This window comes from Homarus americanus, unplaced genomic scaffold (assembly GCF_018991925.1).
Source record: "Homarus americanus isolate GMGI-L3 unplaced genomic scaffold, GMGI_Hamer_2.0 scaffold20465, whole genome shotgun sequence".
Lineage (NCBI taxonomy): Eukaryota > Metazoa > Arthropoda > Malacostraca > Decapoda > Nephropidae > Homarus > Homarus americanus.
In genome coordinates, this window is record NW_024756914.1 from 10,813,135 (window position 1) to 10,885,223 (window position 72,089).

Sequence of the window (72,089 nt, forward strand, 5' to 3'; positions counted from 1 at the left end):
ACCATAACACCCGACACCGTGAACAGCCCTGGGCACCATAACAGCCCTGGCACCATAACACCCCGGGCACCCATAACACCCGCACCATAATACGGGGCACCATAACAGCCCGGGCACGTAACAGGCTCGCACCATAACAGCTGGGCACCATAACGGGCACTGCAACAGCCCCGGGCACGGTAACAGCCCCGGCACCATAACAGCCTCGGGCACCATAACAGCCGGGGCACCATAACAGCCCGGCACGGTAACAGCCCCGGGCACCATAACAGCCCTGCACCATAACACCCCTGGCACCATAACAGCCCTGGCACGGTAACAGCCAGGCACCATAACAGCCCGGGCACCATAACAGCCCCGGGCACCATAACAGCCCGGGCACGGTAACAGCTCGGCACCATAACAGCCCTGGCACTATAACAGCCCCGGGCACCATAACAGCCCGGGCACGGTAACAGATCCGGGCACCATAACAGCCCAGGCACCCATAACAGCCCTGGCACCATAACATTCGGGCACCATAACAGCCCCGGGCACGGTAACAAGCCTGGGCACCATAAAACGCCGGGCACCATAAAAGTCGGGCACCATAACAGCCTGGGCACCATAACACCTGGGCAATAGCCCCGGCACGGTAACAGCCCCGGGCACCATAACACCGGCACCATAACAGTCGCACCATAACAACGCCAGCACCATAAAGCCTGGGCACCATAACAGCGCCGGCACCATAACAGCCCGGACACCATAACAGCCCTGGCACGGTAACAGCCGGGCACCATAACAGCCCCGGGCACCATAACAGCCTGGGCACCGCAATAATCCCCGGCACCATAATAACCTGAGCACCATAACAGCCTCGGGCACCACCGCACCTAACAGCCTGGGCACGGTAACAGCCGGGCACCATAACAGCCCCGGCACGGTAATAGCCCGGGCACCATCTAAAGCCTGGGCACCATAATAAAGCCGGGCACCATAACAGCCCCGGCACCATAACAGCCCCGGCACGGTATATTCGCACCATAACAGTTTGGGCACCATAACAGTCCGGGCACCATAACAGCCTGGCACCATAACAGCCCCTGGCACGGTAATAGTCCCGGGCACCATAACAGCCCGGCACGGTAACAGCCCCGGCACGGTATCTCAGCACCACACCACCACATAACTCCTGTTGCCACTGACTCAGGTAAGACTTTCCTACCTGCTGACCGTGACCCACACTGCACCTCAGCCAAGGTCACCAGCTAAAGTAACAGCTAGTAAGAGTGACAGTAAAGCAGGTAGGAGGACAGTAGTTGGTGGTAGAGTGTGGGCAGTTATGGTAGGAGTGGTGGCAGTTATGGTAGAGTGGTGGCAGTATGGTAGGAGTGGTGGCAAAGGTAGGAGTGACAGCAGTTATGGTAGGAGTGGTGGCAGTTATGGTAGGAGGGTGGCAGTTATGGTAGGAGGCAGTTATGGTAGGAGTGGTGGCAGTTATGGTAGGTGACAGAAGTTATGGTAGGAGGACAGTAGTTATGGTAGGAGTGGTGGCAGCAGTGGTAGGAGGGTGGCAGTAGGTAGGAGGACAGTAGTTATGGTAGGAGGGTGCAGTTATGGTAGAGTGGTGGTAAAGTTGGTGGTAGGGTGGCAGTTGGTAGGAGGGCAAGCAGGAGTGGTGGCAAAGGGTAGGAGTGGTGGCAGTTATGGTAGGAGTGACAGTAGTTATGGTAGGAGTGGTGGCAGCAGGTAGGAGTGTGCAGTTATGGTAGGAGTGGTGGCAGTTATGGTAGGAGTGACAGCAGTTATAGTAGGAGGGTGGCAGTTATGGCAGGAGTGGTGGCAGTTATGGTAGGGAGTGACAGTAGCAGGAGGGTGGCATATGGTGGAGGACAGTAGTTATGGTAGGAGTGGTGGCAGTTGGTAGGAGTGGTAGCAGTGGTAGGAGTGGTGGCAGTTATGGTAGGAGTGGTGGGCAGTTATGGTAGGAGTGGTAGCAGTTATGGTAGGAGTGGTGGCAGTGGTGAGTGGTGGCAGTTAGGTAGGAGTGACAGTAGTTATGGTAGGAGTGGTGGCAGGTTATGGTAGGAGTGGTGGCAGTTATGTTAGGGAGTGGTGGCAGTTATGCAGGAGTGGTAGCAGTATGGTAGGAGTGGTGGCAGGTAGGGGAGGACAGTAGTTACAGAGTGGTGGCAGTTATGGTAGGAGTGGTGGCAGCTATGTTAGGGAGTGGTGGCAGTTATGGTAGGAGGGTAGCAGTTATGGTAGGAGTGGTGGCAGTTATGGTAGGAGCAGAAGTTATGTGAGTGGGCAGTTGGTGGTAGGAGTGGTGGTATGAGGAGTGGTGGCAGTTATGGTAGGAGGGTGGCAGTTATGGTAGGGAGTGACAGTAGTTATAGTAGGAGGGTGGCAGTTATGGTAGGAGTGACAGTAGTTATGGTAGGAGTGGTAGCAGTTGCGGTAGGAGTGACAGTAGTTATGGTAGAGTGGTAGTTATGGTAGGAGGCAGCAGTTGGTAGGAGTGACAGAAGGCGGTAGGAGTGTTGGCAGTTATGGTAGGAGGACAGCAGTTATGCAGTAGGAGTGGTGGGCAGTTATGGTAGGAGTGGTAGCAGTTATGGTAGAGTGGCAGGGTAGGAGACAGGTTATGGTAGGAGGGTGGCAGCTATGGTAGGAGTGACAGTAGTTGGTAGGAGTGTTGGCAGCAGGATACAGTAGTTATGGTAGGAGTGGTAGCAGTTGGTAGGGAGTGGTAGCAGTTGCAGAGTGGTGGCAGTTATGGCAGGAGTGGTGGCAGTTATGGTAGGAGTGACAGTAGTTATGGTAGGGAGGGAAGGGAAATGGTAGGAGTGGGAGCAGTTATGGTAGGAGTGGTGGCAGTTATGGTAGGAGTGACAGTAGTTATGGTAGGAGGACAGTAGTTATGGTAGGAGTGGTGCAGCAGGTAGGAGTGAACAGAAGGTGGTAGGAGTGGTGGCAGTTATGGTAGGGAGTGACAGTAGTTATGGTAGGAGTGGTGGCAGTTATGGTAGGAGTGACAGAGTTATGGTAGGAGGACAGTAGTTATGGTAGGAGACAGTAGTGGTGGTAGGGAGTGGTGGTAGGAGTGACAGTAGTTATGGTAGGAGTGGTGGCAGTTATGGTGAGAGGACAGTAGTTGCAGGAGTGGATAAAGCATGGTAGGAGTGATGGCAGTTATGGTAGGAGTGACAGTAGTTATGGTGGTAGAGTGGTGGCAGTTATAGGAGTGACAGTAGTTATGGAGGAGTGGTGGCAGTTTGTAGGAGGACAGTAGTTATGGTAGGAGTGACAGTAGTGGATGGTAGGAGTGGTGGCAGTTATGGTAGGAGTGACAGTAGTTATGGTAGGAGGGTGGCAGTTGGTGGGAGTGACAGTAGTTATGGTAGGAGGGTGGCAGTTATGGTAGGAGTGACAGTAGTTATGGTAGGAGTGACAGTAGTTATGGTAGGAGTGACAGAAGGTGGTAGGAGTGGTGGCAGTTATGGTAGAGTGACAGTAGTTATGGTAGGAGTGGTGGCAGTTATGGTAGGAGGACAGTTATAGAGTGACAGTAGTTATGGTAGGAGGGTGGGTTAGTAGGAGTGACAGTAGTTATGGTAGGAGTGGTGGCAGTTATGGTAGGAGTGGTGGCAGTTATGGTAGGAGTGACAGTAGTTATGGTAGGAGTGACAGTAGTTATGGTAGGAGTGACAGTAGTTATGGTAGGAGTGGTGGCAGTTATGGTAGGAGTGACAGTAGTTATGGTAGGAGTGGTGGCAGTTATGGTAGCAGTTATGGTAGGAGTATGGAAACAGCCATAAGTCACAGTGGACCAGATCTGGAGAGTATGGAGGGTGGGGGACCTTACTGTTTCCAAAGTTCAAGTTGAACCTCCAGGGGAAGAAGATCAGGGACAGAATGAAGATCCAGGACTCATCACAGCAGGTGCTCTCTAGCCTCACCAGAAGTGGGAGGAGGGGATTCAGCGAGGTATTTTCTTTTTCTCTTTCTTTTTTTTTATAAATTTTATTTACTTTGAATTATTATTATTATTATTATTATTATTATTATTATTATTATTATTATTATTATTATTGTTATTATTATTATTATTATTATTATTATTATTATCATTATCATTATTATTATTATTATTATTATTATTATTATTATTATTATTATTATTGTTATCATTATTATTATTATTATTATTATTATTATTATTATTATTATTATTATTATTATTATTATTATTATTATTATTATTATTATTATTATTATTACATTTTCGCCCCCCAGGCCCCGATGTGGGTGAGTGACCTGTGCCCGGGTGGGCTAATCCCTGTGAAAAAAATATATATATGGTTAATAATGGTGGGAGTTATGGTAGGAATGGTGGGAGTTATAGCAGGAATGGCAGTAACTATGGTAGGAGTGACAGTAGTTATGGAAGGAGGGACAGTAGTTATGGAAGGAGGGACAGTAGTTATGGAAGGAGGGACAGTAGTTATGGTAGGAGTGACAGTAGTTATGGAAGGAGGGACAGTAGTTATGGAAGGAGGGACAGTAGTTATGGTAGGAGTGACAGTAGTTATGGAAGGAGTGACATTAGTTATGGTCGGAGGGACAGTAGTTATGGTAGGAGTGACAGTAGTTATGGTAGGAGTGACAGTAGTTATGGTAGGAGGGACAGTAGTTATGGAAGGAATGAAGAACCATATCTCATAAAAAAATTCGATTTTTTACTGAAACGCCCAAGTGTGAAGGCCAGAATAATTAAGAAATATTGACATAAAAATAAAATACTAACTCATCCCGGCTTCAACAACAGTGTCAAAAGACATATGGTAGACCCTGACCACCAGTAGGATGCATGTGAAAGAAGAGAAACTACGCCGCGGGATGCAAACAGGAAACACGAGGATTCCAAACCAAGTACGTGTGTTGTTGACTGCTTGCCATGAGCTTGCTGCACCAACGTTATTTTGTACACTTCCCTCGCGTCAAAAGGTCACCACTCAGAATCAGACCCCAGACCATGGTAGAATCTTAAGTTATTGTCCACGTTTTTAAGAAATTTGTATGTTGAGTTTTTTATACTTATACTTTCATGTCTACTTGAGGATGAAAGGAAGTACTGTATTAACGAAAGAGTATTAGTCCACAAACGACGCCATATCTATGTTATACGACGCCATTTCTGATGTTATGTGTAAGGAAGACAGTCAAGTGATTTTTTTTTATCAACAGTTTCTAGAAGACCATGGCTCTGCATATGTCTTTTTCTTGTTTGTTTATAGAATCTTTATTTTTTCATTACCACACAAGGCCATCTTAGAGTCACGTGGTAAAGCCTCGATACATTTTCGAAGACAATTTTCTCGACATAATAGTTTGCTATCGGTGGTCCAGATACCACGAGACTTGTTTGGTGGGACTATTTAATTTAAACAAAACAATCACTGCACGACGTTGGTGGCCAGTGTTGTATACAAGGGCACGACTGGGTATCACAGAATCAAAACGTACTAATTTTTCATGGAATAACAGCATGTTAATTTGTTATGGCTCTGGTGGAAAGAATTCTCAAACTCAAACTTAATGGTGAACGCTGATCAAGAAGTAAAACACTGGTTATTGAGTTTTTAAATGATCTTGACGCCACAATGGTCAGAATTAATCATCAGCGAGTTAGAATGCAAAAAAAAATAAATAAAAATTGTCTTATTCCATACTTTTCTAGCAGACGTGTGTAAAGGAAAAATGGTCGCACAAGGAATAATTTTATGTATATTCAGACAGAGGTTTATCTTTACTCAAAATAACATCATCGAACAAGGAGCATTTTGACTTAGCAAATTTTATTATATATATTTTAATCTAGATAATTGTACCACCTTTATGCTACTGTCATCCCCTATGGAAATTAATGCACCTGTAATTTAGATAATGTACTAGATGGTTCCTTAGATGCTCTACGAGGTGGTTCCTTAGATGCTCTACGAGGTGGTTCTTTAGATGCTCTACTAGGTGGTTCTTTAGATGCTCTACTGGGTGGTTCTTTAGATGCTCTACTGGGTGGTTCTTTAGATGCTCTACTGGGTGGTTCTTTAGATGCTCTACGAGGTGTATTAACGAAAGAGTATTAGTCCACAAACGACGCCATATCTATGTTATACGACGCCATTTCTGATGTTTGTGTGGAAGACAGTCAAGTGATTTTTTTTATCAACAGTTTCTAGAAGACCATGGCTCTGCATATGTCTTTTTCTTGTTTGTTTATAGAATCTTTATTTTTTCATTACCACACAAGGCCATCTTAGAGTCACGTGGTAAAGCCTCGATACATTTTCGAAGACAATTTTCTCGACATAATAGTTTGCTATCGGTGGTCCAGATACCACGAGACTTGTTTGGTGGGATTACTTAATTTAAACAAAACAATCACTGCACGACGTTGGTGGCCAGTGTTGTATACACAGGCACGACTGGGTATCACAGAATCAAAACGTACTAATTTTTCATGGAATAACAGCATGTTAATTTGTTGTGGCTCTGGTGGAAAGAATTCTCAAACTCAAACTTAATGGTTAACGCTGATCAAGAAGTAAAACACTGGTTATTGAGTTTTTAAATGATCTTGACGCCATAATGGTCAGAATTAATCATCAGCGAGTTAGAATGCAAAAAAAAATAAATAAAAATTGTCTTATTCCATACTTTTCTAGCAGACGTGTGTAAAGGAAAAATGGTCGCACAAGGAATAATTTTATGTATATTCAGACAGAGGTTTATCTTTACTCAAAATAACATCATCGAACAAGGAGCATTTTGACTTAGCAAATTTTATTATATATATTTTAATCTAGATAATTGTACCACCTTTATGCTACTGTCATTCCCTATGGAAATTAATGCACCTGTAATTTAGATAATGTACTAGATGGTTCCTTAGATGCTCTACGAGGTGGTTCTTTAGATGCTCTACTAGGTGATTCTTTAGATGCTCTTCGAGGTGATTCTTTAGATGCTCTACTGGGTGATTCTTTAGATGCTCTACTGGGTGGTTCTTTAGATGCTCTACTGGGTGGTTCTTTAGATGCTCTACTGGGTGGTTCTTTAGATGCTCTTCGAGGTGATTCTTTAGATGCTCTACTGGGTGATTCTTTAGATGCTCTACTGGGTGGTTCTTTAGATGCTCTACTGGGTGGTTCTTTAGATGCTCTACTAGGTGATTCTTTAGATGCTCTTCGAGGTGATTCTTTAGATGCTCTACTGGGTGATTCTTTAGATGCTCTACTGGGTGGTTCTTTAGATGCTCTTCGAGGTGATTCTTTAGATGCTCTTCGAGGTGATTCTTTAGATGCTCTACTGGGTGATTCTTTAGATGCTCTACTGGGTGGTTCTTTAGATGCTCTACTGGGTGGTTCTTTAGATGCTCTCGAGTGATTCTTTAAGATGCTCTATAGGTGGTTCTTTAGATGCTCTACTGGGTGGTTCTTTAGATGCTCTACTGGATGATTCTTTAGATGCTCTACTGGGTGGTTCTTTAGATGCTCTACTGGATGATTCTTTAGATGCTCTACTGGATGATTCTTTAGATGCTCTACTAGGTGGTTCTTTAGATGCTCTACTGGGTGGTTCTTTAGATGCTCTACTGGATGATTCTTTAGATGCTCTACTGGGTGGTTCTTTAGATGCTCTACTGGATGATTCTTTAGATGCTCTACTGGGTGATTCCTTAGATGCTCTACGAGGTGGTTCTTTAGATGCTCTACTAGGTGATTCTTTAGATGCTCTTCGAGGTGATTCTTTAGATGCTCTTCGAGGTGATTCTTTAGATGCTCTACTAGGTGGTTCTTTAGATGCTCTACTGGGTGGTTCTTTAGATGCTCTACTGGATGATTCTTTAGATGCTCTACTAGGTGGTTCTTTAGATGCTCTACTGGGTGGTTCTTTAGATGCTCTACTGGATGATTCTTTAGATGCTCTACTGGGTGGTTCTTTAGATGCTCTACTGGGTGGTTCTTTAGATGCTCTACTGGGTGGTTCTTTAGATGCTCTACTAGGTGGTTCTTTAGATGCTCTACTGGGTGGTTCTTTAGATGCTCTACTAGGTGGTTCTTTAGATGCTCTATTGGGTGATTCTTTAGATGCTCTACTGGGTGGTTCTTTAGATGCTCTATTAGGTGATTCTTTAGATGTGCTCTACTAGGTGGTTCTTTAGATGCTCTACTAGGTGGTTCTTTAGATGCTCTATTAGGTGATTCTTTGAATGCTCTACTGGGTGGTTCTTTAGATGCTCTACTGGGTGGTTCTTTAGATGCTCTACTAGGTGGTTCTTTAGATGCTCTATTAGGTGATTCTTTAGATGCTCTACTGGGTGGTTCTTTAGATGCTCTACTAGGTGGTTCTTTAGATGCTCTATTAGGTGATTCTTTAGATGCTCTACTGGATGGTTCTTTAGATGCTCTACTGGGTGGTTCTTTAGATGCTCTACTAGGTGGTTCTTTAGATGCTCTACTAGGTGATTCTTTAGATGCTCTACTGGGTGGTTCTTTAGATGCTCTACTAGGTGATTCTTTAGATGCTCTACTAGGTGGTTCTTTAGATGCTCTACTAGGTGATTCTTTAGATGCTCTACTAGGTGGTTCTTTAGATGCTCTATTAGGTGATTCTTTAGATGCTCTACTAGGTGGTTCTTTAGATGCTCTACTAGGTGATTCTTTAGATGCTCTACTAGGTGGTTCTTTAGATGCTCTATTAGGTGATTCTTTAGATGCTCTACTGGGTGGTTCTTTAGATGCTCTACTGGGTGGTTCTTTAGATGCTCTACTAGGTGATTCTTTAGATGCTCTTCGAGGTGATTCTTTAGATGCTCTACTAGGTGATTCTTTAGATGCTCTACTGGGTGATTCTTTAGATGCTACTAGGGTCTTTCAGAACCGTTTACTAAATCATAATTTCTAAACTAGAAAATATTGTTAAAGAATTAAAGTTAATATTTTTCTTGTCCAATTATATATTGTACCAATATTTTTGTAACTGAACCCCGATGTCTCAATAAGGGTTCTGAAGAGTGTTAACAGACGTGGCCGCCTGTTCGGGTAAGATGCTCCGTACGTCCACAATGTACTGTACAGTGAGAAGGTGTCATGTGTGGACGAGTCTTGAACAACTCAAAATTGTGACCTCTGGTGGTGCCGTTATTGTCTCGGTGGTGAGGAGCGCCTCCATGATAATAGTATATCCTTTGCATCATGTTGAAGGTCTCAATCAGATCTGCACGTATCCTGTGGGACTCAGGATGAGGTCTTCGGGTTCCTCAGACGGCCTTCGTAACTCAAGTTTTTCAGGCCGGGTATAAATTTTGTCGCCGTTTTCTGATTATCCACCACTGCGTCGATGTCTTTATCGTGGGGACGCTATACTCGTGTGGTCGAGAGCCTCGATCGGTCAACATTACAGATTAATCGATTCTCACATTGTGTGTGCTTAGAAAAATCCTTACAACTCTTTCGGTCTTGAGGTATGTTGTAGACATACATAATTTACTTAGTAAGTCTGATACATGTGGCACTTTCTACTCACGTGACCTAGTTGGCGAGAGTAACTAGACTTTACTAGGCTAGGTGCTAACTCCCGCCGGGTGGCGCCTCTCTCAAAGCTGTGACCTTGACCTTTGGCTTGGTGGTCTTAAGAAAGGGCCGCTGTAGGGGCTGTCAGTGGGAACTTAGAGTAAATGCCACGTATGAACACTGTTACTCTTTCTCGCTCTGTAATGCTGGCGGTATTCACAGTTAGATAGTGATGGCTCTCCCCTGTGGCCTCGCCGTCCCAGGATGGATAGTGCCTACAATACTTTTTGACCAACAGAATCATTGTACATAAAAAGAAATGAGAAGGAACATAATTGTTTAGGATGATTTTTTAAACTATCAAGCTCATCCAGCCCTAAAGACGCCATTACCCAAAAACAATAGTTGCGAGAGGATAATGAACTCCACTGTGGCCACAAGAAGTCAGAAGAGTCGAGGACATACTTAACCTACATATGTTCAATAGAGAGTTAACTGTCATGCTCTCCCCGCGTAGCTTGAGTTGCAGGGCGCTTACTCATCAGTAAATTAATAATTTCGGCGACACATTCTTCGCGCACCTACAGTACTACAGTCGCTTTGTGAACCCTTGTTATTTACTATTGCCTTACGCTCAGCAGATCATGGTAAGGTCTTGGGTACTGGTTGACTTTTGGTTGACATATCAATGTTTGACTGAGAACTAAATCACTGCATACCTCTCCAACCAGATGATTATTTTTTTTTGTATATGTGAATAAGAAAAATCCTAACTATTGTATATATTGTAAATTATCAGAGAGAGGATGTTGAGATGTACTGTAGGTTGGAGACGGAAAAATACTTGGTTGAATGACACATGGTATGACTTTTTTCGCTATTTTCTTGACTGAACCTTGACATCCAAACCCAGACTGCTATTTAAAGTGTGTGAGAGCTTTAGTTGTCTGTGAGTGATCAACGAATACAAATAATTAAACAGATGATACCAACATATTATAATTCACTCAAGTATTTCAAATATTACGGTAAACATTTATAGTATTTACAAATTTCAGATATTTAAATTCTTATCAATATCTTGGTAGATGTGTGTGTGTGTGTGTGTGTGTGTGTGTGTGTGTGTGTGTGTGTGTGTGTGTGTATGTGTGTGTGTGTGTATGTGTGTGTGTGTGTGTGTGTGTGTGTGTGTGTGTGTGTGTGAGAGTGTGTGTGTGTGTGTGTGTGTGTGTGTGTGGTGTGTGTGTGTGTGTGTGTGTGTGTGTGTGTGTGTGTGTGTGTGTGTGTGTGTGTGTGTGTGTGTGTGTGTGTACCTTGCTCGCCCGCCGTGAAGGCCTCCCAGTCAGCTCTCACAAACACCGAGTCCAGTAGTGGGTTCATGACACTTGTTGGCGGCAAGGACGCTAACTAGATCATGGTCTACATTATTAAAGGTCCTTACATTATTATTTTTTTTTACTGAACTTTACTATCAGCTAGACGTAATTAACTGAGTCAGTTCAGCTACGATATTAAAGTGGCAGCCAAAAATGGGTGAAAATTGTGGTAACTGTACAGTGTAAGTGTAAAGTTGTCTTCTGGGGATGTATTGTAACTTGGGAATCATTGAGTCTCTGGGATCATGTTATGTTCAGCTTCATGAAAATGGTTTTGTGGTTTAGTGGGATGGTCAAATAATTGCTGAGTGAATACAAAAATGTGGTTAATATTGACGACGTTCTCGTCGCAGCCTTATTTATTTTGATGGATCTTTTCTTGTTATATTTTCATTTCTGATATGATATTAATTTCTTAGGTAAATGCTTCCTTTAGTAGATAATTCAGCCCCTTGGCTTGCACTAGCGGTATAAATGATACAATATTACAGTGAAAATGCAGGGAATTACAGCATGTATCAACATTTATTAACCCTTATCTGTGTCTTTGACGCCAGTGGCAGATTCAGAGAGGTGGGGGGGAACAAATCATAATAATTATACCAACTGTAATTGCAACTACATCTGAACGCAGGCACAGTACCTGTAATTTTCATAAATTATGATTGTAATTGCCTCATGCCTGCCCAGAAGTATAGAGAAACTTATAAGTAAAGAAAAAATGAAGAATAAACCAAACATTAAAGTTTTGTGAGCCAATTATACTACACTGCCGTATAGGAAATATTGTGTTATATACATCGTTGAAGTCAAGTGACGTTATAATTATTCATTTAAACGGTCCCAACATTTTCAGTGCCCTTTAAGCCTCCCTATATGGTCATAATAATAATACACGTGCTGCACTATTTAGCAAAGATCATTTGATTAGAAGATGGGAAATTGAAGGTCCTTATTTTATGTGAGGTTCGTGAAGCACTGTATGAAAGCGATGCTTCTAACTGGGACTACAAGATCACTCTAATATCATTTATTAGGTATTATTATTTTTCATTTGATCATGAGGAATGAGACTGCAAGATGGAGCAGTTCACTTTTGTTCTCGCATTGCCTTACGAAGATAATAGAAGTAGTCATTACTACTTTTACTTTTATCCTTTTCGCCACGGATCGGCTTGTTAGCTGCTTGGGCGGTCGGTCACGTCTCTGGTGCTACTGTAGTGGATTTCTCCCCTACAAACGCTGTTTGTCGCTGAGTAGCCGACCCCGCGAATTCCAGTGTGTGCCTCGTGGTCTGGGTCAACCAGCGCCGCCATACATCACGGAGATCAACTACTAAGCCCGCCTACCCCCCCCCGCTATTTAAGACCTGACCTCGTGGTGACCTGTCTCTCTTTCTACCTACACCAACCAGCCAGCAACACCTCCTCCGCCTGCCTGGCGGTCCTCGCTCCCGCCGGCGAGCATGGCGACCCACAAGCTGGTCCTCCTCTGAGCACCCTCACCAACCAGCTCTCTCTACATCACGCTTGTAACCACGCTGCCTTCCCAGCACCAAGCTGCACTGTACATCCAATACAACATGTATACAGAGAGCACATTGTGAGTTTCCTTTCTCCATCCATCCTGAGTGAGAACCAAACATCCCATACCCCACACTACTATTTCATGAGGGTTTATTAATACAGTATAGTTAGCACTACGTCACAACTCTTGAAAATTCAGATAATTTACAATTAAATAGTTTGTATTTTCAATTCCAGTCTGTAGCTGATACGTAGAATTCGTTGGTATGTGAATTCACAGCGATGACTTCACCGATGACATCATTTATGAGATCATCTCTTGGGGCAAGTTGCTTTCCCATAACATTAAATGTCCGTATGTAAGGTATGTTAGGACCTTTATATAATATATATTCAATTCATGATTGAAAAGGAGTTTAAAAGAGAATACAGTAACATTCTGAGCGATATGACTGCAAAACCATCACGGCAACAGTAACACTTGGGTGTGAACTCTGGGACTCGTTGGACCGGTGATGGCATTCCAGTCACACACTATACCTCAGCATTTTTCCGCTAACCTATTTCTTTGAGACCCTAATTAAGTTTAAAGGTAATGGCACGGTTTACACATGGAGTTCCATATAATAACAACCTGAGAAAAACATAAATAAAGTACTCTGTTGGTATGTGCAGTGCTTGTATACCCTTTGAGACTCTGCACCCGTTAAAATATAATGTAAAAACAAAGATGGTGTTGATCACTATTGTACGGTGATCGAAATGATGACACGCAACAGTAGCAGCCTAAAGCCTCCTCACAACTGCAGGCCGCGACCTTGCCTACCTACATAGGCGTTAAAAAATAAGATGAGAAAAGAGAAAAGCGCATGCGTGCCGTGGGTGTTAACGAGGCTGTAGGGCTTCTCCTTAAAAGTCGTATTTCTGACAGATTCAGCGAGTCTACTAATCCCAGTCTGTGCAGATAATTATAGTAGGAGCCCAGTTATCAGCACAGTGGGTATACATTTTCTATGTTTTGGACTTTGTCATTTTTTGATAAACATCTGGTCCCTACCACCCGGATACCGGTCGAAGATTTTCAAGTTTGCTGGCGCAATGTGAAGTGTGACGTGGCAGTGACGTCTTTACCACTCCACCTCAAACCAAGCCAAACTATCTACCTGACTGCAGTGTTGCCAACGTGCTATGCCCGCCGTTAAACGCTCCTGTTCGTTATAGACGGCGGCAATGGAATTTGTTCTGATGATGCTGACGACTTTCATCTTGAAGACAAGTCAAAGAAGCAGAAACCTCAGAAGTCAGGGTCTCCAGCGCGGGGCTACGGCTCCCCACCGCACCCCGTCTGGGGCTGTAGAGGGTGATCTCATTCTGCCGTCGGGGTCCCCAAATGAGCTTACATGTGGTTCAATGACCGACCCTCGGCCGACGATGGACGTAGGGGATTGATTCCCTTCGCCTCCCTGCCCCGTCGCGCCTTCGTCGTCTCGCCTTTCCTCGGGACTTGCCTCTGAGCACACGGACGACCTGGTTCTTCCGTCACTGCTCTCCACCTCAGGACTCAACACTTCGCCTCCACAGAGGTCCCACAGCCGTGATAGTCACCACACAAATGGATGAGACGGTACGCCTGCTCACTCAGGTGGGCTTTCCTGCTCCCCAGGGGGAGGTGATGCTGAAGTTCACCATCATCACCCCAGAAACTCGTCATACCAAGGTAATGGTTCGCCACGTACCCTGGGAGATCCCTATCGTCGATCTTCGCCCTCTTCTCCCACAACTACTCGACATGGAACGCCGCATCAACCCGGTCTCCAAACGTCCATCCAACGAACTCATCGGCTGGTGGGTGGGCCCCCTCCCTCCGAAGGTGAATGTAGGACCTATTCACAACTGTCCTCTCGACCGATTTATCGGAACCCCGAAAATCTATGGTCGCTGCCAATCGTGGAAACACCGCACCTGGGAGTGCACGAGGATGGTCGCCTGCGGTTTCTGTGCAGGTCCTCACGAGACAGTGGAATGCAAATCGAAAATTCAGAACAAAATCCCAGTTGTTCCACGGTGTGTCAACTGCCATGATAGTCACCACGCCTGGAATGCCAACTGCCCACAGTGTCCTGGCACTCGCCCGGGGAAAACTTACCTTGTACCACCGCCCTCGTCTCTGACGAAGCCCCTGTCAACCAAACCTCACTCCTATCCACCACCGCCTCTTCCATCCACCAAGGATTTCCCATTGATCTCCTCTCCTCTACCATCCCCCCTACCACCCATCCTTTCTCCCCTCCCTCCCTCTCCCTACTGTTCTTGGAACAAGTCGTTGCCGGCCCTGCCACACAGTCACCACCACCCCCTGCACACCCGGACCCCCGCTGTCTCTCACCAGCACCACCACCACCTCTTACTCACCTGAACCCTCACCGTCCCTCTCTGTCGCTACCACCACCACCACCTGCCCAGTCGGGCCCTCGGCAATCCTCGCCGCCACCTCCAGCTCCTGCACAGGTTCACCAAGTTGGTTCTATGGAAACAATCACTCTCCGTCTGGATCGCCACTCCAAGCAAATCAAACTTCTCTCTGCCCAACTCGACTGTTTGTGAAGACAATTGCGGCATTGCAGAGGCAACAACAACTCATTCTGGACACCCTGACCCAACAGGGGCGCACTTTGCAAGCCCTGGTGATCCGCCTCCTTCCTTCTCCCGAGATGGAGGATCCATCCCTCGCTCTCCCACTCCTCCCTCTCCAATATCTTCAACAGAATTTGGTACCTCTTCTGGAGCCCTGTCTAGCCCCACCGACTCATCTCACAACGGAGGCCGTTCCCTCCTCTTCTTACAATGGAACATCCAGGGACTTAGACCTCGCTGGACAGACCTCGCCCAGTTTGTGCTCTCCCATCAAGTAGATGTCGCTCTACTTCAGGAAACCATCACAGACGATGTTACTCCACTCCGCCTCTCTGGCTACACTGTTTACACCCTGCCTCGGTACCGTGGGCAGGCTCGTGGCCTCCTCACCATTGTGCGTAACACCATTCCATCTGTTCGTCTCCCTTCACCTAACTCACATGGACCCCTGTCTGAATTACTTTCTGTCTCCCTTACTCTTGGTGACCAGACCCTTCGTGTAGTCAATGTTCATTTCAAGAGTGATTCTCTGGACCCCCAGGTTCTTCACGACCTCCATGATGGGGTTCCCACTATTGTTCTTGGCGACTTTAATGCCCGCCATCCCACTCTTACTCCGGATCATCCCACGCCATGTACCCTTAACGGATCACATCTCTCACAGTTTCTTAATGGGGATGATGATGTTCGCTTTCTTTGTCCTGACGATCCTACTCGCCTCCCCCATAGTTTTCTTGATGTTGGCTTACTATTGAACGGTCATACCTCCTTTCATCCTACCGTCTGCACCGAGCCTGCTCTGTATAGTGACCATCTTGCCGTTACTACCCATCTCAGGCTCTCCTTCTCTGCCCCTACATCAGTTCCTTCCTTTACCCAATACCTTTCTACCTAGGCGGATTCCTATTTTGTCCCCGAGTCCCTTGACTCTTACAGCGCTGATTTTGTTGATGCCGTGTATGACTGTCAATCGCGCTGCCCCTCCACGCCCTCCCTTCACCCCAGAAGTGTCACCAACTACTGGTATCGTATCCCTGCCATGAGACATCTCTGGCAGGTAATCCGTGATCTCGACTCTGTCATACGGAGGTCTCGCTCTCCAAAGGACTGGGAAGACTCAAAAAACTGGTGCTCCTTTGCAACTCAGGAGCGTCGTCGGATACATGAGGCGGACTGGCTATCCTTCACGGGGTCTCTATCGTTCCAGTCGTCACCCTCTTATGTATGGAATCGGATTAATGCTATACGGGGTACTCGACGGAGGCCTCCTCCCCACCCTGACCCCGCCTCCCTTGCCTGCTCTTTAATGGAGGACTGGGCACGAGCTTCCTCCCCTGAGGCACTTCCAGATCCAATGCAGGAGGCAGTGCAGGCTCGCATCGATGCGTCTGAGCCTGTTGTTCGTGCTGCTCTTACCTCCCCTGCCCCCACTGATCATCCCATCACACAGTTCGAGCTTGACAGTGCTCGTCGCTCTAGAAAAGACACCTCTCCTGGGGATGATCAGATAACCTACTCCGTCCTCAACGCCTGTACTAATATTCCTAACGGCCCCTTGCTTGCTCTCTACAATATGTCTTATGAACATGGGGTTCTCCCGTCTAACTGGAAAAATGCCACTATTATCCCCATCCCTAAGCCGGGAGATCCTGGGAAATATCGACCCATTAGTCTTACCTCCTGTGTTTGCAAGATGATGGAGAGGATACTCCATCGTCGCCTTCTTCACACCATAGGCGGCTTCCACAACTCCCTCAATGGTTTCATTCAACATCGCAGCACAGCACACTCCATTGCTTCCTTTTATTGCAATCAGACTGCCTGCGTCTCTGTCTTCCTTGATATCAAGGGAGCCTTTGATACGGCTCAGCCTTCCCTTATTTTAGCTGAACTTGAGCGGTTAGGGGTTAAAGGGAGACTTCTTCAGTGGATCGCCTCTTACCTCACTGGACGTCAGGCCCGGGTTCGCGTTGAAGGCTCTATATCTTCTGTTCAAAAAATGAACCTCGGCATTACCCAAGGTGGAGTCCCGAGTCCCACCTTGTTTAACATTCTCATGCACTCCACTGCATCTCTCCCGTGGCCGACAGAAGTTGTCCACTCAGGATATGCCGACGATGTCCTCCTCCAAGCCCCTGACTCCCTCAGCATGCAGGAAGCCCTTGATCTGGTCTCCAGGGTGTGATTCACTTGGTTTCCTTCTTTCGACTGCAAAAACAAAAGCCATGTGGCACGGTCGTGTTGTACCTCCACCCCTTCTCTTATAAGGAACGCCCTTGGACTGGGTTAATGAGACAAAATACCTGGGTGTGTATGTAACTCGCACACGTTGTCAGATCCCTGAAGGCCGCTATTTTCGAGACATATGCTTTCGGCGTCTCGCTCCCCTCTCTACCATGTGCAAGGGTTCCCTTGGTGCCACCATCCCTGTACTTCTCACCCAGGAGTAAAAAGAGTGCTGCACATGTACCTTGGGGTGGCTGACAAAGTAAAAAAAAATCCCAGAGTTGGGTTATGACAAATGACAAGCAGGACAGAAGGATGTATGCCAGGTCCAGGAACAAGCAGTGTAAGAGTGTAGAAGGACTGAAATAGCATTCCAGAGGCGGATTGCAAGCGAGGTCAAGTCAAACCTAAAGGCTTTCTATCATTATGCAAAATCGAAATTAGAAACATGTGTGGGTGTATCGGATCTGAAGCTTGAAGATGGTAGTTAGGCAGACTCAGATCGGAACAAGGCAGAGGCGTTAAACAAATTCTTTTTATCAGTGTTCACAAGAGATGATGTGGACAATCTTACTGCATTTGAAGAAAGGCAGTTTGACACAGCGCTGACCCTCATTGTGTTCTCAGAAGAGGGTATAAGAAATAAACTGTCAAAGCTAAAGGTCCATAAGAGTCCCGGACCTGACATGGTGCATTCCAGTGTTAAGAGAGTTGTGCAACGAGCTTGCCGAGCCCCTGAAGATCATGTTCTGTAAATGCCTGGAGGAACAAAAGGTTCCCCAGTGACTGGAAAATGGCTAATGTGAGTCCTATAATCAAGAAGGGCGATCGTCACTCCACAAATAATTATAAACCAGTAAGCCTGACCAGCATAGTATGTAAAGTACAATACTGTACTAGAGAGCATTATGAGAGGTGCCATGAAACAACGTTGTAAAGGACTGCCAACAAGGTTTTATGACGGGACAATCCTGCTTAACACAAGGCTTTAGACAGTGTACCCCATGAAAGGCTGAGAATTAAACTGGAAGGGTCCGGGATTTAGGGAAGTGTCCTAGCGTGGATCAGGGACTTTCTTCATGACTGCAAAGAGTGTGTGGTGGTTAATGGCACGAAATCGTCATGTGTACCCGTGATAACCGGGGTACCATAGGACAGTGTATTGGGCCAGCTGTTGTTTGTGTGTTTATTTCATAAATGACATGCCTGAAGTTGTACATTCCCTCATACAAAAGTTTGCAGACGATGTCAAGTTATTCTGGAAAATAAGAACCAAATGGACTATGAAGAGCTACAGAAAGATTTCTGTCAGCTTCAAGAATGCTTGAAGAAATGGCTGCTATGATTCAATGTCACAAAGTGTAAGAGGCTGCAACTGAGACGTACCAACAGTTAGGAGGCGTATCATACGTACCAACGGGACGAAGAACGAGCATTAATAGAGACACACCTGAGTGTGTATGTTGACAATGAACTGAAGTTCTCAGGCCATTGTGAGAAGAAGGTGAATCAAGCAACTAAGTAAGAAGGTCGTTCAGATATCTAGACGGAAAGTCTGTCCCTCGTAACGATCTTCAAGAGTGAGGCGCTTCCCCATCTGGAGTACTGTCACTCCTGTCTGGTCCCCGAGATATGCTAGGGACTGTCAGTTGATTGAAAAAGGTCCAAAGGACTGGTACAGTCCCCTTCATTAGTGAGTTTACAATGGGTCATTAGGTTTTGTGCAGTGTGGTAGTGCTGTGTTTGCCTTCATTCGACAGAAGGAAACTCACAATAATAAACATACCGTACAATGGAATGAAAGTAAAACAATATTAAAACAAATACAGTATCTCAATGTAGTGATTTGTTGAGAGTTTATATGAGGAGCCCCCGTTAATGCACCAGTGAAGTGGACTGTACCTGCAACACGGCACCTCGGTTTACCCAGTGAGAATAGAACGCCTGCAGTTGCCAAGCTTATACTACAGGGGTCACTACTGAGTCAAGTGTCCATACCTGGAGCTGGCACTTCCCTTAGTCCTCGTCATCTGCTTCACCTCAAAAGTAGACAGTGATTATGCACCATCTCAGCTGACTTATGGTGAGCACATATGTAAAGTACTGATCACATTAGTACAATGATACTATCCATTAGAGAGGTGATTCATATCGTGCTCAATAGTCTATAAAACATATACAGTATGAATTCTTTGTATAGTAAACCCCAAAATGTACATTTTCTCTTGAATGTCCAAACATACTCATTCTCTCGGTCCATCAAGTAATGCTGTACCTGTATGCTAATTTGAGATTACCATAATGTCAGCTGAAGCTTCCAAGGTCAACATACTGTAGTAATATAATGAAAGCTTCAACTGTGCTCTCAATATTTAATGCTTATAAAATTATAAACTGTCAACTTATGATTAGTTACATTTATACTTTAGAGAATTCAGGAAATCACTTTTATCCTCTTCACCACTGATCAACTCATTAGACGCTTGGGTCACGTCTCTGTCACACAATGTGGACAAGTACCGGGCATGTTCTGCACCAGTGTCGGTCAAGTCTGTTCTTGAAAGAACTCACGCTCGGTGCCGTCACAACACTCGGGCAGATTGTTCCAAGAGTTCACAATTCTCACCCCAAAAAAGTTTGCCATCACAGTTTTCTGGACTTGTGGCTTTTTCATTATTAAGCTGTGACCATTTGTGGGGCGGGCATCCGCCAGCTCCTGGTATGGACACTCGACTGAGTAGCGCCCTCTGAGATGTTTATAAACTTCAATTAGGTCACCCCTTACTCGCCTATAGGAAGCTAGGCAACTGTAGGCATTCTAATCTCTCTGGGTAGCTGAGGTGCTGTAGTGCAGGCACCAGTCTGGTGGCTCTCCTTTGGACATTTACAATCGACTGACAGTCTCTAGCATAAGTCAGGAACCAGATGGGGGAAGCACCTGAATGACCTTCTTATAAGACCTACTAGTTTAGTTGCCTGATTCACCTTCTTCTTACAATGGCCCGAGAACTTCAGAGCGCTGTCAACATACACGCCCAGGTCCTATTCACATTCGGTCTCCATAAAATGCCGTTTCTTCGTCCTGTTGGGGCATGTGTTATGTGTACCTCCTTACTGTTGGTATGCCCCAGGTGCATCCTCTTACACTTTGTGACATTGAATCTTAGCAGCCATTTCTTTGATCAACCTTGAAGCTCACAGAGATCTTTCTGTCGCTCTTCACAGTCTGTTTGGTTCCTAATTTCTCAGAGTAACTTGACATCATCTACAAAGTGTTGGATGAAGGAGTGTATAGCTTCTAGCATGTTATTTATGAAACAAACAACAGGCCCAATACACTGCCCTGTGCTACCTTGCCTCTCAAGGGTACACCCCAAACTTGACAAGGTATTGGTACACTAATCAATACCCTGATATCCTGCCCAACCACCAAGGAAGCTAAAATGTCAACTCTTGGGTTGGACAGATTTTTAACATATGGGATGGTAGTAGTAGTACAGGCAACATATTGTGTAGCTTCTTTTTCCCATGTGAAGTTATACATCTCAAATGGGGTTTGAAGAAGATGCAGATGATGAAAGGAAACATCAATACAAACATAGATGACAGTCTCATTATAGGCAGCAATCACCATTCTTTCTAAAATGTCCTTTACAGTAAATACGTTTGGCATCCTCATCCAGTACTGTGAATCCTTACAAGTAAGTACTGAAAGGAGTTCTCCCCATGGAAGGATCCTGTTCATCCATCACTGTTCCTTCTCTGTCAAGCACAGCTAATAGTGTACAGTACAGTGCTCATTGATGGTTATGTGAAGGGTATAGTGTACAAAGTGGGAGCCCAGTTCTTCACCCCAATTGGAAATTTAATTCAGGACCACATTTGAGTGTAAATACACAATACTTTATATAATACAATACTGTACCTATAAAAGGAAAGTTAAACTTACAAAACAAGTTTTCCATCACCACTGACTTTTATTCCAAAAAACTATAAATAATAACAAGAATGACGTGGACAGAGTAAATTAAGTATTAAAAAATAATACACAAAAGTTAACACTCGATAAACCTCTACAGTGTTCACCAAATACAGTACAATTGTCAGCTACCTAAATAAAGTGCAGTAGGTACAGTACTGTATCTGTAAACAGCAACTTAACCATACATTAGGTTCATAAGTGAGGAAATGACAAAAATGTAGTAAACAACAATATTGATGCCATATACAGTATAGAGAGCAGGAATGGAAAAGGAATAGTATTGTGACTGTACACTTTGGGTTTTTTAAGTAAAAAATACAAATTACATAACTACTGTAAATATTTTATGAGTGATGCAGTGATCATTGTACAGTACAGTATACCAACACTGGGCTACATACAATGTACAGTAGTTCACACTCTGGAAAAAAAATGTGGCCTTAAATATGTTCATTGTCAGGCAGAGGGATACTTCAGTGAATAAGTCAATAGATGAGGCAATGATATTTTGTCTGATCTTTCCCGATGTTAAATTTAAAAAAAATAAGCATTAGAACATAAGAGTTGTGAAGAAGACATCTGATAGAACTGCTTTAATTATTTAAGAAGCAAGTACAGACAGTCCCAGACTTACGAAGATCGGGTTTATGAAAATCTAAAATTAGGAAGAAAAAAGTTCCATGTTTCGATGTACGTAGGAAAAATTACAAATTATTTCATCTTTCTTTCTGAACCTTTCACAGCACTGAAAGATGATGAGGTGCTGAAACACTCATCTCAGGGCTTCCTATATTGGACCTGATCAGTTTATTAAGTCATTAAACTAGAGACAATAGAGAGCATTAAAAGTGGTTAACTAAGATCAAAATAGAATAAATGTAGTGTTTTAGCTATCATGGCTAACATGAAGCAGTAGTAAGACCCTGAATAGAGATGTTTTGACTGCAGGAATGCTGATATGTTTAGCATCCCAGTTTGATATACAGTAATGTCAGTGGAAAGACTAAAATGTTAAATACATAAGTTTACTTCAGTATTTCCTCATCAGATAAAATCTCTCCAAAAACCCAGTGAAAGTAACACTGCAAAATGTTTATACAGGTTGTACCTCTCTAGTCCGGCATTCTGTGGTCCGGAACGATTTTAGTTTGTCCAATAGGTAGATAGGCAGATTTTTTTTTTTTTTATTTACTTACTTATCTGAATTATTATTATTACTACAGGAGTATTAAATTTTTGCCCCTCAGGCCCCAATGTGGGTCAGTGACCTATGCCCGGGTGGGCTAATCCCCTTAAAAAAACAACAACAAAGCCGCAGGAAATTAAGGTTTGTTTACATCCGGCAGTTTGGCTGCTCTCTCTCTCTCTGCTTGTCTACTGTATACAGAGTACAACATTTAACCCTTCAATATATATGAGCAGTAAATAAGTGTTGCTTTCATATTCTTATGTAGAGTAATGACGATATGTTTTCACGTGTGCGCACTTACATACGTGCAGTCTCACTTTTTTTACCATTAATGGTTAGCTACTTATATTGTTCCATTTATTAACATTAAATAACATTACAGGCACTTCAAACAACCATATTCATTTGTTTACATTAATTTTACTACAGCTACAATCAGGGTCTTATTTTCTTCAGTTTTATATGTAGAACCAATCAGTCACTGGTTTTGTAAGCTTTAACAAAAACAATGCCGGCAGCCGCCTAGTCTCCTTGTGTGTTTTAATATTCCACGTATTACAGTCAACCCTCGCCTTACGCAGTCCCACATTCCGCGTTTCCACGTTTACGCGGTACCCTGCCGAAAACAGGATGCTCACATTCCGCGGTGCGTGTACCCCTTTATGCAGTGTGTGTCCGGCTCGACGCTATTTTTAGATTCGCCTGCTCCCGCCTGGGCAAGCCGCGCGGTAAGGTTGCGCAGTGCATGTCTCTGTTGCGTTATCAGTGACGTCATATGACGTATCGGACTGTGATTGGCCATGCATCCCTACCTCCGTCCGCTGCTAGCTGTAATTGGTTTAAAGTAATATGACGTGTCCACCCGGGGGAGGGAGGGAGGGAGGAAAGACGACGCTTGACCTAGCCGCGGCAGTTTCATCCCTCCAGGCCACACTGTGTAATCGTGCATCCATTGTTCTGTAAAATGGCTTCCGCCGGACCACCGCCCCCAGAGAGAAACCTTTCCTTGCCTGGACCCAGCCGCCCTAAGCCCAAGAAGACACGACGTTCCTTAAGCTACGAGGTGAAGTACAAGATCATCCAAGAGTTGGAGAAAGGAACAAGGCAGGTTGATTTGGCGCGCCAGCATGGTGTGAATGAATCTACGATCCGGACGATAAAGAAGGATGCAGCCATGATAAAGGAGCACATGAACATCACAAAGTCTACAGGTGCTTCTATGATCAAGTATTTCCACAACCAGGTGCTTCTCAAGACGGAAAAATTACTTGTGAGCTACTTGGTGCGTCAGGCGAGACGGAACATGGCGGTGGACACGCGCTCTGTTAAGGAGTATGCACGTGAACTGTATGCTGCAGTGTCACGAAAGATGGGAATTACAGAGCCCAAACCCTTTAATGCTTCCTCTGGGTGGTTACAGAGGTTTAAGAAGAGGAACAAGATCACCAATATCAACATTGGTGGTGAAGAAGCGAGTGCTGACCGTGTTGCGGCTAGGGAATTTCCTCCGTTTTTACGTGAGATTATGGAGGAAGGACAGTACACCGACGACCAGGTGTTTAACATGGACGAATCTGGTCTTTTTTGGAAAAAGCTACCTTCCAAGACCTTCGTTGTGAAGAATGCCAGCAAGATTCGGGGCCGGAAGTTGCAGAAGGAGCGCTTCACCGTCCTGTTTACCACCAATGCCTCCGGTACCTGTAAGCTCAAGTTATCGGTGATCCACACAGCACGCAAGCCGCACGCCTACAAAAGCATGGACATGACTGGCTGACCGCACGTAAGGCATGGATGTTCTCTACACTGTCCCTCTCCTGGTTTGATGACTGTTTCGTTCCCGATGTGAAGAAATTCTGTGAGCAACAGAATGTGCCATCCAAGATTTTGTTGCTGCTGGACAACGCACCAGGACACTCGCCCCTACTGTTAGATCGTCACCCCAACGCAAAAGTGGTCTTCCATCCTCCCAACACTACGTCTATATTACAGCCCATGGACCAAGAGTTAATCTGTAATGTAAAAGCTGCATTCTCTACGAAAAAATTCAAGCTCCTGAACGACTACGCCAACACCAGGGAAGAGTTGCGTAACCTGAGTGACACCACCACCGATAGCAAGAGCGAAGACGACGAGGATCAACAGTTGGCAGAGCAACAAGTGCTTTTAAAACAATTCTGGAGAATATTCAACATCAAGAAAGCTGTGGACTTCTTGGTGGAGGCATGGGATCAGCTGTCTGTAGCAACTGTTCGTCACGCATGGAGACATGTGTTGCAAGGCATTCCAGCCGTTAGGCAGCGTCAATCTGTAACTGGTGAGGTTCAGACTGTTGCAGTAGCAGTGGACCTTGCCAGAGAAGCTGCACAGAGTGTTACAGCTGCAGGCTTCTCCGAGACCACCAACGACGACATCCTGGAGGTGATAAGGGATCCTGATGTGACTACCGACGAGATGGTAGATGATGATGACGTCAGTGAAGAGGCAGGTGGTGCGTCATCCCAAGAAGAACACCGCTTATCCCATAGTAATGTTAGGGGTGCCATCGAGTGTATCGAGAAAGTCAAGCTCCTCCTTTCCGACGACCATGACGCAAACAGGTATGAAATCTTCACTACCCAGCTGTTGCAGACTATGGAGCCCTACTTCAAGGTTTATCACGACAACATAAACACCAGCCGTCAGCAAAGCATAACAGAGTTCTTCGCCCGCAACCCACCACAGCCAGCCCAAGCCAGTGATAGTGACAGAGGTAGAGACAGTGAAGATGACTTCGAGGGATTTGTCAAGGAGGCCCTGACAAGTGTGGATGACAGTGATGGTGACTCACCTGAGGGCCAGTAGCCTGCCCTCTGCCTCGGAACCAGCCTCCATCCCCGTATGCCGACCCATCTCTTCTACTAACGTAAGTGTTAAACCTAACTTTTAGTTTTCCTAACCTAACCTTTATTTTTCCTAACTTAACCGTTATTTTTCCTAGCCTAACCTCTTCTATATTAATTGTGTGTGCATACCATCATAAAGTTAAGATAAAATTTTTACTACAACATAGTTGTATGTCGTCAAAAAGTGGAATTTGGGGGTCAGCCCGGTCTCTATTTCAATAATCCCATATGTTATGTTGTTCACTTTACGCGTTTCTCACTTTCCGCGGTACCCTGTGGGTTGTATTAACCGCGTAAAGTGAGGGTTGACTGTATTAATAAATTGTATTGTTAATTTTGCACACACAAACATTAATTCAATAAAAACAAATTCAGAAACATTAATTAAAATATATATGAACAGTAAATAAGTGTTGCTTTCATATTCTCATGTAAAGTAATGACGATATGTTCTCACATGTGGGCACTTACATACGCGATCTCTCTTATTTTCTTTACCATTATCGTTAGCTACTTCTATTGTTCCATTTATTAACATTAAATAACATTACTTAAAACAACCATATTAATTTTACTACAGCTACAACCAAGGTCTTATTTTCTTCAGTTTTATATGTAGAACCAGTCAGTCACTGGTTTTGTAATCAATGAAAGCAATGCTGTCTCATTTCCTCGTGTTTTAATATTCTACGTATTATTAATGAATTGTATTGCTCATTTTGCACACACAAACATTAATTCAATCAAAAAGACTTTCAATAATAAACAATAATGAATCCTTTGTCCATATGAGAAATGACGCTGTTTACACGATTGTGCACGTTGTCTGAACGTTGGTGGGCCGCTCAAACTGGTCGAAATTCGAGTTTCCGCCGTCAAAATTTTTAAATGCGTTGTTTTTTTTTGTGTGTGTCCAAATAGAAAACGTCAAATTAAAAACTCGCAAAATTTAAGAAGCTACTGTACAACATTTAACCCTTCAATATGTCTTCAAAGAGACCATGAAGCAGAGAAAGTGGTGCTAGTGCTTCCCAGCGTAAGCACAAGTCACTATCTATCCAGGAAAAGGGTGAATTTCCATGGTCCAGCACCGGTCAGGTCCCGAGGTTGCCAGACTAGAGAGGTACAACCTGTATGTACATAATGCAGTAGACTTACTGTTGGTGTATCTCTACAAAGTTAAAATCATATGTCATGGCTGGGTCTCGCTGACTTGCACAGTATCACAACCAATGGAACAGTTTCTCAATACATTACAGTAATTTTCATGTTTTCCACTACTGGACGTACATAATTACATTACTGTACCCTTGATTGAGTTACATTCACTGGGCACATACAAAATTTAGAGCATTTTATAATTTTGTTCTATTTTTTTTTTTTTTTGTAGGAACATATCAACATGTTTCAGTTCTTATAATGGGAGTCTATGGAAAAATGTGATACAATTTACATAAGGTTTTCAGGAACGCATCAGTTCCGTAAATCAGGAACGTCCGTAAAAAATTAAAGTATTTTTCTTAGATCAATGATACATGGAGGTGCATAACTGTAAACTGGTCCAAGTATCTAAGCATAATGTATTTTACCTTATTTAAAAGGCATAAAATGATAAAACAAAACAATAAAGAAAGGAATCAGAGTCATTATCAAACTCTTCCTATGTATGTACTGTTCTATGTAAAAAAAATAGCTAATGACTAATTAATAAGCATGTTCTCTTGCCCCATCAAACACACACCACACCACTGATAAATATCTGTTACCAAAAGAAAGACGCAGCGTTCCCTCACTTACTGTATAATCTGAAACTCATCAATCATTATTTTTAAAGGAAGTCCTGTACAGCTGGTCAAAAAAGGCATTTGTTATATAGCATAATTAATTAGAAAAGTCGAAGCAAACTAGAGCACAAAACGATGTGTATTGTGCACTGACAGGAAAACAAATGAAGTACTGTATGTACTGTACTAACATTAGCAAAAACTTCAAGAGAAATACTTGACATGTAAAGAAAAAGAAAAACTGAGATACTTTGGTCATATAATTAGTGATGAGGGATAACAACAAATATTAATGGGCAGAGTTTAGGGTAGGAGGACCAGGGGAAGGTAGAGACTAGGATGGAATTATTAACTCGGTCCCCAGAGAGATACAAAACAGCCTGAGAACGTTTAGAATGGAGGACTGTGGTCGCCAACCCTCAGATATGGCGACAGTACTCTGATTGATTATAATAACTGTTTTAGTTTAATAATAAAATTCATTAATAGAATAAAAACATGAAAAATGGGGTAAAATGCTTGTTACAGTGTAAGTTGCTGTGTGGTAGACAGGAGAACCACGAAGGAGGGTGAATGAAATAATACGTAGTGGAGTGTGATTTTTAACGGCTTTTAATGATCAAATATTTTTAAACCAAACCAATTTTAACCATAAAATATGTAAATAAACTGATGAGAATGTTTTAAGACTAACCACAAAAAGAGAAAATGTCTGTTTATGATGGATGGTGGAGGCGGTGAGGGTTCATACTACTTTATCACATCTAATCTTTGTTCAAGAGCTTTAGCTTTTCTTTGTTTCAATTCACTTCCACTACCACCACTATCAGAATGCTTCACACCCTTGCCACGCATTGTAATGACCTGTACTTTTAATTTTATCCTCTTCGTCACTGATTGGCTCATTAGCTGCTTGGGCAGTCGGTCACATCTCTGTTACACACTGTTGACGAGTACTGCCTCCTGAATGTATCTGAACCTGCTCCAGTGTTGGTCAAGTCTGGCCTTGAAACAGCTCACACTCGGTGCTGTCATAACACTCTCTGGCAGATTGTTCCAAGCGTTCACAATTCTCACTCCGAAAAAGTTAACCGTCACAGTTTTCTGTACTTGCGGTTTCTTCAACCTTAAGCTGTGACCCCTTGTGGGGCGGGCATCCGCCAGCTCCATGTATGGACACTCGACTGAGTAGCGCCCTCTGAGATGTTTATAAACTTCAATTAGGTCAACCCTTGCTCGCCTATAGGAAGCTAGGCAACTGCAGGCATTCTAATCTCTCTGGGTAGCTGAGGTGCTGTAGTGCAGGCACCAGTCTGGTGGCCCCCCTTTGGACATTTTCAATCAACTGACAGTCTCTAGCATATCTCAGGGACCAGACAGGGTGACGGTACTCCAGACAGGGAAGCACCTCACTCTTGAAGAGCATTACAGGTAGTTCTGCTATAACGCGATAATTGTGTTCTTGTAAAATATCGTGTTATAGAAAATCGCGTAATAGAAATAACAGGGCTTATGGAGAAAATAGGGTTAGGTGCAGATTACTCGAAATCGAAAAAATTTAGTAGTTAGCCTAACACAAAGGATAGCACAGTCTAAATAAATGTTACATTCATATCTAATAATGAAATCATACAGTAAATTTAACACTTTACCTTGAAAAAATATGAATGTAACTTGATGGGGGAGAAGGGCGATTTTGAGGTTGATAACATCGAGCTTCTCTTCAAGTGTTATATCCTTTCTTTTACGATAATCACCGGGAATTCTATCATCAGAACACTTTTTGGAGATATTCTTCTTTACCTTATTCACAGTTAATACCACAAAATTGGAGAAATAGTAAGCAAAAATCGCGTTATAGCAAACAAGCGTTCGCGTTATACAAATATTGTTCCGAATTCATAAATCGCGTTAGAGCAAATGCGCGTTATCAAAACACGCGTTATAGCAGAACTCACTGTACTTTTACTTTCTTACTTTTATCGTTTTCGCCACTGATCAGATCATTAGCCGCTTGGGCTATTAAGTTGCTTAATTGACGTTCTTCTCACAATGGCCTGAGAACTTCAGTTTGTTGTCAACATACACACCCAGGTCTTTTTCACATTCGGTCTGTAATGCCGTTTATGTGATACGCCTCCTTACTGTTGGTAAGACTCAGGTGCAGCCTCTTACACTTCGTGTCATTGAATATTAGCAGCCATTTCTTCGACCATTCTTGAAGCGGACAGATATTTCTGCAGCTCTTCATTGTCTGTTTGGTTCTTAATTTCCCTGAATAACTTGGCATTGTCTGCAAACATTTGTATGGAGGAGTGTATAGCTTCTGGCATGTCATTTATGAAACAAACAAACAACAATGGGCCCAGTAATTATAAGCAATAAAGTTGTTACACTACAGTACTAAGATAAAGCTCTGTCCGTGATCACAGACGTTTAATGTGTATCAAAGATAAAACAAAGACTGGTGGAGCATCCCGCTTTATATAATGCTTCGCCGAGGGGAACGCATACAGCATATTCTTAATCGAGTGACATAGTTCTGTTTACTCAATCACATTATATAACTAAATCACATCCGCGCTATAGAAAATGTGTTCCCTAATACCTGTATATTCATTGCATTATAACCAAATCGCGCTATGAAAATACACGTTATAGAATTTACTGTAGTCATACCTCTTATAGTGATCTCTTAAAATGCTGATTAATTATAGTACTCTTCATCCAGGACACTTATCTACCACTCAGTGACACCCCAAGCAATACAGGGGTTTTCAAAAGGAACATCTTCCTGTCTTTTTGGAAGTAATGGGTTACAGCTGACATCTTTCAAGACTAATTTGTGTCATGTATCTGTCCTGTGATGAAGGGTTAGTGTGAGGAAAAAAGCTTGGAGCCCAGAGCACTACTGCTACTTGACAATGCCTCCAAGTCCCTCAGAAAACCTCGACACTACACCCTGGTCTTCCTCCCACCCAACACTACCAACATGGACCAGGACATCAGAGCACACACATTCAACCAGGTGATGGACTTTACGGACATCCAAGATCGATCAATCAGGGATTTATGTAAGTCATACAACATAATGAAGGTAATGAAAGATGAGAGCTTCATGGAAGGGCATCACCAACAACTGCATGAATAGTGTGGTTCATGGAGGGGCATCACCAACAACTGCATGAATAGTGTGGTTCATGGAAGGGCATCACCAACAACTGCATGAATAGTGTGGTTCATGGAGGGGCGTCACCAACAACTGCATGAATAGTGTGGTTCATGGAGGGGCGTCACCAACAACTGCATGGATAGTGTGGTTCATGGAGGGGCGTCACCAACAACTGCATGGATAGTGTGGTTCATGGAGGGGCGTCACCAACAACTGCATGGATAGTGTGGTTCATGATGTGGCGAGAGACATGTTGTGGCTTCCATAGGTTTTAGGATGCTGCACCTGTCATCACTAGGGACACTTCAGCTGCCCACCCAAACTGTGCAAGACGAAGTTGACACAGAGAACACGGAGGAGCTGATGCATTCTCACGGAGAAAACCACACTAACGAAGAGCTAGGAAAACACAATGCTGTGGAAGGAGAAGAATGGTGAGTAAAATCCATCAAAGAACTTGATGCTATCCCTGTTGTCAGAGGCCATCACCAAGATCAGTGAGGGCCTTAACATGTTCTGTCAGGCATCTCTTCTACCAGGTAATGTTGCAAGAGAAGAAACGGAGGGTAAGACAGTCTACCTTATGCTTACCTTAAGAGGCCAGCAGACCGAGTCACAACCTTGCCTATCTTACCAGTAGCAGCTCCACCCATCTTGTCTCCCACTGCTTCAAGCTCTAACTGAATGCAGTGGTGAGGACAGTGCACATTTTATTTTTTGTCATTCACATTAGAAAATAATTTTCTTTGTTATAAAATGTTTTCATACATTCATCATGTTTCCAATATTATTATTATTGATACTCCAGTGAAGAGGGCATATACTGTACTATAAGAAGAGGTGCTGCTGGGTAGGCATCTCCATTAGAAAAATGCTATAATGACTTTTTACAGCACTGTTTCCATGTAATGCATCTTGAGTTGAGTGCTGTAAGAAGTATGAATGTATACAGTATCATTCCATTAATTACAAAGGGGAAAATGGGGTATAGGACCAGACACAAAATATACTAAAAAATGCCTTTTAGACATTCATTTCAGTTAACATTGGTAGAAGCTCAGCAGTGAGGCTCCACTGTACAGGTAAATCCAGTATATTTCTATCTTCTAATAATATTTATGAAGCATTGTAGGTGATGATAACTTAAAAACTAATGATATACAGTGATCCCTCGGTTAACGAACGCCTCAGTTAACGAAATTTCGGTTAACGAACTGCCTTCCATAAGAATCTTCAATTCGGTTAACGAATTTCTTACGAACCGACCTCAACATGTTTTCGCTTGCACTGGCCATGCAACCAGCTTTAGTATCAGTCCGCCAATACATTAATCGGTTCTAGGGCTTAAATTCCTTATTATTTTAGTAAATATCAAGAAGTTTATACTATTCAATAATTTTAAAAGTTTAATATTCAATTTTTTAGTCATTTTAACAATTATTGAACATAATTGAAGGTAAAGTGACTAGTTTAATGCGCGGCATCCAGCCTCTTAACACAGCAAACAGGCGTTAGTCTCTCTCTGTTTTCACTGGAGGTAACATCTTGCTCGAGACTCTCTTCAACTAAATGCTTTTTTTCTGTGTTTCCAAGCAAATTATTGGTCATTTTGAAATATATTTTACATATTGACAATGTATAATGCAGTGCAGTGTTGATTTAAAGAAAATAATCTTGAAATACACCAAGAGAACTAAAATTTTATGGGTGAAATGGTGCCATGGGGTGACTTCTCTTCCACCCCAATGCCTTCTCTTCTTCCTTCTCCTCCACCCCCATTCTAATTCCCATCATCATCATCATCATCATCAACCAGGAGCCTTCTACATACACACCTCAAAGTAAGTGAACTTTTCTACATTTTTGTTGAATTTAGGCAATTTTCGGTGAGCTGGAACCAATTACCCAAAAACCCATTGAAACAATGGTTTCGGTTAACGAACTTTTCGGTTAACGAACAACCTGCTGGAACGGATTGAGTTCGTTAACATTGTGCCCCCTTACCTGACCTACTGACTCCACACTAAATCATCAAGTCACCCCAGGATGCCAGAAATCAGTTGCCAGAGATTAAATATAATTTAATTCTTATCAATTAATTGAGCACAGTATTTTTGGTAATGATCACAAAGTTGAAGAGAGCTATATTTTATTAAGAAATAACCGTATAAATAAAATAAGTGACTATAAAAAATAATCCAACTAACCAATAAATCTAGATTGGGAACTTCAGCAAGTACAGTAGCTAAAAAAGTATCTGTGCATACTCTGTGTGAGACCATAGACGAGAGGTATTGGGATATGTGTTGTCTACTTATACTATGTGTTAGTAATTACTTAATCGTTTATTTTATTCCTATATGCCAACTCACCCCGTGTTGCATACTGAATGGTGGTGGGCGAAGACACGCGTACCAACCCTCCCGAGACATCACGAATTGTACGTATAATTCTGGAATCATCGGACCCACCCTGTCAGATACTTCTTTTAGCTACTGTACATCATCTTATTATGACAGCAGAGATAATGAGTGTAAATCATATACTTCTGTGAAAGGATAATAGTTTATATATAATTCAAAGTTGTAATGTACAGCAGGCAGTAAAATGAATAATTCTGTATAGTAGTAGTAGTTATAGTTTAAGTTGTATTTATAGAATATTATGAAAAATATGAAGGGGGAGTTCTCTGGTTTGGTTACACAACATACAGTACAGTAAGGAAGAGGCAGCTTACTCCCCCATCAGTTGCCAATGATACTTTCATCAGACTGTGGAGGACTATTATCACCAAAATGTATCATGTCATTGGTTAAGTGATGCCTAATAGCAGTACTGTAATACTTCTCTTCAGTGTTCTTGTCAATTCTTTGTACAGTAGATGGCCAATGACACCTTCATAAATTATTCTGTACTGGATGTTCTCTTGTCTTTAGATTTTTTTTAACACCTTCCAACTTCCTCATTTGAACACCTGTAAAACACACAATGATGCCTGGGGAATATGGGAGAGTTGAGTAAAATACTGTACTGTACTGTACACACCTTACCAGCACCACCAACAGTTTACAGAGAAAGAAGCCAATGCCCTTTTGACCAACTGTACAGTACATACTTATAATGAAATACATCCCAAGCTACTGAACATAATTTTCTTATTTCAGAAAAGAAAGACAAAAAAATTTGCACGTGTATTTACATATATGGTCAGTTGCTCATAAAAATATATAGTACTGTACTTTTATAATTTGATTATCATTTACTTAGAGTACTGTTTAAAATTTCTATCATGAGTTATACTCAAATTTATCATCCTATTATTTTTATGATACAGTATTCCTTAAAACAAATGTTGTACAGTACTGTACACAGGCACAAGAAAAAAACATTATGGGAAAAAATCTCTCCGTTAACCCCACTTATCCAGACGCTGCCAAGGAACAAAAGTACAGCATATTTATTCTTAGACTTGAGGAGCATCTTTAACACGATTACAATTTTAGATGTTGAATTTTATTTCTTATAAGTTTATATTTTTCCTTTAATTATTAAACCGACTGCCAGCATCAAACACCAAAAAGCTTCACTATTGTCACCCGAGAAAACCTTAGATACAAGAAGGACGTTGAGGAAGACACAAGTTATAATAAGCAGCTGGATCCCAGAAATCTGGTCCCTTCCAACAACACCAACCTTTAGTCTGAATTGTGTTGAGGTCTTCAGACCCGGTATAGTGGGGGTCAAGAATAAGAAAGCTTATATCTCCCGTCTGTGCGTTCCAATCGACACCGATGATGGTATGAGCAAGAACGCCGCCCCCGACCATAATTGGAGTTCCCTGAATTTGAAAATGCATCAATAGTTCACGTCCTTTACAAGTCAACTCGGCCCCACTGCTCACAAAAATGAATTTTGAGCTAATGCCGAACATGTTGTCTAACACATAACCAACTTCGGTCGAACCAATCCACTGACGCGAACCGAGGAAACTAGACGGTTTGTCGCCAATGTCGACTAAACATTTCTGGATTTCTTTATGCGTTGGAATAGGTTTCTCCGTGTATCCCTGATATCTAAACCACGATACTAATGTTTGAAGAGACCGATATGCACATCCCCATTTGTTGTCATCAAAGCGATCCTGCATATAGTGATGGTACCCATATGTTCCCGGAACAATTCTCACGTCCCCGTTAACTTTTGAAGGTTTAACACCAACGTGAGTGTTTGTCAAAGCTGAAGACTTACTGCCCGGAGCTGGTGTTAATCTATTTGCCCATCTCAACATAGGTCGATCAGATGGGAATAGCAAAGCTCGGTGAACTGATTTTCTGTATGTTTCCAAATATTTGTCATCAACATCATTAGGATATATAACATTTACTACATGACCAGCAATAAAATGTAAAGAGTTGACTGATGTCAATGTTCCACGCAGTTTCTTGTCTGAAACTTGCTCACCTAACCAAAACTCTGCTAAAAGTAATTGTTGAATCACTCCTTGTGCCAAGAGCTCAGCAATATGTGAAATCTGAGTTGATTTTTCTAAATATACAACAGCTTCACCACTAAATATTGTTGATAAGACATTAGTCTTTCTATTATCTATTCGAACTACCGGTGCATCTGTTGATGTCTCTGAACTTCGATTCAACATAAGCTGGAAAGAAACTACAATATAAGGAGTTGTCTTCTTCTTCCCTGAACCTTTGAACACTGATGCAACCGTCTCTTCACCATCACTGACTGGACCTCCAAGTGACAGTATCCCCTCTTCACTGTTCTCTAGTAACAAATTAGTATTGTGTAGCCTAAAACATGCAGCTGGTGACTCGAGTTGATCTCTTAAGCTTTGGATCACATTCTTGATAGATGATGAGGTTTCTTTTGAGCTTAAATCCAGGGAAAAGTGTACCTTTGCCAGAATGAAACTTTTATAGAATTCTTCTTGGGAGAGAGTGGCATAGTTTCCAATGGACAATCCTTCCTCTTCCTTTGAGTAAGTGTGAATCTCTTGTTGGTCCCAGATGACTGCAACTTGCCCACTCTGTAAGAAAAACCTTTTTCAAATAAAAATTTACAAACGACCTACAAAGCAACTTTAATTTTGTCTCTCTTGCTGTTCCTTTCTTGAAGATACAGTACAGTTATCATAATCTGTGGTTATCTATATATAAAATGTATGGTAGGTCTTCTTCCAAAGTTTTCTGCAGTGCCATATAAGAGTTTCCTCAAATGTAATGATTGCTCACCACCTACACTAGTACAGCACTGAGATAGATTACTGTATATTTAAAGCTTAAAAGAAATAAGTTTGTTGGTTTGTTTGTTTCCATATAGATTCAAAGACTGCCAGCTATTTGTAAGTGTTAAATAATCTTGGCCAATTATGAGCATGCAGACATGCATCAACCAACACTGGAGTCTCTAGTATTGGTGGCAGTGTTTTAGAGAAGAAACAACAACAACATCTACTTGTAGAGAACTTCTACAATAGATGTTGCCTGTATAATTAGAGATAACATCAGGGTTATGTAATTATCATATTTGCACATTTATGTACATGATAATCCACGTTGGTAGTGAGAAAGGGGGAAGGCTTCCAGCTGTCTTCCTTTACTTTGCTGGAGACAAAGTGGAAAATATATTAAAAAGACTCGGTCATAATAAAAAAGGGAAGTGCCGTCTAAACTGGAAAATCCTGGTTGGTCAAACTGGAGACTACATAACAAGGGTATAAGTTGTGTACAGTAGGATCACAGTTATCAGGGCCAACTGCAAGATTCAACTTATGGCACAAAAATGAAATAATAAAAATAAAAATTTCTCCCAAATCAGAAAGAATCGTAGGACTGAATACTGCGCTCAACCGGAGATGAGCACTGATTGGTTCTTCCTGCCAGCGCTAGTTGACCAATCCGTCACTATGCCGTACAGCACCAACCCCTTCGAAGTTTCCCCCTTTTTGGCGGCGGTTGCGAGGATCATCGCCCCGATTATCCGTGAGATCAAATGAAAAGAAGCGAAGACGAGTAGTGTTAACGCTAAAACAGAAAATAGAAATATGCGAGACTGAAGCAAGGAGAGAACCACCAAAATCTGATAAACGAATTTAATATTGGTTTGTCAACTTTGTAAGACATCAAGAAACAGAGTCAGCAACTTGAAGATTTTTTGGTACATTCGGAGAGAACGAGCAGCCTCGAGAAAAGACATACCTTACACATGCCGAAGCTAGAGAGTTTGGCTGCAGCACTGTTGGAGTGGTTTCCTGTGAAGAGGTGTGAGGGTGTTTCTATATTGGGACCATTGTTGCAGGAGAAAGCAAGAGAGCTTCACACCAAGTTACAGGTAATGCAAGATTGTGCCTTTTTCATAAGTTGTTTAAGCTTCGCCGTGGAGTTAGTAAGCTCGACATATCTGGCGAGCAAAAGTCTGCCGACGCAGTCTGTGGAAGAGTTTTGTCAATTTTTTGCCAAGTTGGTCGAGGAACAGACTTGCTCTCCCACTGACATAAATGCCTGCAATCTGCTCCCAGACAAATTAGAGAAAATCAGACAGATTTTCCAAGAGGAAGTGACGTAAGTTTTCATCGTTTCTACTTTTTACATTAATTCAGAGATGTACTGTCTTATTTGTTACTAACTCTTGTGTGAAGACTGGGGAGCACAGTATGGGTAGCCTGGATATTTAATAACAGGAAGACACAATGACCAAGAAGGGAAAAAACCACTGGCAGGCAGACACTGACAAGGATTGTGGATTTTTTCCTAGAATTATGCTTCTCGTCACCATCATTCTCTCGGTTTGTTTTTAAATTTTGCATCATTTTCATCATTATTTCACTTTGAACATCACTCATATACAATAAGAATCTAGTGGCAGACTGTCCAGGTTGTAACTTTTATTATTCACAAAACAAAACACTACAAAAAATATGATTAATCTAGTATGGCGCTCAACCCTAGCCAGGCCTCAATGTCTCTTCTAGGTCGTACAGCGTTCCCGACGACCACCGTACCGCTGACCATACCTCGTGAATAAACGGGACATATACCCGTCCAGTATCGACTTGCACGTCCAGTCATCCACCTGCTCGCCCGTCCACCAGTTAATATTACGTCCCGTCCCAGCCATACAGCAGCACCACAGTGGTTCCTTAAGACCGACTCTGTTTACACATCATTAATCGTTTGAGTTGTGAATGTTTTACACAAACGTCCCCAAAAGGACTATTATAAACAACATCAATGGCATCATCATCATGGCCAGAAAAAGTGGTTTGTAATTTCTGTTCAAAAACCTTACTGAGGAAAAACTTGGACCGACACACAAAATGTGCGCACAATACCAATGCATTGAAATACTCATCTGCAACTAATTGGGACATTAAAAATTAGTTTTCTGTCAAAAACATTAGATCAGAGAAAACACAACATGTGGAGACTGGACTTAAGGATGCTAGCAGTGATACAGCTCACCGGGTAGACTCATCTTTCGGTGCCAGTACTAGCAAGAAAGTAAAAACGGATCATGAAAGTGCTAAGCAACATAATTTAAAGACTATGCTGATCAGTTTGGATAATAAAATAAGTTCCTTCATTGATTCAAAATCTGAAAAAGATGAACCTCATCGTGCTGATCATACAAATTATCTGTACAGCCCGATAAAGAAGGACTACCTAGACTTACATCACCACAGATACCCGAGTTGTTACCAGCCGCTAGATCAATTGACACAATTATGTCTCTTCTACCGTGACACCGGATGAGACTGGACTACAGTGCAGTACGTGTAAATCTATAATTCGCTACGATTTTAATAATGGTACTAAATTTACACTGAATGAAAAGATTCCATCTTTATTTTCCCATCTGAAAGAATCACTTGGACGTGCGGTACTGTGGTTCTAAAGGTCATGAGAAGAACACTGTTTTAACCTGTAAAATACAGTAAAGTCTGGAGAGAAAATTATTAATAAACATCCATAAGAATGTGGTTTATCAGCAGTTTATTTTACATATAAAATCGGTAATTCATATCAGTCTTAAGAAGGACTCATATGTCGCTGCTGGTAATGTTGGTGTTAAGAATCACTCCCAGTAGTAGCAGAAATATTTTTGATCCGTATTCAGCTTTCAAAGGTTTTTGTAGATTTGTTTCTGATATTTCATTTGTAGATAAGAACATTGACTCCCTTAAAACTCTCTATTTGGACCTTATGTGATGATTGATAACACAACTAATTCAATTTCTATGATGCGCAACACAGGAGAAGTGTTGGACGCACCAGAGCTTCTTAAAAAGGCTGACCAATGTAACAAGTACGAATGTTAACTTGGTTCATTTTATGTCTTCAGTCGTTTCCTTCCCCACATCTGAAGCTGTTGTCAGTAGTAGATAGTATCATCAACAATAAATCGAGATATAAAGAACAAGACACCACAGCTGCTGACACACTGACCTTCATTATGGCTCAGCAACAGTAATAAAACTGTTTGAAGAACACTATGCTTAATGTACAGACGAGCTTAATATAACAACACTAGAGCAGGAAGCAAAATTTACCGTATTTGCCGGCACACAAGACACACCACCGCATAAGACGCACCACCACATAAGATGCACCACCACATAAGACGCACCACCTCATAAGACGCACCACCTCATAAGACGCATACCACCATAAGGCAGCACCACCACATAAGGCAGCACCACCACATAAGGCAGCACCACCACATAACGCACCACCACATAGGCAGCACCACCACATAAGAACACCACCACATAAGGCGGAGAGCGCCACCACCACACCACATAAGGCAGCACCACATACCACATAAGCGCACCACCACATAAGCGCACCACCACATAAGACGCACCACCACATAAGCACCACCACACGCACCACCACATAAGACGCACCACCACATAAGACGCACCACCACATAAGACGCACCACCACATAAGACGCACCACCACATAAGACGCACCACCACATAAGACGCACCCCTATTTTATAAGGCTATTTTATGGATTTTCTTTAGTACGTTTCATCATACAATTATTGAAAGTGATTTTAAAGTTGTTTTGTAGGGTAAAACATATGATTTTGTGCATGTAAATACAATGTACAGTAAAGCGTCCGATAACAACAGTTCGAGCAACAACTTTTCATATTTAACACCTTAGTTAAATTAGGACCCAGTTCAATTTGCGTCCTTATTTCATTCGTATTTACGACCAAAATATAATAAAAATAATATATAAAATTACATTTTCATATACAGTGGTCCCTCGGTTAATGAGCACAATCCGTTCCAGCAGGTTGCTCGTTAACCGAAACCATTGTTTCAATGGGTTTTTGGGTAATTGGTTCCAGCTCACCAAAAATTACCTAAATTCAACAAAAAAGGTAGAAAAGTTCACTTACTTTGAGGTGTGTATGTAGAAGGCTCCTCGATGATGATGATGATGTGAATTTGAAGTGGGAGGTGGATGAGAAGGGAGAAGAGAAGGAAGTGGGGGTGGAGGAGAAGCATTTTACTGCTTCTTGGAAGGTGAGTCACCTTCCATGAAAATGTCAGGAACCTCTGGGCTGACAGATTCTCCACCATGAACATCCTCTCTCCTTCTTGAAGTGGAAGGCTGAGGGATAGCATCTTGTTCCCTCTGCCTTTTACTGAAGAAAGTGTCAATTGTGGTCTGTGGGGCATCTGTACTCCTCACCATTAACTTATGTTTAAAGAAGGAGACCACTGAGTCCTCAACATGACACAAAGTTAGTTCAGTTTTTCCACGTCTGGGTGCTTTGAAGCCAGTTCCCTGAACTTCTCCCAGTGGTAAATCACATCTTTCAACTGTTTAGCTGACATATGGTCATCACTTTCAATTTCCTCCTCACCACTGTCAGCCTCTACCTGTAACATCTCATCCAGTTGCTTCAAGTCATCAGGAGTAAGTTCCTCCTCATGAGACATCACAAGCTCTTCTACATCATCCTCCTCCACTTCAAGGCCCAATGACTGACCAATGGACACAATCTCCTGGTCCAACTCTGGTTCTTTCTCAAATACCTCAAAATCATGGACTACTGATGGCCACAGTGCTTTCCATGAAGAATTGAGGGATCTAGTGGAGACTTCTTGCCATGAGGACACAATCAATTTTACAGCCTCCAGAATGTTGAATTGTGTCTTCCAGAACTGTGCCAGTGTTGGTTCAGGATCATTGGAAGTTGCCTGATGACACCTCCTGAACATTTTCTTCATGTGCAACTTCTTGAAGTTGCTGATCACATTCTGGTCCATTGGCTGTATGATTGATGTAGTGTTTGGAGGCAAAAGCAACACTTTCACAAAGTCAAATTGATACTCCAAATTCCTGGCAAGGTCAGGGTCATGACCAGGAGCATTATCCATGAGGAGAAGAGCCTTTAAAGGGAGTTTATTGGTGGTTAGGTAGCTCTTGACAGAAGGGCAAAACACAGCCCATTCATTAAAGAGCTGTCTTGTCACCCATGCCTTACGGTTGGACTTCCAATAAACTCCAAGCTTTGTTCTTACCACTTTCTGTTGCTTGAACACCCTGGGGTTTTCAGAGTGGTAGACAAGCATAGGCTTCAGTTGGAAATCCCCTGAAGCATTGGCACCAAGCAATAGAGTGAGACGGTCTTTCATGGGTTTATGCCCAGGTAAATAGGCTTCATCTCTGGTGATGAATGTTCTTTTGGGCATCTTTTTCCAGAACAGCCCAGTTTTGTCCACATTGAACACTTGCTGTGGAAGATAATTTTCTTCTTCCATCAGTTTTTTAAATTCATCAAAAAACTTTGCTGCCCCTTCCTTATCAGCACTAGCAGCTTCACCATGCCTAACAACACTGAAAATGTCACTTCTTTTCTTAAATTTTTTGGACCAGCCTTTGCTGGCCCGAAAATCTTCAAATTCTGTGCCTGAAGAACCAGGTTGATCTGTCTTTAAATGTTCGTAAATCTCCCTGGCTCTTTCACAAATGAATTCAGTAGAAACTGAATCACCTTTCATCTGTTTTTCCCTAATCCAGATGATAAGTAACCTCTCAGTTTCTGCAATTAGGGATCTACTTTTAAACACTCTTGTAGGTTTGTCTCTCACTTTCACTTCTTTGAATTTTTCTTTCTGTGCAAGAATCGTCGACACAGTTGATATCGACATGCCATATTCATTGCATGACGCATTTGTTCTAATGCCTTGTTCATGTTTTTTTATGATTTCCTGCTTGGTTTGGATTGAAATAGCTTTTCTTGATCTCTTTGGCCCCATGCTGGATTCAAACAATGTCAACAAGTGCTTTTTAAAGTTAAACTTGTAAATAAAGAATATTTTCTTTAAAATAACACTGCACTGCGCTATATATTCTCAATATGTAAAATAAATTTCAAAATGACCTATAATTTGCTTGGAAACACAGAAAAAAAACGTTTACGGTAGTTGAAGAGAGTCTCAAGCAAGATGTTACCTCCACTGAAAACAGAGAGAGACTAACGCCTGTTTGCTGTGTTAAGAGGCTGGATGCCGCGCATTAAACTAGTCACTTTACCTTCAATTATGTTCAATAATTGTTAAAATGACTAAAAAATTTAATATTATACTGTACTTTTAAAATTATTGAATAGTATAAACTTCTTGATATTTACTAAAATAGTAAGGAATTTAAGCCCTAGAACCGATTAATGTATTGACGGACTAATACTACAGCTGGTTGACCGCCCAGTGCAAGCCAAAACTTGTTGAGGTCGGCTCGTAAGAAACTCGTTAACCGAGGGGTTGCTCGTTAACCGAATTTAAGAATCTTATGGGAGGTAACTCGTTAACCGAAATCTCATTAACCGAGGCGCTCGTTAACTGAGGGACCACTGTAAATAATAACTAAATCCCAATATGTATAATAAAAAGAAAAAAATTACTGTAAATAAAATGAAGAGAGCCATGCACAAAGAAGCTGACTGGCTAATGAGTGGTAATCAACAGTCGGAACTTGGCGGGCCTTTTGTTTTCACACATCTGGAACAGGTGAAAAACTTTCTCAAGTTTCTTACAGCATTTTTGCATCCCTATTCAACAAGAGCAAGAGAGCAAGTGATGGTAGTGTTGGTTCAAACACTAACAAAGTGTTTAAGCTTAGTCGAGAAACTAGATGTGTTAAAACGATATGAAAAAGGTGAGAGGTGTGTGGATATTATATGCAGCAAGCAATGTACATATTTTCTGAAGTGGATCCATTAACAGAACAAAGCATTAAAATTTAAATAAACACAAATGACCTCTACATAAAGATGTATAATGAGAAAAGAAAGCAGCTGTGCAAGGTTCTTTAGACAGCTTTATTATTTGAAGGCCTAAACCATCAACTTCAGCTACACCATCAAATTCAGCATCATAAGCAGCTTCAAAAATCAACTTCAGGTTTAGTAACAGTTTCAGCAACAGCTTTATGGAAAGCTACAGCTTCAGCCAGAGCTGAACCTGATGAGTAGATATTTTGTTTTACATTTGTAAATATTATTTTAAACATATATGAACAGTAAATAAGTGTTGCTTTCATATTCACATGTAGAGAAATGACGACATGTTTTCACATGTACGCACTTACTGTTCACACGTTGGCATTCCCAATCGTCTCGCTTTATTTCTTTACCATTAGTGGTTAGCTACTTCTAGTGTTCCATTTATTAACATTAAATAACATTACTTAAAACTTACACACAGTTATTAATTTTTTAAATTAAGTTCACTAGTGTTAGGTTTTAAATGCAAGAAAGTGGTTTTCTTACCGAAGGACTCAGATACCTTCACACTGATTACTCACCCAGGAGATTATGGTGTATCACTACATAGAATTTCACTCTGCTTCTGGCATTCAATGCGTTGTGTACTTGATAAATGATGATTTAATGAATTCCATTAACTTCCAACATCCATTTAAGTTATTGGTTATACTTTGTCATAACCAATCAGTCATTACATTTGGTAGTAGTAATAATAATAGAGGGATCACAGATACGGGCAGATGATTGCACTTACGTTTATTTGGCACAATTCCATACACTGGACTTATAATTTGCATGGATAGGTCAGTCACTCACATTCGCGCGCCACAGTACCGTAAGTTATAAGGGAGAGTTTGTCAACCTGGAGAATTAATCGTTTAGATCTACCGTATTAGGCCGGCCTGGAGGGCTCTTGTAGCAAACAGGCCCTCACCATTGATCACTTCCTTTACAGGATGTGTTAACTTGTCGCTGGACTTAACAACAATCTCGGGGATTTGCACACAGATTCGTAGCACTGGTAGGACTGTATGGCCCCTGTTCTAAATCCGCGGAGCAGGAGGTCTTCTATAACCCAAGGTCTAAAGCCCACTGGCTAAAATGTGGTTGTGAGGCGTGAGATGACCCCTATCGGCTGGCCGGGTACCTTATCTCTACCTAAACAAACATTTGGGATGGGTTGTGCGGGAGGCCCAATGCAACCCATGACAACAGCTACAACCAGGGTCTTATTTTCTTCAGTTTCTTATGTAGAACCATCGTCACTCACAAAAACAATGCCGTCTCTTATCCTCTTGTGTGTTTTAATATTCTACATATTATTAATGAATTACTGTATATTGTTCATTTCACATATATAAAGATTAATTCAATCAAGTACATATTCAGTAATAAACAATAATGAATCTTTTGTACATATTCTTAAAAAGATAAATGACGCGGTATCCTTAACTGTGCACATATATGTTGGCGCTACCAATCCATCTCTATTTCTTTTCTTTACCATTAGTGGTTAGCTACTTCCATTGTTCCATTTTTAACATTAAATGATACTTAAAACATATATATTCATTTTTTTTTTTACATTTATTTTACTAGTTACAACCAGGGTCTTATTTTCTTCATTTTCTCGTGTAGAACTATCGTCCCGGACTCCCGGCTGTAAACACAAACGAAACAATGGCGTCCCATCTCCTCTTGTGTGACCATATTATTATTCATTTATATTGTATAAAGTGCGTTCAGAACCATTATTTAAAGAACATAGTTTGCAATTTTCATTAATTGTATTGTTTTTGGGGAGGAAAAGAGGGTAAAAAGCCATACAAAAGATATGAAAAGGTCACACTTGGGAACGCATCTCATTAGTATAGTAACATTATACTAACCCAACTCTACCTCTGATCAGAGCAGCTGTGTGACTTATTTATATTTTGGTCAAGAGAATTACCAACAGGATGTGAAACCTTTTATTTTTAGCTGTGATATTTTTGTTACCACGATCGGCCACCAGGGTGTAGCACCATCGCTATTGTTTTGCCGTCATCGACACATTGCAAATGGCTGACTGGCGGCTGAACTTTCTGTTAACATTTCTTTAATCTTTCTCGGGTCATTTTTCATTTAGATTATAAACAAATGTTTCTTAAAGGTAATACAGTCATTAAATAATGTAAGACATGTATCTGGTGTGGGTTATGTATGAAGGAGGTACAGTCAGATGTTGTGAGCTTCCCTCTGCCGTTAAGCCTTTATTTACGTCTTCAGTAAATTTGCCGTAAGTTTGTGATAATAGATTGTGATAATTTGTCTTGTTTTTCAGTATTTTATTACTAATAATATTATTAGTAACAAAATTTTTGTGCTTGGTGAACTACTGCTCGTCCCAGACTTCCCAGCTAGGCACCTCCACCTATGGCGCCCGGCCTCCCATCCGTAATACGAGCGCATTAGACGCAGGGTAATTTGGGATAAAATACATTGAAAAAAAAAGCGTCTTATACGCCGGCAAATACAGTACAGGTACCTCAGTTGTAATTTCAAAGAAAATGTCTGCCTCGAATGAAGAACTTCCTTGCAACAAATAAATGCTATTATGTGTAGCTGTTAATATTATTTCTATAATTGTAGGTTAACTAGCTTTGATTAATATACACATTACATATTTTTTTCATAAAGTTTTATTTCTCTATTGTAGATCACCGAGCTAAGCTTTGATTTCTTTTCAAAATAAAGTTTGTATTAAAAAACTGTGTATGTCATTATGATAACTAAACCTTGTTATTAATGTAAACTAGTGCATTAAAAATCAAACAGACTCAACTTGAAAACTTACAGATCGCAAACAAATTAGAAATCTGTGTCAGCGGACTTGCTCTGCAGGTGTCTTCCCTCTACAGCACTGGCGAGTGGCATGGAGAAACTAGCACAGGGTTTGGAGCACAATAATGACTGTGTAGCAGTGTTAGTTTGGCCAAATGCTGATGGGATGGACACACCTCGATTGTTAGTGATTGAAAAATATAATAAAGCCAGGTGTTCTAAGGGTTAACACATCTTCCTGTGGAGTACGAGGCACAGAGGTGTAAAGAAAACCCTGAAGAAGAAATGTTTGGCAGAAGACAGTAAAGTGGTGTTACTTTTGGGTAACCGTTTTGCTCATCCTCCGGCTGAGGGGCTAGTTAGTAGTGTATGCCAAAGCTATGGCCAATTTTGATGGTAAAATACAGGACTTTCAGAAGAACTATAGTAAAAAGGATAAATTTATAGTATGTGTGTAAGATGTGTTTCAGGAGTTGAATTTACTTTGATTGTTTCGCAGTAAAAATGTGAGGATTCAGGTTAAGGTCCGAAACACATTATTCGAGACTGGGTTGTTTCTGGGATTTGAAATTTTGAGCTTTGTACGATTGCTCCTTGTACTTTAACAGTCAACGTGTGAGGTGACACCACAGAGAGAGAGGCAGTGCAGATCAGAGCAAGCACACAGATCTGACCCTTACCAGCTCTCCGTTTGGAGGGAAGAGAAGAACAGGATAGGGGCTGACCGTTAGAGCGGCAGCAGAAGTTAGTAAACCCTGTCAACCTACCACATCCTTCCACCACCCAAGACGAGTGAGCTTTTCAGACGTAGTGGCTAAGAGAGCTCTCAAACATCTGCAGTACGAGTGGACTGTTCCAGAAAAGCTGCCGGCTACACGATCGGATGAGGAGCTACGGGTGCTGTAGGTGGGAGTCGTGAGGAGCAGAGGACCGCGAATGTGGACGGGAAGCCGTTGACTCCCGATGGTTGTGAAGGAGCTGCTACTACGAGTGGTTGGGGGAGGTGCAGGTGTTGGTGTGCTGCTGATGTTCCTCAGTGATCAGACCAGGGACCTACCGACCTCTCCACTGTTGATGCATTTTATGAACCTTGTTTCTTTGTTCATCCTCCCAAATCTGATCAGTGTCGCAGCAAGAGTCAGGTCTCACAATAAATACAGCATTGTGCCGACCCCAGATACTACCTAAGTGGATAATCCACCACAAAGAGGAAGCAAGATAAAGTTTTAAGTGAAATAAGTGATTTAGTTGATTTGGCCAAAGGTAAAACTGAAATGTCAGAAAGTGAAATAAGTGAGTGGACTGAAGTTGATAATGACGTGCCAGTGAGTCTCATGTAGAATACCGACGAGACGCAGAGATGAATCGTGCAAATGCTGTTGCTGAAGAGGAAAGTGTCGTATCTTTTACTGAACAACAACCTTTTTCCCAGCCTAACCTTCTTTTGCAGAAAAGACGAAGGACCTGTAAGCACTGTCATCAAAACTTTGTTCACAAAAGCGGCAGAAAAGTGTGCTAGCATCCCTTCAGCTCCTCAAGTATGCCTAGTTCTCCTCAGTCAACCACCTCAGGTTATGCCTAGTTCTCTTCAGTCATCCACCTCAGGTTATGCCTACTTCTCCTCAGTCATCCACCTCAGGTTATGCCTAGTTCTCTTCAGTCATCCACCTCAGGTTATGCCTAATTCTCCTCAGTCAACCACCTCAGGTTATGCCTAGTTTTCCTCAGTCAACCACCTCAGGTTATGCCTAGTTCTCCTCAGTCAACCACCTCAGGTTATGCCTAGTTCTCTTCAGTCATCCACCTCAGGTTATGCCTAGTCAGTCAACCTGCCTAGTTCTTCAGTCAACCACCATCCACCTCAGTTATGCCTAGTTCTTCAGCCTATGCCTCTTCAGTCATCCACCTCAGGTTATGCCTAGTTCTTCAGTCAACCACCCCAGGTTATGCCTAGTTCTTCAGTCATCCACCTCAGGTTATGCCTAGTTCTTCAGTCACCACCTCAGGTTATGCCTAGTTCTTCAGTCATCCACCTCAGGTTATGCCTAGTTCTTCAGTCATCCACCTCAGGTTATGCCTAGTTCTTCAGTCATCCACCTCAGGTTATGCCTAGTTCTTCAGTCATCACCTCAGGTTATGCCTAGTTCTTCAGTCATCCACCTCAGGTTATCCACCTCAGGTTATAGCCTAGTTCTTCAGTCATCCACCTCAGGTTATGCCTAGTTCTTCAGTCAACCACCTCAGGTTATGCCTAATTCTTCAGTCATCCACCTCAGGTTATGCCTAGCTCTTCAGTCATTCACCTCAGGTTATGCCTAGTTCTTCAGTCATCCACCTCAGGTTATGCCTAATTCTTCAGTCAACTACCTCAGGTTATGCCTAGTTCTTCAGTCATCCACCTCAGGTTATGCCTAGTTCTTCAGTCAACCACCTCAGGTTATGCCTAGTTCTTCAGTCATCCACCTCAGGTTATGCCTAGTTCTTCAGTCAACCACCTCAGGTTATGCCTAGTTCTTCAGTCATCCACCTCAGGTTATGCCTAGTTCTTCAGTCATCCACCTCAGGTTATGCCTAGTTCTTCAGTCATCCACCTTAGGTTATGCCTAGTTCTTCAGTCATCCACCTCAGGTTATGCCTAGTTCTTCAGTCATCCACCTCAGGTTATGCCTAGTTCTTCAGTCATCCACCTCAGGTTATGCCTAGTTCTTCAGTCAACCACTTCAGGTTATGCCTAGTTCTTCAGTCATCCACCTCAGGTTATGCCTAGTTCTTCAGTCATCCACCTCAGGTTATGCCAAGTTCTTCAGTCATCCACCTCAGGTTATGCCTAGTTCTTCAGTCATCCACCTCAGGTTATGCCTAGTTCTTCAGTCATCCACCTCAGGTTATGCCTAGTTCTTCAGTCAACCACCTCAGGTTATGCCTAGTTCTTCAGTCAACCACCTCAGGTTATGCCTAGTTCTTCAGTCATCCACCTCAGGTTATGCCTAGTTCTTCAGTCATCAGGTTATGCCTAGTTCTTCAGTCATCAGTCACCTCAGGTTATGCCTGGTTCTTCAGTCATCCACCTCAGGTTATGCCTAGTTCTTCAGTCATCCACCTCAGGTTATGCCTAGTTCTTCAGTCATCCACCTCAGGTTATGCCTAGTTCTCCTCAGTCAACCACCTCAGGTTATGCCTAATTCTCCTCAGTCAACCACCTCAGGTTATGCCTAGTTCTCCTCAGTCATCCACCTCAGGTTATGCCTAGTTCTTGTCATCCACCTCAGGTTATGCCTAGTTCTTCAGTCATCCACCTCAGGTTATGCCTAGTTCTTCAGTCATCCACCTCAGGTTATGCCTAGTTCTTCAGTCATCCACCTCAGGTTATGCCTAGTTCTTCAGTCATCCACCTCAGGTTATGCCTAGTTCTTCAGTCATCCACCTCGGGTTATGCCTAGTTCTTCAGTTCTTCAGTCATCCACCTCAGGTTATGCCTAGTTCTTCAGTCATCCACCTCAGGTTATGCCTAGTTCTCCTCAGTCAACCACCTCAGGTTATGCCTAATTCTCCTCAGTCAACCACCTCAGGTTATGCCTAGTTCTCCTCAGTCATCCACCTCAGGTTATGCCTAGTTCTTCAGTCATCCACCTCAGGTTATGCCTAGTTCTTCAGTCATCCACCTCAGGTTATGCCTAGTTCTCCTCAGTCAACCACCTCAGGTTATGCCTAGTTCTCCTCAGTCATCCACCTCCAGGTTATGCCTAGTTCTCCTCAGTCATCCACCTCAGGTTATGCCTAGTTCTTCAGTCATCCACCTCAGGTTATGCCTAGTTCTTCAGTCATCCACCTCAGGTTATGCCTAGTTCTTCAGTCATCCACCTCAGGTTATGCCTAGTTCTTCAGTCATCCACCTCAGGTTATGCCTAGTTCTTCAGTCATCCACTGCTTCTGATAAAGAGTCTAGACTTACTTGGGTTGATGACCCTGAAGAATTATGGTCTCCAGACCACACAGTATTAATCTCACCCTCCCTCCCTCCCATCCTTCAAGTTCTGAAGGTCTTCTTGTAAGATAAGATTAGTACAGTAATGTGCACTTATCTTTTTCATATTTATTATTTCACTGGATGAAGCTGTGTTTTCTCACCGTATAAACTTGTGTTTTCTTTAAATTGGTGACTTTTGTGGTACAGTACAGCATTAGGTGCACCATCTTCAGGGGATGTGACACACTTCAGTCAGGCAGGTGACTGACAGATGTGTGTGACAGCTGCCCCTTGTGTGTATGCCACCACATCACATCGTGGAGGAGGGGGCATGGGCACAGCTCACTGCCTCCACCCATGCTCTTCATTTTTCTTATTCTATAGTTTTATATCACAGCCACTCCTCGACTTACGACCACCCGGACATACGACCGCAGCAGTCGTATAAAATATTTTTCAAATTACGTATTTTCGAGTCCCGACGTTAGTGATTGCGCTGTGTACTGACAAAATTTTTGTTTGTAATTCCCTTTAAAATGGCTGGCAAGCGTAAAGTGAGAGTTCTCGTGGTGCCGAGAAGAAAAAGAGACAACCATCTTAGATTTTCTATGTATTATTTTCGCATTTTCGACTTACGACCTGGTCGTCGGTCCCTAACCCCGTCGTAAGTCGGGGACTGACTGTATACATACTGTATTTTAGGTACCCACTTCTGAGCCACATTGTGTACATGGAGTGGAGTAAGTGTTAAAGAAGTTCAGTTTTCTGAGATGAATTTGCAAGGTCAGTCTGTAGCACTGAGCATTGTAGGATTTATTGGGGGACCCAAAGAGTTATTTTCAATTAAGTGGAAAACTCTTTATCCAGCACCTGTCAATCCCCAAAGGTGCCAAATAATTGGGCTTCTACTGTATTCTGATATACGAGTCAGTAGGTTTGGTTCCTCAGGTTTACACTGTTTGGGCAGACACGGGTCCATCAATACCTCTGAGGGGCAACCTCTTCACCATGTCTCCTTCAAATGGCTGTACAGTATTGGGGAGGGAAGGATAACCATAAGGACAAGCAGGACAACCCTGGCAGCCATTATGGAGCCTTGTATTAATACAAAGAACCTCCTATTGACCTGCCCTGCATCGTGAGCGTTGTCTGGCTTTAAAGTAGGGATGCACCGGAACCGGAATATTAGGTTCCGGTCGGAACCGGAACTTGCCGGAACTTAAAAAAAAATCTGGCCGGAACCAGAACTTTAAGTGTTGCTTAAACAACGAAAAAAAAATCAGTTTCATGACACCCAGAAAGGCTAATACAGGTTGTACCTCTCTAGTCCGGCAACCTCGGACCTGACCGGCGCCGGACCATGGAAATTCACCCTTTTCCTGGATAGATAGTGACTTGTGCTTACGCTTGGAAGCACTAGCACCACTTTCACTGCTTCGTGGTCTCTTTGAAGATATATTGAAGGGTTAAATGTTGTACAGTAGGTTCTCAAATTTTGGGAGTTTTTAATTCGACGTTTTTTATTTGGACACAAAAAACACTACGCAATTTAAAATTTTGACGGCGGAAACTCGAATTTCGACGGGTTTGAGCGGCCCACCAACGGTCAGACGTGCACAATCGTGTAAACAGCGTCATTTCTCTTATGTACAAAAGATTTATTATTGTTTATTAATGAATGTCTTTTTGATTTCATTAATTTTTATGTGAGCAAAATGAACAATACAATTCATTAATAATACGAAGAATATTAAAACACACGAGGAAACAAGACAGCATTGTTTTCATTGATTACAAAACCAGTGACTGACTGGATCTACATAAAAAACTGAAGAAAATAAGACCCTGGTTGTAGCTGTAGTAAAATTAATGTAAACAATTAATATGGTTGTTTTAAGTAATGTTATTTAATATTAATAAATGGAACAATATAAGTAGCTAACCATTAATGGTTAAGAAAAAAGTGAGCTCACGTATGTAAGTGAGCACATGTGAAAACATATCGTCATTACTCTACATAAGAATATGAAAGCAACACTTATTTACTGCTCATATATATTTTAATTAATGTTTCTGAATTTAAAAAAAAAATTATACCCACCAGTGGTGGTAAAGTTGAAAACATAAGGACAGCCAATGTTGTTGTGTGAGTTTTTACTCGGATGACGTGTGCTCAACTCTAGCTGTAGGTGTAGAACATAAGAATTTTTCTGTGTTGTTTTTATTTAATTTTATGTGTTATTTTCGTTGGTTTATTAGGATGTTGCTTTATTAGAGGCAGTAATTCGCCCAAAAGGTAGGGTAAATAAGGCAATATTTAGCCAAACATCGAAAGTACCAGACTCAAATTAATTTTCTCCATGGGCAAAATAAAATCGTTCCGGACCACGGGAGTTTCCGGACCACAGAATGCCAGACTAGAGAGGTCTTTGTCTTGGTTATTAAACTAATTTCTAAAACTAAAGCCGTGAAATGAAGTTCAAGTAGACCACCTTGTTTCATATGCTTTAGCACTCTTTAATACAGTGTTTTTTATATAGTAATACGTATAACAATGCTTCAAGGTAAGATTCACCTTGTATAGTAGAGTATTTTTCCAAAACTGTGTCATATCAGCTAAAATAGATTAAGTTTAGCATTTAAGTTGTTTTATAAGTACTGTACATGGACAAATAATTTGTAAAAAAAAAAAAAAAAATCCATCTATGGGAAGCCACGAGTCTTTGACGGGTGACACAACCAGTCACACAGAACCATGACGCGTCCAGTACTTGTTTAGTTTAACACCCATGTCAGCTCACCCAGCTGCCTCACACAGTGTCTCCCTCAACACCAGCTGAGACGGACATGAGGAGGTAGGTATCTTTAGTAGAGATTCTCTACTGAACAAATGTCACAATAAATAGTTCAGGTTCCACCCGGTTACTTTTCTAAAGTTTCGGCTGGAACTGGAACTTAATAAAAACTGAGGTTCCGTTGCATCCCTACTTTCAAATACAGTACTGCACTGTACACTACAGTAGAGTACTGTACTGTACAGTACTGTACTGTACTCTGCTGTACTGTACAATACTGTACAGTACTGTACTGTACTGTACAGTACTGTACTGTACTCTACTGTACTTTACTGAACTGTACTATACTCTGCTGTACTGTACTGTACTGTGCTGTACAGTACTGTACTGTACTCTGCTGTACTGTAATCTGCTGTACTGTACTCTGCTGTGCTGTACTGTACAGTACTCTACAGTACAGTACTGTACTAGCTAGAAACACTAACCCTTCTAAGTTTGTCCACAGAGCCAATTTTTGGGAAGATGAGGACAGTTCAACTGCAGTATGTACGACTACTGTACACCAGATGCCTCACATATCAATAATACAGTAGTGAAAGTGGGTCCCATGACTGCCTGTTAGGGACAGTGTGGATACAGCACACTGTATACTATACGAAGCCAGCTTGGCCGGTACTGCACTCCACCACCTTCACTTCCCCAAGCTGTAAACTCGGGTGCCCATTTACAGCCGGGTGAAAAGGGACTGCCCGGGAATCGAACCGCCGACCCCCGGAACAGGAAGCGAACGCGGTATCCGCCCGACCGCCGCACTCCGGTAAAGTACAGTATAGGTATTATAAAAAATAAACAATTTACACACTAACCTCTAAATTTGGAGCAGCATGTTCCCCCTTGCATACTTGGAACTTTCCAACACAGGTGAAGGGTACAGGTAGTAGGAGGGATTCATCATGTTTGAGACCCTCTGCCTTTGTGACTAGGGTAACAGCCACCACCTGTCCCTCATTTGTGGTTAATCCATACAGCTCTCCCTCTGTTGGGTCTTGTTGACTTTGAAGTCGCTGAAAATACAACCAAAGATTCAAACCGAGTGTTATCGCCACGCACAATTGTGCGCGCCGGCCACATGTTAAGTGAAGAAACCGTTTACAACTCAGAATAGCTTACTTAGCCAGATGTAGCTGGCAGCAGCTGTGTGACTGCCTGAGGGACAGACTGTCGCCCTCTACTGTAGAGGCAACATCTTGATTCTCGTCAGCCAACATCTTCCTGCAGGACAATATATTTGTTCTCGTTGGTCTAACCCTGGACCCCAAAACGTGAGTGTCATTGTGAACTGTTGAGTCCTCTGAGAACTCTAAATGACTTTAATAAGTGTAATTATGTACTGTACTGTATATTGATCGTATAATTCAAACTGTATCCTGGTGTATCAGCAGTTGTTATATGTGAATTGTATTCAACAGATTTTGACCGAATTACAGTATACAGGTTGACAACCCTTTATCCGAAATTCCGAAAACCGAAAAGCTCTAAAAACCGATTTTTTTTTTTTTTTTAACAGGGATTAGCCCACCCGGGCATAAATCACTGACTCACATCGAGGCCTGGTGGGCAAAAATGTAATAGTAATAATAATTATAATACAGAGTAATAATAATTATTCATAATAAATAAGATTTTTAATTAAAATACTGTACACCAAAATAAAATAATAATGATAACAATAAAAACAATAGTAATAATAAAACATAATAAAATTAATAATAATAATAACAATAATACTGTAATAAAATAATAATAAAAATAAAGAAATACAAGAATGAAAAAAAGATCAAAAGTGAGAAATGCGACCTAGACCAATGAATTATTATTACAGTATTATTATTATTACAGTTATTATTATTATTATTATTATTATTATTATTATTATTATAGTATTATTATTATTACAGTTATTATTATTATAAGATTCCCCCAGGCCCCGATGTGGGTCAGTGATCTATGCCAGGGTGGGCTTATAGAAAGATAGAAACAAAGAAAGAAAGAAACAAAGAAAGAAAATAAATAAATAAATAAATAAATAAATAAAAAAATAACCATTCTGAAAACCGAAAAATTCCAAAATCCGAAATGCCTCTGCCCCAAGGATTTCGGATAAGGGATTGTCAACCTGTACTCATCACATCAATGATCAACAACAAGGGTCTTATTGTCCTGCACAAACCAAAATCGCTCCTACGAGTGATTACATCGGGTATGAGATAAAATTTCTCAATCCTGGCGTTAATCCTGCCTGGAGGAAGGTTTAGCGGTCAACCCATCATTCAAGATAGCAAGTCAACATGAATTTTGACAGAGTGGTTTTCGGCGATGTCGTCAAATTGGAAATTTTGTCGAGAGAAGACTGATGGTAGATAGGCAGAAACCTATCAATTTTCAAGACAACGACATAGCGAGGGAGATTTCCTTTAAATTTTCCGTGATATGGAACATCTACTTGACCGACCTGTTGGCTATGGTTCACCTCTACCTCCCATTCATCAGCTGATGATTGTTCTGAGATTCTTCGCAACGAATAGTTTCCGGGTAATAAAGATTCTGGTTACTGAATGAGTTATGGTGATGAGTTACAACACTTTAGGGTCCACGAGGATCAAACTGTAAACAACACTGTGACACATTTCTTTTTGTTTAGTGTTTTTCTTTAGGAAAACTATTTTGATGTAAGTATTTTCAATACAGTATAATTGAATCAATGCTGCGTGTATTTTGATTTTAATGTATTAATAAAGGAAAGTCTTTTTTAACATTTCTAATCAGGCAAAATGTGAGGTTAAAAGATCAGAAAGAAACCAAACCTAACTGAACCTGACCAGGTTACTATGCCCTGCATTGATTCATCTTGCTTTGGTTATGAATATTGACACCTGTCCCAAATTATATCTACAATTTGTATGTAATTGTTCTTCCTCTTGGAACTTCCTTGTTATCATATAAAAACACAGCCACGCTGTAACACAGTACCAAAAATCATTATAATTTGAAATAATTTGATTGTAATTACAGTTCCTCCCCGACTTACGACCAGCCCGGACATAAGACCGCCTCAGCCGTACCAAAATTTTGTCAAATTACATATTTTTGAGTCCCAACGTCAGTAAGAGTTTTGTAGTGCTGAGAAGAAAGAGACACCCATTTTAGGTTTTCTATGTATTATTTACGCATTTCCGACTTACGACCTGGATTTGGGTCCCTAACCCCGTTGTAAGTCGGGGAGCAGCTGTATAGGAACAAAAGAAACTTATTATGTGCAAGAGTGATTTCTCCTCGGTAAAAAGTCGTCAAGTCACAGTTGCCACCATAATCTTGTAAATATTACTCTCGATGGTGATTGGCTGTCGTAATGGTGTAAATGAAACTTGATTGGTTGGAATTTCAGCGTTCCAATCCTTGCTCGGAATTGAAAAAAACGCAACAGATTATCCGATCCGGGGTTCAAGCCGATGTTCTGAATATGGGTAATCCACTGCAGAAAATCTCGGATCGAGGAATCCCAATTCACACGCCCGAGCCAAACTCAAATCCCCGGCTCAAACCACCGTTCTGAATTCAGGCCATAATGTTTCACACACAGTGTGGGCAGATACTTTTTTGATTTATTGTACAGTACAAGACAGGATCAGCCTCTTAGGGTTGAGACTGAATTCCACAATACCCTGTACTGTACGTGTTTGTATACCTTACGTTTTAATTGAGAGTTGCATTGGATTTGATGTCAACTGTTTGTTCCTATTGTTCTTCCCTAAGGAGATGCAGTGCCTCGTATACTGTACTCATTTATGGCGTCATTCGTCTACTGGAAGATCAAGCCATCTGTGTGTGTTGAAGACCAAGACCGTGTTAAACACATATTATGTGATCATGGACTTGCAGGAAGAGCGTGCAAGTGTCCAGAATGAGGCAGGACATTCAACCAACATTATTAGTTTCAGTGGTTAATATTGACGACCGGTCTGGGGACGAGTAGTCATTTCTCTTTATTTACTTACTTTATTTTCATCAGTGAGTTCTGGTATGATAAACATTTCTTATGTAAATGTTTCATTTGGTAGATAATTTGGGGCCTAGGCGCACACTATCTAGTCTTCCCGGTGGTAATGTGGCCGTGTTTTTGTTGCGCCCGCCTCTCATTCCCACGCCAGTTTCATTTTCAACAGTGTGTAAAGGGTGTTGCCAGTCTTACGCTACAGTTCTAGTGCTTATTAAGGAACTTGGCTTAAAAATGCCAAGATTATACCCAATATTGTACTTTTATTTATAAACATCTTTCTAAGAAAGTTATGTTCACAGCAATACTGTGAAATTGAACTGGGTTTGTGTGCAGTCTGTTGTATATGACGTACAGTATTTCAAAACACTCCCCCACCCGGGCTTGATCAAAGCTCATGCTCTCATACCCACAACATACATAAAATTACACGATATCATAGTAAGTTTAATATACCGGGGGTCTGGGGCCTCCTGGTAAGGAAGTTAGGTAAGGTTAGGTAGGTTTGTTTGGCTAGGTTGGTTAGGTCTATTTTTCATACCCACTAAGGTTAAGTTACATTTAATTTAGAAATAACCAATTTTTTAACACATTACACAAACTACAACAATGTTCACTATAAAAAAAAAAAGTGAAATTGCCCCATTTTGAAAATCGTTTTTTTTGTGAAAGGTCGGTGGCGGGTTAGTCGTCAATAATTACCATTTCAGTCTAACACATGATTTCATTTTAAGGTAAGTGCCTTCAGCTGTTAGGGGGTCAGGGGAGCAACTTAACATGGCTAAACTTTATACATACAAGATACAGCAGCAGTGTGTGACAAGTCAGTGTCTTGGTACATCAGTAGAGCCTAACCTAACAGTATTGCATTTTACACATGCATGATTCTCTGCAGTCTGTCAATATGGCTGCAGTGTCTGCATCCAGTGAGCTTATATGGCAGGGGGTCCAGAGGACGGAGCTCCTTGGTTATGAAGTTAAGAAGGTTTGATCAAGTTAGGTTAGGTTAGGTTATGCACGTTGATCGTATCGATTTTCAAATTTAGTATTGTACAGTACCAGGCAAATAAGGGTGGTGGACAACTTGTACCCAAGCAAATTGTACCCATCAGAACAGTCAACTCATACCCATATAATGTTCACTGGCATAACCACAAGGTTAAGTCAGTAACTTGTTGGTTATGTGACACACCTAAAACATGACATAACCAACATTCTCCCCAAGTTGGTTGGTTGGTTTTACCAGTTTTCTTCTTACATAAGTATTTAAACAAACACTGCCCATAACTATGTGTTATCAACTGTAGCTTATACGTTGTAACATCTCGTCAATTAATAATTATCCGCTAAATTCACCCAAGTTTTATGGTACAGTATCATAACGCCAGATGGTTGTCGTCCTAACCCTTAACACAAAGTTTGTGCTCAATATTCAACAATATCTCAAGTGTGACATCACTAAAGTGTCACTGTGATGTAGTTTTTTATAACTCACGTCAACGAATAAAGGAAAATGACAATGTTTCACCTTAATCAGCTGTGACAGCAAGCACAACCGTGGCTCCATGTTGACATTTGTGGCTGGGGTCTGGCGGCGGCTCTCAGTGACCTCTGTGTTACTCCACTTGCTACACTAAAAGAAGCACAGTTATGCCTCCTTGGTTATGCCAGTATTTTCACAACTTATGCCAGAATAGTCTTTTTTTTTCACTAGCTCTTAAGTTTGTTACTTATTGTTGAAAAAACGTGCTACATTATGACTGACAACGTTTTACTTAACCATATTTGAAATGCACCATGAATATAAAAGGGAATTCAACGGAAATTACACTTGGTAGCATAAAAGCAAAATCAACGTAAATAATATTCATAATTTACTTATATCAAACAAATAAATCACACTATTGCATAAAATCAGCACAGGCATAACTTCACTATCAAAATATTACCGAGATATTTATATGTAAATCGATGTAGGACTTTTCATGCTAGACACGATTGTATTTTTGAAAACTCAATTTCCACCGAGTTGGAGGTACAGCCAGGGTCACAGGCCTATAACCACACAATCACTGCCACATGACAAAGCTTTTATTTTATTTTATTTTTTAGGGTGTTGTGGTCACGGCTGTGATAAAGGCCAACCAGGGAGTGTAGTACTGTGCCTTTAGTTAAATCAGTTCATAGTTGTCATCAGTGAATGCAGAAGAGACTATAAATAACTTAAAGTGAATACATATTGGCAATCGAGCTGGTAAGGACAACTGCCAGCCTATTCGTGTCATAGGTGCCACAGAGACTTTAAATTTTATTTTGTTTGTGTGCTTTCTCAAGGACTGAAACTGTGCCTACAATACACCATTCACAGGGAGATACAGTGTACGCAGTCACAGACGACAACTCTATAGGCAACAGAGAGTAGCTAAGTACTTTTTCTCTCTTTATTTTTTTAAATAGGTGTAGATTTATACACAGTCTGCACCCCCCCCCCCACAACAACAACAACCATGAGTTTGATATGTGATTACTGCAGGGAGACGTCGGATATGGAGGATACAGGCCTGACTAATGCAACGTTTAGGAAGTTACTAACTGCCGTAAAGCATGATGGCTGTTGCTGGTATTGCTCTGGCTGCATAGTCAAGGTGAATGAAGCGATTGCAAGCCATAAGGGAACGAGTTCTCTAGGGACGAAAATAGATGAAGCAGGAGCCCTGCTGGTTGACAAACTGGAGCAAGTTGGGAAAGAGATCCTTGCTAAGACTGAGGAAGTAGCTGATAGAATGGAGGTGGTTGCTAAGAGGAGTTATGCTGACGTATTAGGAGGGCCACGGGGGGGGGGGCGGAGAGTAATGCAGAATCAGTACAGGTTCTACAGCAGATTGGGACTTTGAAGAAGTGTGTCGAAGAAATGAAAATTAACGGACCTACTGTTAGGGGAGAGGAGGAACACCAGGAACGGCTCCAGCGCAGGAACAATGTAATAGTTTTTGGAGTCACCGAGAGCCAGGCGGAGGGAACTGTGAGTAAGGAAACACACGATAAGGTGCTGTTTCAAAATATTTGCACAGAGGTTCTGAAGATTCCAGCAACCCCTCAGGATGTGAGGAGGCTGGGACAAAAGCAGGGGGCTAAGCCTCGCCCCCTCAGGATCACACTAGTGAGTGAGGAGGAGAAATGGCAAGTTATTCGGCAGGCAAAAAACTTAGCAAGGAGCGAGGCATTTCGGGATGTATTTATTCACCCAGACCGCACGGTAATGCAGAGGGAACAGCACAAGAAGCTCCTGCAGGACTTGAAGCAGAAGAGGGAGGAGTCGAGGAGGAACGGGGACAGGTGTACATGGGTTATACTCAGGGGGAGGGCAGTGGAAACAAGTGTGCCGACACAGGGCCAGGGGGCAGCAGTGCACCCTCCACCCACTCAACCCCCCACCCGGGAGGTGGCACCAGCTCAGCCTACCGGACAGGAGGGGACGAGCGCCGTGTAAACAATGACATTTCTAACCACACCTTGCAAAATACAGTGTACTTAGCAAATGCTGCAGCTTCTGAGAATGTGGGTGGAGCGGGTTTATTACTAAGAGCAGAGACGTTACCGAGAACAAATTCTGGCTTGAATGTCATGTACACTAATACTGACACGTTCCTTGATAAGAGAGAGTAGTTTGAAACACTACTAAGAGTACACCAACCAGATATTGTAGGAGTTGTAGAACTGTTGTACAAGAACAGGAGAATCGACCCAGAGGAATGTGAGTTCAGTATTGCTGGATATGACTCATTTACGAACCTAACTCAAGAATCCTGCAGGAGGGGTGTGGTTATCTACGCTAGGCAAGACCTTAGAGCCAGCCAGGCGAGGGTACAGGGAGAGGATGTTTTTGAAGAGTCCAAGTGGTGTAAAATTAAATTAAAGGGAGGAGACTTACTTATCGTCGGGTGTATCTACAGATCCCCAAACTGTGGCCCACTAAATCAAAGGAACTTAAGAACCTTAATAGACAATGCGGCGATGCTCAACCCTAGCCACCTCCTTATCATGGGGGACTTTAACTATGGCGACATCGACTGGAGAAACGAGTCCACCCCGAATAACTTGAATAACCCTGCTACTCTTTTTGTAGAAACTCTGAGAGATAATTTTCTGTTCCAACATGTAAGAGACCCGACACATTACAGAGGGGAGCAAACACCCAAGCCACTTGACCTCATCATAACAAACGAGGAGGGTATGGTGGCCAAACTGGAACACCTTGCCCCAGTTGGCACCAGTCACCATACAGTGTTGTCATTCAGATTTAACTGTTACCTAGTTCAAGATAAGGCCAGGCCAAGGTGCAAATATTACAAGGGAAATTACAATGGGATGAGGGAAGAGATGAGGGGTATCAACTGGCCTGACTTATTAAGGTACAAGAACGCAGACACTACGCTGAATATCATAACTAGTAAAATGACCCATTTGATCGATAAATATATACCCAAGACCAAACCCAGTGCTTCTAAGAATACGAGGGGATTCATACACATGAACCATGCGGCGGTAGACAAAATTAAGAAGAAAACCCAGAAATTCAAGACGTGGGTTGGGTCAAACAATGAGCAAGACAGGAGGATGTATGCAAGAGCCAGAAACCAAGCAAAGATAGAGTGTAGGAGGGCTGAAAAGGAGTTCCAGAGGCTGGTTGCACGCGAGGTCAAGTCAAACCCAAAGGCGTTTTACCGCTATGCAAAGTCGAAATTGAAAACGCGAGTAGGAGTATCAGACATGAGGCTTGAAGATGGTAGTTACGCAGATTCTGACCAGGATAAAGCTGAGGCATTGAACAGCTTCTTTTCCTCAGTGTTCACAAGAGAGGATGCGAGTAACCTTCCTGCGTTTGAGGACGGACGGTTCGACACAGCACTGACCCACATTGTGTTCACAGAAGAGGGTATTAGACATAAACTGTCCAGGCTAAAGGTCCATAAGAGTCCCGGACCTGACATGGTGCATCCTAGAGTGCTAAGAGAGCTGTGCAACGAGCTTGCAGAGCCCCTGAAGATTCTGTTTTGTAAATGCCTGGATGAACAAATGGTCCCCAGTGAATGGAAAGTGGCTTATGTGAGTCCTATCTTCAAGAAGGGCGATAGTCACTCCACGAACAACTATAGACCGGTGAGCCTGACCAGCATAATATGTAAAGTACTTGAGAGTATTATCAGAGATGCCGCGATGGAACATCTACTACGAAACAACCTTGTAAAAGATTGCCAACACGGTTTTATGCCGGGGCGCTCTTGCTTAACACAATTGCTCAAGGTATTGGATATTTGGACCCATATTCTAGAACGGGGTGGTAATATCGACAATATTTACCTAGATTTTGCCAAGGCTTTCGACAGTGTACCCCACGAAAGGCTGAAAATCAAACTGGAAGGGTACGGAATTCGGGGAAATGTCCTAGCGTGGATAGAAGACTTTCTACATGACCGCAAGCAGTGTGTGGTGATTAATGGCACGAAATCGTCATCTGTACCTGTAACAAGTGGGGTACCACAGGGCAGTGTATTGGGCCCGCTGTTGTTTGTTTGTTTCATAAATGACATGCCTGACGTTGTACACTCCTCCATACAAATGTTTGCCGATGATGGCAAGTTATTTCGGGAAATTAAGAACCAAGCGGACTGTGAAGAGCTGCAGAAGGACCTCTGTGGGCTCCAGGAATGGTCGAAGAAATGGCTGCTGAGATTCAATGTCACGAAGTGTAAGAGGATGCACCTGGGGCGTACCAACGGTAAGGAGGCGTATCATATGTCCCAACGGGATGAAGAAAATGCACTAGTTGAGACTGTGTGTGAGAAGGACCTAGGTGTGTATGTTGACAATGAGCTGAAGTTCTCGGGCCATTGTGAGAAGAAGGTAAATCAGGCAAATAAATTATTGGGTCTTATAAGAAGGTCGTTCAGATGTCTAGACGGTCCGTCCCTCGTGACGATCTTCAGGAGTGAAGTGCTTCCCCATCTGGAGTACTGTCACCCCATCTGGTCCCCGAGATATGCTAGGGACTGTCAGTTGGTTGAAAATGTTCAAAGGAGGGCCACCAGACTGGTGCCTGCACTTCGGCACCTCAGCTACCCTGAGAGATTGAGCGCCTGAACTTGCCCTAGCTTATACTGAACGGGCAAGGACCTAGTTGAGGTGTATAAGCATCTCAGGGGCACTACTCAGTTGAGTGTCCTTACTTGAGCTGGCGGACGCTCCCACAAGGGGTCACAGCTCAAGATTGAAGAAGCCGCAAGTCCAGAAAACCGTGAGGGCAAACTTTTTCGGAGTGAGGGTTGTAAACTCTTGGAACAATCTACCAGAGTGTGTTGTGACGGCACCGAGTGTGAGCTCTTTCAAGAGAAGACTTGACCAACACTGGAGCGGGTTCAGGTACATTCAGGAGCCGGTGCATGCCCAGTATTTGCCAACAGTGCGTGACAGAGACGTGACCGATCGCCCGGGCGGCTAGCGAGCCGATCTTTTGGTGAAGAATATAAATGAAAAGATACGTGACCGATCGCCCAAGCGGCTAACAAGCCGATCAGTTGCGAAGAGGATAAAAGTAAAAGTAAAAGTATTAAGTTCATACCGACGCATACAAGATATTTCCTTTCAAGTAGAGTTTCTGCGTCACTTCCAACACCTCACATAGTTCTGATACATTTATCCTTTTTCCAGACCATTGTTCTCATGTATTTTCATATGATATCTGTGGAAGTTATGTTCGCTACACGCTCACAGACGTAAATAGTATGACCTTCAAACCCTGATCCACACTTAGTCCTACAGTACACTAGTCCGGCTCAACTGGACTTTAACATTCATCTTATGGATACCCTGAGTTCTCCTTAATGCTATGAATACATACAACTAATATTATATAACTGTACCTGGGTACAATACAACACATGGTCTAGTAACATTGAGTAGGTGAGTTATCCTTTATCAATGTTTCCCGTTTTCTGAGGTTCTACAAGCGCGGTGGATTTGAATGTTATATAGCGTAATATGAATTAAATGGGGTTTTTAGGAATGACAATGATGTGCGCAGTACACTGGGCATGCACTGGCTCTTGAATGTCTCTGAACCTGCTCCAGTGTTGGTCAAGTCTGGCCTAGAAACAGCTCTCTGGCAGGTTGATCCAAGAGTTCACAACTCTCATTCCGAAAAATTTGGCCCTCAGTTTTCTGGACTTGCGTCTTCTTCAGCCTTGAGCTGTGACCCCTTGTGGGGCGGGCGTTTTCTTGCTCCTGGTAAGGACACTCGACTGGGTAGTGCCCTCTGAGATGTTTATGCACTTCAATTAGGTCTCCTCTTGCCCGTCTGTCGTATAAGCTAGCCAATTACAGGCACTTTAATCTCTCTGGGTAGCTGAGGTGCCGAAGTGTAGGCACTAGTCGGTTGGCTCACCTTTAGACATTTTCCATCAACTGAGAGTCCAGGGAGGTGGACTCTCAGTTGATGGAAAATGTTTAGATATCTGAACAAGGTTCTTCTCGCAATGGCTCAAGAACTTCAGTTCATTGTCAACATACACACACAGGTCCTTTTCGTATTCAGCCTCAATTAATGCAGATTCTTCGTCCCGTTGGAACATATGATACGCCTCCTTACTGTTGGTACGAATCAGGTGCAGCCACTTAGCAACATTGAATTTCAGCGGTGGGGACCGGTGGTAGAAGCGGTACCGTTCTTGCCTCGCAAGTGAGATGTCACGGGTTCGATTCCCGGGCCGGTGGAAGTTGTTTGGACATACTTCCTAGCCCCCATTAGTCCCTGTTCACCTAGCAGTAAAGTGTAGGTTCCTGGTGTAAGTCGAAAGTTGCGAATTCGTATTCAGGGACAAGTTGTTGGAGCTTCCAATAACTTGATGACATAAACCATTGACTCTTCAGGCTTCTACGCCCTTAATTCATGAGACATAAAGGCAAGCATGAACTTAGCATGCTTCCCTGTTGGGCGCTGTAAACGCTTCTGCACTTCACCTTACACAAGGATGTAGGGGAGTGCCCAATAAAAAAAAAAAAATGAATTTCAGCAGCCATTTCTTCGACCATTCTTGAAGCTCACAGAGATCCTTCTGCAGCTCTTCACAGTCTGTTTGGTTCTTAATTTCCCTAAATAAGTTGGCATCATCTGCAAACATTTGCATAGAGGAATGTACAGCTTCAGGCATGTCATTTATGAAACAAACAAACAACAGTGGGCCCAATACACTGTCCTGTGGTACCCCGCTTATCACGGGTACACATGACGATTTCGTGCCATTAACCACCACACACTGCTTGCGGTCATGTAGAAAGTCTCCGATCCACGTTAGGACACTTCCCTCGAATCCCGTACCCTTCCAGTTTAATTCTCAGCCTTTCATGGATTACGCTGTTGAAAGCCTTGGCAAAATCTAGTTACATATTGTCGATATTGCCCACCTGTTCCAGAATCCTTTAAAGATAATCATTAACCCTAGCATTCTCAACTATAAGCTCTCAATGTCATAAATTCTATTCAGAACAGGAACACTCAGCCTTCGGCCCCCCACTCAGCTTTTATGATAAATGATTCAGTTGTAACGGAACCCTCCCTCATTGCCAACCACTTCAATGAATATTTTATTAATGTTGGCAAAAATATTGCAGAGAGCATCCCTGATCATCATGAGGAATTTAGAGCCTACCTGAGAACAGAGAGCAAAATGATCTGTTCTTATCCCCTCTCACAGCAGATGAATTACTGGCCATCATAAAAATGTCCAAAGATCCAGCAGCAGGCGAAGACAATATACTGTAGCGTACTGTATGTGGCCAGTTGTCAATTCCATTTAGTTGTCTATTTTCTCTTTGTTTGGGCAAACAAACGTACGTACATTTAGATATCTCACACTCAGGAATGAGTTAGAATAGAAACTCACAATGCGTTTTCTATATAGGCTATATATTGTTGTACAGTGCAGTGCTTAGGAGTTACTAGGTGAGGAGTAACTTGCTCAGAGGTCCTGTAGGGCGAGGAGCTTTCTGAGGAAGCTGGGTGGTGAGGAGCTGTTGAGAGACGTTGCTGGTCCGGTAGCCGAGTGTAGAATGACCTCCCCTTGATGACTTGATGGGTGAAGTAAAGTACGAAGAAATCTTGATGCTGGAGCGTAAATTGGTGGTGCGGGAACTGAACTTGAAGAATAATGGTGGAATTTGGAGGGACTTGGGTTAACTCCCAGGTACACCCATGAAAAACCTCCCAGGTACACCCCTGACACTCCCCGTTTCACTGACACTCCCAGGTACACCCCATAAACTCCAGGTACACCTCGACACTTCGAGGTGCACCTCCTGACACTTCCAAGTACCTCTGACACTCCAGGTACACCCCTGACCTCCCAGGTACCTCCTGACACTCCCAGGCACACCTTTGACACTCCCAGTTACACCGTTGACACTCCCAGGTGTTGCCCATCTCCCAGGTACACCTCTGACCTCCCAGGTACCTCAGACACTCCAGGGGTACACCTGAGACCTTCCCAGGTACACCTCTGACACTCCCGGGTACACCTCTTACAGTCCCTGGTTCTCCCCTAACACTCCCAGGTACACCTCAGACACTCCCAGGCACACCTCAGACACTCACAGGTACATCTCTGACACTCCCAGGTACACCTCCGACACTCACAGGTACACCTCTGATACTTCCAGGTACACCTCTGACACACCCAGGTACACCTCTGAGATTCCCAGGTACTCATCTGACACTCCCAGGTACACCCCAGACACTCCCACGTACACATCTGACACTCCCAGGTACACCTCTGACACTCCCAGGTACACCTCTGACCCTCTCAGGAACACCTCCGGCACTCCCAGGTACACCTCTGACACTTCCAGGCACACCTGGATACTTCCAGGTACACCTCCTGACACTCCCAGGTACCTCTGATGCCCCAAGTACCTCTGACACTCTCAGGCACACGTCAGACACCACAGGCACACCTTTGACACCCCAGGCACACCTCTGACACTCCCCAGGCACACCCCCTGACACTCCCAGGCACACCCCTGACACTCCCAGGCAGCATCAGACACCCCAGGCACACCCTCCACACTGCCAGGCATTCTGACACTGCCAGGCAACCCCTCTGGCACCCCAGGTACACCCCTGACACCCCAGGTACAACTCTGACACTCCCTGGCACACACCTGACACTCCCAGGCACACCACTGACACCCTAGGCACACCCTGGCACCCCAGGTACACCTCCGACACTCCCCTGGTACAATCCTGACACACTCCCAGGCACACCTCAGACACTCCCAGGTACACCTCTGACACTCCCTGGTACGCACCTGACACTCTCAGGTACACCACTGACACTCCCAGGTACACCTCTGGCACTCCCAGCTACACCTCTGACACCCCCAGGTACAACTCTGACACTCCCTGGTACACCTCTGACACTCCCAGGTACACCTCAGACACTCCCATGTACACCTCTGACACTGCCGGGTACACCTCTGACACTGGCAGGTACACCTCTGACACTCCCAGGTACACCTCTGACACACCCAGGTACACCTCCGATACTCCCAAGTACACCTTTGACACTCCCAGGTACACCTCAAACACTCCCATGTACACCTCTGACACTGCCAGGAACACCACTGACACTGCCAGGTACACCTCTGACACTCCCAGGTACACCTCTGACACACCCAGGTACACCTCCGATACTTCCAGGTACATCCCTGACACTTCCAGGTGCATCTCTGACACTCCCAGGTACACCTCTGACACTCCCAGGTACACCTCAGACACTCCCAGGAACATTTCTGAAACTTCCAGGTACACCTCTGACACTTCCAGGTACACCTCTGACACTCCCAGGTACACCAATGACACTCCCAGGTACACCAATGACACTCCCAGTTACACCTCTGACACTCCCAGGTACACCTTTGACACTCCCAGGTACTCCTCTGATGCTCCCAGGTACTCCTCTGACACTCCCAGTTACACCTCCGACACTCCCAGTTACACCCCTGACAATCCCAGGTACACCTCTGACATTCCCAGGTACACCTCTGACACTACCAGGTACACCTCTGACACTGGCAGGTACACCTCTGACACTCCCAGGTACACCTCTGACACACCCAGGTACACCTCCGATACTCCCAGGTACATCTCTGACTCTCCCAGTTACACCGCTGACACTCCCAGGTACACCCCCGACACTCCCAGGTACACCTCTGACACTCCTAGGTACACTTCAGACACTGCCAGGTACATTTCTGAAGCTCCAGGTACTCCTCCTGACGCTCCCAGGTACACCTCTGACACTCCCAGGTACCCCTCTGACTCTTCCAGGTACACCGCTGACACTGCCAGGTACACCTCAGACACTGACAGGTACACCTCAGACATTCCCAGGTACACCTCTGTCACTCCCAGGTACAACTCTGACAATCCCAGGTACACCTCAGACACTCCCAGGTACACCTCAGACACTCCCAGGTACACCTCAGACACTCCCAGGTGCACCTCTGACACTCCCAGGTACACCTCTGACACTCCCTGGTACGCACCTGACACTCCCAGGTACACCACTGACACTCCTAGGTACACCTCTGGCACTCCCAGGTACACCTCTGGCACTCCCAGGTACACCTCTGGCACTCCCAGGTACACCTCTGGCACTCCCAGGTACACCTCTGACACTCCCAGGCACACCTTTGACACTCCCAGTTACCCGTTGACACTCCCAGGTACACCCCTGACACTCCCAGGTACACCTCCTGACACTCCCAGGTACACCTCAGACCTCCCACGAACCTCCCAGTACACCTCTGACCTCCCAGGTACACCTCTGACACTCCCAGGTACACCTCTGACACACCCAGGTACACCTCCGATGCTCCCAGGTACATCTCAGACACTCCCCAGTTACACCACTTGTCAGGTACACCTCAGACCTCCCTGTACACCTCTGACACTGCCAGGTACACCTCTGACACTGGCAGGTACCTCTGACACTCCCAGGTACACCTCTGACACACCCAGGTACACCTCCGATACTCCCAAGTACACCTCTGACCTCCCAGTACACCTCAAACACTCATACCTCTGACACTGTGGAGTACACCACCCCACTGCAGGTACACCTCTGACACTCCAGGTACACCTCTGACACACCAGGTACACCTCCGATACTTCAGGTACATCTGACCTCCAGGTGCATCTCTGACCTCCCAGGTACACCTCTGACACTCCCAGGCCTCAGGCACTCCCAGGAACATTTCCAAACTTCCAGGTACACCTCTGACACTTCAGGTACACCTCTGACACTCCCAGGTACACCAATGACCTCCCACTCCACTGACACTCCCAGTTACACCTCTGACACTCCCAGGTACACCTCTGACCTCTCAGGTACTCCTCTGATGCTCCCAGGTACTCCTCTGACACTCAGGTACACGTCAGACACTCCAGGTACCTCTGACCTCCCAGGTACACCCTGACCTCCCAGGTACACCTCCGACACTCCCAGGTACACCTATGACACTCAGGTACACCTCTGACCTCCCAGGTACACTTCTGACACTCCTGGTACAACCTCCCAGGTACCACCTGACACTCTAGGTGCACCTCAGACACTCCCAGTTACACCAATGACACTCCAGGTACACCACCTGACCTCCCAGGTACCTCCCAGCCTTCAGGTAGCCTCTGAAACTCCCAGGTACACCTCTGATGCTCCCAGGTACTCCTCTAACACTCCCAGGTACACCTCAGACCTCCCAGGTACCTCCTGACACTCCCAGGTACACCTCAGACACTCCCATGTACACCTCTGACACTGCCAGGTACACCACCGACACTGGCAGGTACCTCTGACACTCCCAGGTACACCTCTGACACACCAGGTCCACCTCCGATACCTCCAGGTACACCCCTGACACTCCCAGGTGCATCTCTGACACTCCCAGGTACACCTCGGACCTCCCAGGTACACCTCAGACACTCCCGGAACTTTCTGAAACTTCCAGGTACCTCTGACACTTCCATGTACACCTCTGGCCCTCCCAGGTACACCAACCTCCCAGGTACTCCACTGACACTCCCAGTTACACCTCCTGACCTCCCAGGTACATCTCTGACACTCCCAGGTAATCCTCTGATGCTCCCAGGTACTCCTCTGACACTCTCAGGTACCCGTCAGACACTCCCAGGTACACCTCCCAGGCCTCCCAGGTGCACCTCTGACACTCCCAGGTACCTCCTGACACACCCAGGTACACCTCCGAGACTCCCAGGTACATCTCAGACACTCCCAGTTACACCGCTGACCTCCCAGGTACACCTCAGACTCCCATGTACATCTCTGACACTGCCAGGTACACCTCTGACACTGGCAGGTACACCTCAGACCTCCAGGTACACCTCTGACACACACCAGGTACACCTCCGATACTCCCAAGTACCTCTGACCTCCCAGGTACACCTCAAACACTCCCATGTGCACCTCACACTGGGTACACCACTGACACTGCCAGGTACACCTCTGACACTCCCAGGTACACCTCTGACCCCCCAGGTATCCGTCTTCCAGGTACATCTGACACTCCCGGTGCATCTCGACCTCCCAGGTACACTCTGAAGCTCCCCTCAGACACTCCCAGGAACATTTCTGAAACTTCCAGGTACACCTCTGACACTTCCAGGTACTCTGACACTCCCAGGTACACCAATGACCTCCCAGGTACTCACCCAACCTCCCAGTTACACCTCTGACACTCCCAACTCCTCTGACACTCTCAGGTACTCCTCTGATGCTCCCAGGTGCTCTCTGACACTCAGGTACACGTCAGACACTCCCAGGTACACCTCTGACAATCCCAGGTACACCTCTGACACTCCAGGTACACCCTGACACTCCAGGTACACCTCCGACACTCCCAGGTACACCAATGACACTCCCAGGTACACCTCTGGCACTCCCAGGTACACTTCTGACACTCCTGGTACGCACCTGACCTCCCAGGTACACCACTGACACTCGGTGCACCTCAGACACTCCCAGTTACACCATGACACTCCAGGTACACCACTGGCCTCCCAGGTACACCTCCGATACTCCCAGGTACATCTCAGACCTCCCAGTTACACTGACACTCCCAGGTACACCTCAGACACTCCCATGTACACCTCTGACACCAGGTACACCTCTGACACTGGCAGGTACCTCTGACACTCCCAGGTACACCTCTGACACCCACCTCCACGACTCCCAAGTACACCTCTGACACTCCCAGGTACACCTCAAACACTCCCATGTACACCTCTGACACTGCCAGGTACACCACTGACACTGCCAGGTACACCTCTGACACTCCCAGGTACCTCTGACACACCAGGTACCTCCGATGCTTCCAGGTGCATCCCTGACACTCCCAGGTGCACTCTCTGACACTCCCAGGTACACCTCTGACACTCCCAGGTACACCTCAGACCTCCCAGGAACATTCCTGAAACTTCCAGGTACACCTCTGACACTTCAGGTACACCTCTGACACTCCCAGGTACCCAATGACACTCCAGGTACTCACTGACACTCCCAGTTACACCTCTGACACTCCCAGGTACACCTCTGACACTCCAAGGTCTCCTCTGATCTCCCAGGTACTCCTCCAGACACTCAGGTACACGTCGACACTCCCAGGTACACCTCTGACACTCCCAGGTACACCTCTGACCACTCCAGGTACACCCCTGACACTCCCAGGTACACCACTGACACTCTCAGGCACCTGCCCCAGCCTCCCGGTACCTGGCCCCAGGTACACCCTGACACTCCCAGTACACCTCCTGACACTCCCAGGTGCACCTCAGACACTCCCAGGTACACCTGAGACCTTCCCAGGTACACCACCTGGCACTCCCAGGTACACCACTGACACTCCAGGTACACCTCTGGCCTCCCAGGTACACCTCTGACACTCCCAGGTACACTAACAATCCCAGGTACACCTGACACTCCCAGGTACACCTCTGACACTCCCAGGTACAACTGACACTCCCAGGTACACCTCAGACACTCCCAGGTACCACTGACACTCCCAGGTACCTCTGACACTCCCAGTGCACGTCAGACACTCCCAGGTACACCTCAGACACTCCCAGGTACACCTCACCTCCCAGGTACACCTCCCTGACACTCCCAGGTACACCTCTGACACTCCAGGTATCACTCAGTCCCAAGTACACCCCTGATACTCCGGTACACACTCTGACACTCCCAGGTACACCTCTGAAATTCCCAGGTACACCCTGACACTCCCAGGTACACCTCTGACACTCCCAGGTACACCTCCTTTGCTCCCAGGTACACCTTGACACTCCCAGGTACACCCCTGACACTCCCAGGTACACCACTGACACTCCCAGGTACACCTCTGACACTCCCGTGACACCTCAGACACTCCCAGGTACACCACAGACACTCCCAGGTACACCTCTGACACTCCCAGGTACCTCTGACACTCCCAGGTACCCTCTGACCTCCCAGTGTACACCCCTGACACTCCCAGGTACACCTCTGACACTCCCAGGTACACCCTGACTCAGTACCCTCCGACACTCCCAGGTACACCACTGACCTCCCAGGTACACCTCCTGACCTCCCAGGTGCCACATCAGACACTCCCAGGTACACCTCCACACACTCCCAGGTACACCTCACAGCCTCCCAGGTACACCTCTGACACTCCCAGGTACACCTCTGACACTCCCAGGTAC

General features: G+C 43.6%; 1 protein-coding gene across 1 annotated transcript; it reads right to left on the reverse strand.

Annotated features, from left to right (window-relative positions):
- Positions 1-32,463: 32,463 nt before the first annotated feature.
- LOC121857110 (ufm1-specific protease 2-like) lies at positions 32,464-58,071 on the reverse strand. Its single transcript, XM_042352992.1, has 3 exons — positions 57,810-58,071; positions 53,094-53,291; positions 32,464-35,378 (listed from the first exon to the last, which is right to left on the reverse strand). Exons 1-3 carry the CDS (start codon positions 57,846-57,848, stop codon positions 33,939-33,941), a joined length of 1,677 nt encoding a protein of 558 aa, XP_042208926.1. The 5' UTR covers positions 57,849-58,071; the 3' UTR covers positions 32,464-33,938.
- Positions 58,072-72,089: the final 14,018 nt, after the last annotated feature.

What these genes read in the sequence shown, in the direction of transcription:
- LOC121857110 (XM_042352992.1), bottom strand. Translation starts at nt 57,848, where the DNA reads ATGGAGCCACGGTTGTGCTTGCTGTCACAGCTGATTAAG. An exon ending in TGCTGTCACAGCTGATTAAG is followed by an intron (nt 53,292 to 57,809) that starts GTGAAACATTGT and finishes TTGTATTTTCAG; the next exon opens with CGACTTCAAAGTCAACAAGA. An exon ending in ATGCTGCTCCAAATTTAGAG is followed by an intron (nt 35,379 to 53,093) that starts GTTAGTGTGTAA and finishes TTTTTCTTACAG; the next exon opens with AGTGGGCAAGTTGCAGTCAT.